Raw genomic sequence first — 69,893 nt, forward strand, 5'->3', positions numbered from 1 at the left:
TTAATATATTGCCTGTCACATATTAGTCATTTAATGCATGGAAATTATTATTATTATATTATTAGGGAGACAAGATTAATACAAGGGAAACAAATGAGAGACCAACTTAGCACAGGATATAATTAAGGATATTTTTAGGTGGTCTAGCCCAGACCAGCCTTCAGGCTCCGAAGTGGGGCTGAGTGCCTTCATCATTCCAGCAGTAGTGACTGTCTTAGGGACCCACTCTGGATCCTTCCTCCTCATAGCACTACCGCTATCGTGATATACTTAGATTTATGTATGTGTTTATTTTATGTTTTCCCAGCTCTACTGAGGTATGACTGACAAATAAAACTGGTATGTGTTTACGTTGTACAACGTGAATTTTTTTAAGTTGTTTGTTTTCCGTGCCTCCACTGGACTGAGCCCCCCAGGGGGCAGGCCCCACGTCTGTCTTGCTCACAGCCGTGTCCTCGGAGCCCAGCATGATGCCAGCCACAGGGTCGGTGCTCGGAGAACATTTGTCGGACAGACGCCAGGCCTGTGTGGGGGCTGGGGTGTGCTGTGAGCCCTCATGGAGCTTCTAGTCTCAAGGGGAAGCCAGGGTAATTTGAATAATTCGTCTGAGGGCAGTTTCCCGATCTCTGTGAGAGCAGAAGGTATCAGGCAAGGGGGCTGAGGTGACAGGGACAGGGCGGTGGAGGAAGACGACAGGGCTGGCACGGGAGTCCTGACAGGAAGATGGGTGTAGGGGTTGGGGGGAAGCAAGAGAAAGGGCCCAAGGCCGGGCTTGAAGCGGGAGCCGGGCCAGGTGGCGGGGTGAAGCGCAGAGAGGGTGGCTGCCACGTGGGCAGCTTCGGGCTCCGAGCCACCGCCACCGCCAGCTCTGGGTCCCGCGACTGGCCCGCGGCCCCGCAGGGCCTGACGGGGAGCAGGGCGCGGGAGCCAGCGGCCGCACCACTCAGACCCACAGCGCGGCGGCGCCGCAGTTTCGTGCCCTCGCGAGAGGAGAGGCGGCAGAGGCGGGCGGAGCGCGGACGGAGAGTCACGTGAGCGGCGGGAGGGCGAGACGCAGCAGAAGGGGGAGGCGGGGGTGGGGGGAGGGAGGGAAAGCGTCTCCTGTCTACAAGAAGCCGAGTGACAGCCGCGGGGACCAAATCATCCAGATCTCCCCGCCCTCGCCTCAGCGGGAGGGCTCGGCACACACGGGGCTCCGGAGGTAGCCCCTCTGCCCACTCCTCCCCAGACTTCCTCATCCCCATCTTTCTTCCTCCCTGCAGAGCAAACAGGAGGAGGGTGGCTGCCTGCCCAGAGAGCTGCTGCGTTCAGAAGGAAGGCAGATGCGTAATGCTTATGGTGTCACAGCGCTAATGACAACACGCTACTTACCCAGCACCTGTCTCCAACGAGCCCAAGCTCTCTGCAAACCCAAATTCCACTTAAGGTGGGAGGGGGCTTCTCTGTCCCCAGTAAGGATCGGAATATAAGAAAGGAGCTCGAATTCCAGCATGAGAGAGGCAAGGTGGATGGAAGGAAGAACTTCCCGACAAGGTCATTTCAGCCTGAAGTGCTAGGCTAACAAAGATGAGCGGATGGTGGGGTGGTGAGTTCCTTTCTGGGGGTCTCTAGAGCCACCACTGTCCCGGGGTGCCTTCCCCCCACGCCCCACACCACTGTGCTAACTCCACAGCCTCTCATTGAGCCCTGGCCCATGGAGCAGACAGACAGGGCCGCCAGCCACCTTTCAAAACATGTTTTGCCTTTTTGCCTTCATTCTGTGGCTTGGCTCAGCTGGGCCTGAAAATTCGCCACACCTGGGGTGGGCCAAGATGGGCCGCTCTGTCGCTAGCATCACTGTTTCCATCCTGAAAGCCCTGCTCTGTCCTCAGAACAGCCTTACAGGGTGGGACAGCAGCCTGGAGGCCCTCAGGGTAGCAAGGGGCAGCTCCCAGGGCTGCGTGGCGGGAGGTCAGGTGGCGGTGGGGGAGCGGCTGGGGTCTTGCCACACAGCCCATAGGCCCACCCCCAGAGTGCCTCCCGACACAGGGCATCCAGGATGGTGATCAAGACCTGGCTGGGTGCCCACATTAGCTCACTGCAGAGAGGTGACTGGATCGAAGGGGCAACATTTGTGCCCAGGAAATTACTTCCCAGCTCGCAGCCGTCGGCCTGGAGCTCCTTTGGCCAAATCCTCTGCTGATGGATGCCAAGGCCAGCATAAACACTATGAAGGAAACACAGTGTCTCTGGGCGAGGACACTTCATAACACTGCTCGGGATCCTTCCACAATGCTGTTTCATGAGCCACAGCCATAAAAAGTATTTATCCTTTAATGTGTATCCTTGGGGTCAGACAGACAGTCGTTATGGGTCTTGGTGCCTGGATTGTCCTATGTGTATAGTGCCTGTTTTAGACTTGTGTTAGCTCTCAGAGTAGAAGACAAGTCCCTTTGCTTGTTCCATGGAGCACTTCAAATAGGCCCCTAGGCCCCCTGCACCCTCCCTGGACACTGACTGTGGAGGGAGAACTGGGAGGAAGCCAAGCACAGCCCACTTTCCCACACTATTGGCTGGGAGAGTCCCTTCTCACAGTGCTCTTGGGAAATGCCAGTCTGGTGGGGAGAGACAGCCTCTGTCTGGGGGAACATTCAACCTGGTAGGCTAAGGGCGGAGCCACGCCATATGAAGGGTGCATGTAGGAGACCCAAGAACAAGCCACAGGCAAGTCAATGTGAGCAGAAGGCAGGGGGAGTGTAGGAGCAGAGGGGCTGCAGTGATTGCTCAGGTGGGCAGCCTTCCCTGGAGGAGCAGTGCTTCGATGCAATTTCCAGGGCAGGATGGTGGCTCCCCTCTATGGAGAACCAAGCCTGGGCATGGGGTGGGCATGACAGTTACAAAAGGGTGTCTCTCTCTCCCTCTGCCTGATTCAGCCTACTGCCCTGTGTCACCAGCCCCAGGGGGCAACAGAAGCCCCAGGTGGTTAGTGGGAGTTCGTATGCGCATTGCTTATGACATCCCAGAGTAGCACCTCAGAATCCAGCAAGCTGAGACAGGAGAAAACTGGAGGCTAAGAACAATTCCTGAATTTAGCCTTTGCCTCTGGCTGTCCTTTGCCTTTGGTAGGCGGAGTCAGGAGGCTCACAGACTCAGAAGGGAGCAGGGGGTGGGCAGGCACATGGCTCGGCCCCTGAGAGGTGATCTGGCTCTGAATAAGGCCAGAGCTGTGCATGGGAGGTTAGAAGGAGGGGGCCCAGGAGGCAGAAAGGGAGATGGGGCACCACTCCCTGAGCTGCAGGCCAACCAAGTCATTTTTCTAGACTGGGCAAGCAGAGCAGAATAAAGAAGAAATTAAAAAAGGGGGCTAAGTCTTCTGAGGGTATGAGAGGAGTGGGCGAGCATCGGTGTCACATGCTGGAAAAGAGATGACAGCTCTGTCATTTCAGTAAAAGCCATAGACCAGGCCTCAGGAGACCAGGGTTCCAACCCAGCCTGACACCAGGAGTAGTGTGCACGGGAACCAAGTTATATCATGTTTTATTAACTCACACCCCGCCACACACACTCACTGTGGATCGCTGTTCACTCTGCAAGCATTATCAGTACAGTGTGGGCAGCATTGAGCTGGGACCATATCCTAGCCATGATACTAGTGACTGTACCATACTCTCTACAGTGGGGATGGTAATAACAGCACCTACTCCTGGGGTGTTAGGAGGATTCAATAAGCTAATGCAAAGTACACACATGGCACCTGTTGAGCTCTTGGTGTGTGTTAGCCATTCTGATCCTTATTACTTTTCTGCCAAGTCCTTTGCCAGGATCTGGGTTCTGCCTGGGAGACCCTCCATCACGCAGAGGAGGCAGCTGAGGAATGAGCAGTAGCAGAGCTGTGGTCTGGGGGGCAGAGGCCAGAGCAAGCTCACTCTGCCTGTGCAAATCAGGGTAACATTCAACTGGGGCCTTGCGGGGCGAATAGGTGTTCCCCAAGTGGAGACTAAGGGAGGAATGACATCTGAACCCGGATTGGGCAGAGGCCTAGAGACAGGAAAAGATGATCTCAGGGATCCGGTTCTCGGGTTCTGCAGGAACACGGAAGGAAGTGACAACGGCAGGAAAGTGGGTCAGGTGGCAGGGCCTCAAGTGTCCTGCTAAGGCATTTGAATTTTGTTCTGTAAAAAACTGAGACACATTGGAGAATTGTAAGTAAGGGAATTGGATGAGCAGGTTGGTCTTTTGGGAAATAATGCACTTGGTGGGTCATGGAAAATAGTTTAGAAAGCGAGAAGGCTGCAGAAACACACAGGAGGATTTTACAGTAACTCGGGCAAACACAAAAGAGGAGAAACTATTCTAGTGCTTCTGGGCTCGCAGTCAGAGTGCACAGGGGCCAGGGGCAGGAAGCTGAACACCCACTGGGTGTTGGAACTCTGCGGGGCCCCAGGGCTTCAGATGGGGATCAGCTTTGGCACAGGCCCCTGGGGAGCTGGTAGACCAGGCAGACAGGAGAACAGCAGAGGGCAGGGAAGTGGCTCAGGTCCTGGGTTGGACACACACTGGGGGATGGCTAGAGCACCTGGACAGAGTGGTCATTGCTACCGGGGTTGAAGAGGAAAGCACTGTCAGGGGAGCATCCTGGAGGACGTAACACCTGGGGGAGGAGGGCTTTCTAGAGAGAAGGAGCGGTGAGCAAAGACGTGGAGATGTGCAATAGCTTGGAGTATTCTGGTTGGGGTTTAGAGTTTGAGAAATGGTGCTGGAGAGGTAAACAGGGGTCAGAGCATGGAGCTTGGGCTACATTCTGCAGGTTTATCATTCTCAGGCGAAGGTGTGGATGCAAATCACTCATGGTGACAGCCTTAAGAATACAGCCTACTTGAATCGGCACCTCTAAGGGTAGGGTCTTGGGTGTTTTTTTTTTTTTTCGTGAGGAAGATCAGCCCTGAGCTAACATCCATGGCAATCCTCCTCTTTTTGCTGAGGAAGATTGGCTCTGAGCTAACATCTATTGCCAATCCTCCTCCTTTTTTTCCCCAAAGCCCCAGGAGATAGTTGTATGTTATAGTTGCACATCCTTCTAGTTGCCGTATGTGGGACGTGGCCTCAGCATGGCTGGAGAAGCGGTGCGTAGGTGCGTGCCGGGGATCCAAACCCAGGCCGCCAGTAGCAGAGAGCGTGCATTTAACCGCTAAGTCACAGGGCCGGCCCTCTCGGGCATTTTTAAGAGCTCTCAGGTGAATCTGACCTGCACTGTAGGCTAAGAACCATGGTCATGGGGACAGGGAGCCACTGAAAGGTGACCTGGTCAGATCCACGTCTTAGGAAGAGGCAGGTGGGGGGGGGGGTGGCCAAGGCAGTATGACCCATAAGGAAACTACAGTAGTGGTTCAGTACGTGGCAGGAAAGAGGGGGGAAGCCACAAAAGTCATTAAGGAAACAGAACTGACAGAACTTAGGGAGTCCACATGGGAGGTAAGAAAGAGAGGAGTTGAGAATAACTCTCTATTTTAGGAATGAGAAACTGAGGCCTAGGTCAGTGGTTCTCAACAGTTTCCTGTGTGAGGATTTCTTTTCAACATCAGAAAAAAAAAAAAGAGATTATAGTTAAATTTGCATGAATAGGAAGCACCTAATGACATCCAGCTATGTGGACTTAGAGAGGGTTTTAAAGAATTTGCATTTTACGATCTGTACACCGAAAACTATAAAACATTTCTGAAAGAAATTGAAGAAGACACAAAGAAATGGAAAGATATTCCGTGCTCTTGGATTGGAAGAATTAACATAGTTAAGATGTCCATACTTCCTAAAGCCATCTATAGATTCAATGCAATCCCTATCAAAGTTCCAACAACATTTTTCACAGAAATAGAACAAAGAATCCTAAAATTTATATGGAACAACAAAAGACCCCGAATAGCTAAAGGAATCCTGAGAAAAAAGAACAAAGCTGGAGGTATCACACTCCCTGATTTCAAAATATACTACAAAGCTATAGTAACCAAAACAGCATGGTACTGGCACAAAAACAGACACACAGATCAATGGAATAGAATCGAAAGCCCAGAAATAAACCCACACATCTATGGACAGCTAATCTTTGACAAAGGAGCCAAGAACATACAATGGGGAAAAGAAAGTCTCTTCAACAAATGGTGTTGGGAAAACTAGATAGCCATATGCAAAAAAATGAAAGTAGACTCTTACCTTACACCATACACAAAAATTAACTCCAAATGGATTAAAGACTTGAATGTAAGACCTGAAACTGTGAAAGTTCTAGAAGAAAACATAGGCAGTACGCTCTTCGACATCAGTCTTAGCAACATCTTTTCAAACACCACATCTGACCGGGCAAGAGAAACAATAGAAAAAATAAACAAATGGGACTCCATCAAACTAAAAAGCTTCTGCACAGCAAAGGAAACCATCAACAAAACGAAAAGACAACCTAACAATTGGGAGAAGATATTTGCAAACCATACATCTGATAAGGGCTTAATCTCCAAAATATATAAAGAACTCATGCATCTCAACAACAAAAACTACCAACCCAATTAAAAATGGGCAAAAGACCTGAACAGACATTTCTCCAAAGAAGATATACAGATGGCCAACAGACACATGAAAAGATGTTCAAAATCACTAACTATCAGGGAAATGCAAATCAAAACTACAATGAGATATCACCTCACGCCCGTCAGAATGGCTATAATTAACAAGACAGGAAACAACATGTGTTGGAGAGGTTGTGGAGAGAAGGGAACTCTCATACACTGCTGGTGGGAGTGCAAACTGGTGCAGCCACTATGGAAAACAGTATGGAGATTCCTCAAAAATCAACGATAGAACTACCATATGATCCAGCTATTCCACTGTTGGGTATTTATCCAAAGAACTTGAAAACACCAATTTGCAAAGGTACATGCACCCCTGTGTTCATTGCAGCCTTATTCACAATAGCCAAGACTTGGAAGCAACCTAAGTGCCCATCAAGGGACGAATGGATAAAAAAGCTGTGGTATATATACACAATGGAATACTACTCAGCCATAAGAAACGATGAAATCCAGCCATTTGTGACAACATGGATGGACATTGAGGGCATGATGCAAAGTGAAATAAGTCAGAGGGAGATGGTCAAATACCGTATGATTTCCTTCATTAAGTAGTAGATAATAACAACAATAAACAAACACATAGGGACAGAGATTGGATTGGTGGTTACCAGAGGGGAAGGGGGGAGGGAGGAGGGTGAAAGGGATAATTGGGTACATGTGTGTGGTGATGGGTTGTAATTAGTATTTTGGTGGTGAACATGATGTAATCTATGCAGAAATAGAAGTACAATGATGTACACCTGAAATTTTTACAATGTTATAAACCAATGTTACTGAAATAAACAAAAAATTTAAAAAAAATAAAAATAAAAAATAAATGACACACACACACACACAAAAAAAAAGAATTTGCATTTTATTCATCACAACAGCATAGACACAAACAAGAGCATTGCAGGCAGGACGACCTGGGTTCAGATCTTATCTCCACCATTACTAGATGTGTGGCCTTGGGCCTCAGTCTCTCACCTATAAAATGGGTATTATGGCAGGACCTACCACATGGAGTTGTGTGAGGACTAGAGTCATATGAGTAGAGAGCCTAGAAGAATGCTTAGCATATAGGAGCCTCAATAGCTTAGGCTGTTACTCCTACTGTTATTCAGTTTAAAGACCATGCTTGGTGCATTTGTGGGTGTGAGGACCCCCAAGGTCACGTGTGGTGGTCCCTGGCAGGGATGCCTTGCTCCTGCCCTCCCAGACCTTGCTGCTTGGGGCATAACTGACTACACATGTCCACATGTTGTCATCACATGGCTGCAGTGTGACTGTGCCTATGTGAGGCAGCGCTGTTACTCAATAATCTATTGCATGGAGCAGGGTGGCATCGGTGGCTCATTCAGAATTATACCCAGAACCTGGATATTAGATCCAGGTGCTGTGAGTTGCAAAAGGCTATTTTTACAACATAAAATTAAGTTAGACTGGAGTTCTAGGATGATGTGATTGGGGGGCCGAAGAGGCATCCCCGAACCTAGGAGGGCCTCATCTTGGAAGGCAGAATGCCATCGCCACTCCCCTGAGCCTGGGCTCTCCAGCACCTGAGGAACTCCAGAAGCAATGCTGATGGAGCAGACCCCAGACTAGTATGGTCTGGTCACACCAGCTGACGGTGTAGCAGGACTGCTCAGCTGGCCCACAAGTTGACAACCCTAGACAGGATCGTGGACAATGAGTGGAAAGGGACTTCGGGTCCTCCAGTTCCACTGTACTCATGGCGTGGCTGATAGACGTTCCATTTCTTCCTTCCCTGCCTTTGCCCCTCCCTTCCTCTGGCTGACAGGAGCAGACCAGTTCCATGCTTCCTGCCGCAGGGGAGGCAGGAAAATGGAAGCAGCCTACAAGTTCTTTGGCTTCATTTTCCACAAGCCTGAGTCCTTGGGGGTTTCTGGGCATAGATACCATGTCTTGGCCAGAAGTAAGAGGACAAGGAAGCTTCCTCTCCCAGAGAAGAGACGACCCCTAGCCAGGCCAGGCCAGGGGAGAATGTGGGGTTCTGTGGGGCCTGAGCTCCTGGCAGAGTGCCAGGCAGCCAGCATGTCTCCAGAGAGGACGTGACAACTCTGCAAACAGTTTCTGTCCCCTGCACACAGCCTGGAAAGTGTTAAACAGCTGCTTGGCCAGAGGGGCCTCACGGGGTGAAGGATGTGTCCGGAACAGCCCAGGGGGAATGTTAGCCCAGATGTGCATGCCTTCCCCGCAGACCTCCCCACACCGGGGCCCTGGCACCATGTAAACCACCTCAGCTGCTATACAACCCCGGGGGGAGCGACACCAAGAAGGACCAAGATGGAGTTTTCCACTGTCCCAGTGAAATGAGCGCTCAGATTTAGGAATTAAGTTAAATTACAGAAGATGGACTGAGTTGATGGACTGCAATTGACACCTGCCACAGACAAATAAGAAAACTGATGTTCAGAGGGGCAAATGAGCAGCGCAAGGCCACCTAGGTAGCATGGAGAGGAGGCAGAGCCAGCACTAGACCCAAGTCTGTGAGACTCCAAGCCCAGCACTGCCTTCCTGAAAAATGGTGTGGGGTGGAGGGCGAATGTCCATCAAGTAGGCCTGGTCAAAAAAAAGATGGGGCAGAGAGTGAGAGAGAGAGAGCCTCATGGACCAACATGGAGTGATCATCTGTATACACTACTGAGTAAATATAAAAGTGCATAGCTGCTGTACTGATTGCTGTATGTGCATTAAATAAATCTGCAGGACACAGGAAACTGGTATGCTGATTGTCTCCTGGAGGAAACTGGGTGATGGGGAGACGGGGGAAGAAGACTGTTCTCTGTGCAACCTTTTGTACCTTTTGGATTTTGAATCAAGGGAATGTATTACCTGTTCGTATTGAAAAAATAATAACTTTTTAAAAAGGAGAGTGACAGAGAATCTCCTTGTTCAACCCTCAAATGTGGTGAAACAGACTCCTACTGAGCACCCAGGGTGTGCCAAGCCCCTGGGGGTGCTGCAGGCTACACCATGATGGACAGGACACTGCCTCCACCAACCAGGAGCCCCTTCACCCCAGGCAACCCAGGACCGCCAGGCTGGGCAGTGGGATAAGCGACCACAGGACTCCCACAGCTCCTCCCAGCCACCCTGGGCTGTGAGCCGCAACTGGTGAGGGGTGAGGGTCTGTCCAGGGCCAGCCCCTGTGGGCCTGATGACCGCAGGGCAGCCTGGGCCAGAACCCCTCTGCTTCCCCACAGAAGCGAGTCTGCGAATCTGTGGACAGCGCGGGGGAGGTGGGGAGCCTGAGCCGCCTCCCTCCTGGATTTCTATGGAAAGGATCCTATACAATCGTGCGCTTTCTTCTCTTGCTTTAAGCACTCACTGCTTGTAACCAGGCAGCAGTTACCGTGCAGGCCAAATAAGCAGGGAGCCCCTAAGACGGAATTTCCACCTGGGTGGGAAGCGTGAGCAGGTACAGACTCTCTGGAAGTATAGCTGCGGTCCACCCCACTGGAGAGCCGCCTCCCTCCCCCGTACACCCTCCCTGCAGCCTTCTGCCCCACACTCTGCCCCCTGACCACACTGCTCTAGCCCCATCCTCGGAGTAGGCAACAGCAGCAGCAACCTGGACATCGGGACTTGCCACCCCTGTCCCCAGCACTCACTTGTGTTGTCCTTGACCCTATGAGTGTCCTCTGGACACACCAAGAAATGAAAAATACTTCCCCTTGGGGTGAAGCTACACCCATTGGTGTCCCTGAGACTCTCAGAGGGGCAGCTCTTCCCGGAGGAGTCCAGGGTCTGGCTGTATGAAGCCAGTGAATCACAGAACGCTCTCCCAGCCAGTGCTTCTGCTGCTGCTGTCATCCCAGGTGTACCCTGGGCAGAAGAAGGGGCAGAGCTGTTACTGTCCAAGGACAGATGAGGAAACCAAGACACAGGATTGTTGGAGATCTGCTCACCAGGTGGCTGGGGGCAACAGAGCTGAAATTTTAACCCAGGTGTCCTGACTCCAAATTCAGGTTCTCTTCACACTCTTGCTGGAAGAGAGCTCAGAGGTCACTTAGTATTTGCATTTCCAAATGATGAACTGAGGCCAGAGAGGGAGAGGGCAATCTCCAAGGTCACACAGTGTGTAAGAGTCAAAGCCAGGTCCCAAGAACACAGCCCCTGTCTCCCACTCTCGCAGCCCTTGTGGCTTCTGTCACTTGGATAAGAAAGGCGAGCTGGCTGAGATGTCCTGACACCTTCTTCCTTATTAGCATCCCCGATTTGTCCCAACTCACTTCATTTCTCAGTTGCTGCCCCTAGACTGGTGTTGTGACTGAGGCAGGTAAGTGAGTGTGGTGGTCTAGGCCCTCGACTCTAGGACCAGATGCACAGAGGATGATGACCATGTTGAACTGGGAAGTGCTTTCTCTGCCTAAAGGCTTCAAATCCAATTTTTAAAAAAATGAATGCTTCAAAATATATCAGTAGAGTTTGTGGGAGTGGGGGACATGGAGGGAACAGGACTGGCCGTGAGCTGGTAATTGTTGAAGTTGGATGTTAGGTACATGGGTAATACTATTCTGAGTAAATGTGTATATGTTTTAAATTTTCCACAATAAAAAGTTTTTTTATTAATGTGCTATCAAAAAACATATTGGGGGGCCAGCCCAGTGTCACAGCAGTTAAGTGCACGCGCTCCGCTGCAGTGGCCCAGGGTTCGCAGGTTAGGATCCCAGGCGTGCAGCGATGCACCACTTGTCAAGCCATGCTGTGGTGGCGTCCCAAATAAAGTAGAGGAAGATGGGCACGGATGTTAGCTCAGGGCCGATCTTCCTCACAAGAAAAAAAAAACATATTGGGTCCTCAAGTCATATTAGATCCACAGGCCATCAAGTAGCAAACTCTACTCTAGACATTCCTGAATATCCCCCTGGCCCTCTCTTTCCTTCATTGCAATTCTCTCTGCATAGCCCAGGACGGGGGATGAGTGAGGAACAGAGACATGTCAGCTTGGGAAGGGCTTGGAGTTGGTCATCCTCAATGCCCAAGAGCGTAGACTCTGGGGATTTGGATGGGTCCTGTAAAAATGGATGCAAGTCACACCCCCGGCACCCTGTCCAACCCCTCCCATCCCCACCCCCTGCCCGTCCTCCCTGCACCTCATTGTACCCTGCTCACCTTTCTTGAACACTGCTTACCACCCACCACACCAAGGGAAACAAGCAAATCTAAGGTTTGATGTTCTCAGTCTGTAGAAGGGGACATATTCCATCTGGGCAAAAAACAAAATGCATGAGTGGCCTGGCACAGGCAGGGCTAATGTGAGTCTAGGGAGCAGCAGACTTCCAGCAAGACCTCACCAGCAGGTGAGCACGGCACAAGTTCTGGGTGGAAGGCGGTGGGGAAAGAAAGTGAGGGCTTTATTTTGCCTTCTGTCTTTCTTAAGCTGACTACCATTCACCATAATCCCTCTTCCACACCCAAACATCCTCCCAGTTTATAAAGTGACGTCGTGTAATCTTCCCAACCCTGTGAGGTAGGCAGTCTCCCCACTTTATAAATGAAGAAACTGAGGCTCCGCAGGCTCAAGTGACTTGCCCAAGATCACACAGCCTGTACATGGCAGAGGCCAGGGCTGCTGACCCTAATTGTAACGTTCTCTCCTCTCCTCCAGACTGGGGAGGGGTGGAGGGAGTTCCCTGTCACTGGGCTCTGCAGCTCTCCATGGACATGATGATAGAAAAAGTAAATGTCATGGAGTTTTCCAAATAGTCAGCTGGGGTGGCAGGAAGTTTCGATGGGCTGCTACTTAACTGCAAGTGTGATGCAGTTTTGTAATGGGGGAGAATTGTTAGAGGTGATGGTCTTCCTTGAATGGGTCTTCTGGGATGACATGGATGGGGGACATTTGGATTTCCTCATGTACTCTGTATGATAACCCCCAAATCTCTCCTGAGTGTGCTATATACGGAGAAGCCAAAAGAAGACACTGACATTGTCCACATGAACTGGGACAGTGACTTCAGGTCTTACACCAAATCTGAATTCTGCCTTCCCTTTGCTGTGTGACCCCAGGCCAGACTTTTCCCTCTCTGGTCCTCAGAACATCTGTCCAGCAGCCAAACCAAGTCTATCTCCCGTGCCAACTCACTGCCCAGTGAGACTCCACTCCCTCCGTAGCCTCCTAGAGAAGGAGACTTAGGGAAGGATTGTCACTACTCAGAAGAAACATCCCATACCCTCCCAGGTTTGGGAATCTGGCACCCAGTGGGTGACAGGCAGCAGAAGAAAGATAATCATTAAGGGGAAGAATGAAACGGCCATCCAGCTCTGGCCTGCACAGAGGTTGCTATTCATGCTTTCTTCCTCTGTTAATTTGGCTTGTTTTTCAAACACGGGTCTCCCTTCAGAAGCAGCAGCAGCAGCAGAAGGCAATGTTATTAAAAACAAGTCCGTTAGTGGGCATGGCGTGTGGACGCAGTCTAGAGAGTTTTGGCTGCCAAATAAAGACTTTATTGTTGTCATGCCTCCTTTCCCAAGCTCCCCCCCTCCTCCCCTCGCTCCCTCCTCTCCTCCCTCCCTACAATCTGCCCGTCCCTCCCCCTAACCTAACCTCCCCACCCCAGTAGGATCTGGTGGAAGAAAAGTCAGGCAAACACAAGCACGGAGGCACCACTGGGAGCTCAGAACTTCTAGCAGGCTCTCTGCTGCCACAGCTCCACGGAGGTGGGGGAGGAAGAGGAGGGAGCCTTGCCACTCTAAATCCAGAGCTGAGAGGAGGGCAGGTGTGTGCAGGTAAGCACAGTCGGGAGATGGGCAGGAAGACTCCCTCCTCCAGCAACTTTCCTCTTGATCTGTCCAACCTAGGTTACTGATCTCGTCTCGGTCTTCTCCTTCTTTCCTTCCTTCCTTCCACCTTGTTCTGCTTCCCAATGAGCTCAAACCAGCCTTCCTCTCTCCATCTGCACCCTCTCCCTTTCCTTCTCTTCGTCATCCTACACCCGTGAGTCTGCTTGCTGCGGAGGTTATACTTCCTTGGTCCAGATGTCTGTGGTAGCACAGAGATGATGCTGCCACAGTGTTTCTACACGTGTTTCCATAGAAACCACTCTAGAACCCATTTCTCTGCACCTTTCACATACTGTCACAGGCGCGCACACACACATCAAACAGAGGCTGCACTTTCACTACACACACACACACACACACAAATACACAATATGAAGGCATCTGGTCCATTCACCTCCACTCTCTGACTGCATCTGACATGCAGAGCTATACCACACAGTGCCTAGATACCAGCAGACACACACACACACACACACACACACACACACACACACACATTGCGTCTTGTCTCTCACCCTCTGATACACCTCCCCAGCTGTAAGAGCAAAGAGAAAGTACGTCTTCCCACTGAGATGGCAGAGCCAAAAGAAAATCATGTGTCTTGAGTCTAGGCCGAGCAGGGAGGAGATGAACAAGAGCAGGAACCGGAAGGATTTCTTAGTTCTTGAGAACTTAATTGGGTAGGAGGGAGAAAAAATTGGCTTTCCAACCTGCACAGTATCTTCCCAGTAGCTTGAATTTCTCCATCTCATTGGTCCAAAACACTTGGCTTTTGGAAAGAAAGAGAAGAAAGCAACCCAGCTTCCAAGCCTTAGAGGTCCTAATTCCAAGCTATGAAGGCAGTTCATTTATTTTCTCTGCAGGCAGCCAGAAAATATTTCTCTCTAAAGCCATTTCGAAATTATCCTCCTTGGCGAGGTTGGCGAGGCATCCTTGTGGCAGAGGAAAAAAGACAGTAGCTCCTTAATCAGCTAGGGAAGGGAAAACTCAGGTGGGTCACTGAATGGAGCTTGTTTCCTAATAGGGTAGACCCTTTCCCAACCACAGAGAGTGCTGTTCCAAGGCAGGCAGGGTGTGGGCTAGAGCAGGGTCCCCAAATATGGTTCATCTTCAAAATCACCAGGGGTATGGGAGGGGGTATGGAGGGCTTACTAAGAATACAGGTGTCTGGACCCCTCACTCCAGACCTCCTGGATGGAGACCCAGTGCTTGAGAACCTGAGTTGGGGCCTGAGGGAGACCCACGCTGGGATAGAAGAGCCCAGGACCCCTGGTGCTGGTAGCAGGGCAGAGAGCTGAGTGGTCTCCTGGACAAGGACAGTCGGATGGAGGGGCTCCAGAGTGTCCCAAGTGGGCCACCCTCTTTTGGGGAGTGGGAACAAGCACCAAGGGAACAGGAAAGACCTCCTTTGTGCTCTCCGCCTCCTTCCTCCTTGCAAGCACCACAGCCACATCACGGAGAAGCGTCCCAGGAAGTCCCTCACGACAGCTCCACAGAGCTTAGGTTTCTTCCCGCCTGCTGATCTGCCTGCCCTGGGCCTCCAGGGGTACGGCGCATCTACACCCTTCCCTGTCCCTTCTACACCCCTCTCCTCCTGCTGGCCAACTGTCTGTTCCGATGGGCTCACCCTTTGCACCTCCTCTCCCTGGTGGGCGGCCCCATTTATCCAGCATGAGGGGTAAGTGTTTCAAGGCTGGAAAGGGCAAAAAGTCCAGATGCAAAAGGCTGGGAAGGGAAGTCATAAGTCACAGTGAGCTCCACAGCCAGCTGAGGAGGGGAGATTGCAGCTTCCCCAGCCAGCGCCCTCCCCTGCTGCAGAAAGGCCTGGGGGATAGTGGATTGGAGGGACAGAGGGGGCATTCCCTGGGTGGCTGGGGCTTCTATGGTCTCTCCAGTTAGTTGGTTCTGAGACCCACGTGTGGTCTCGCAGCCCCCAAAGGGAAGGAAGTTACTTTGTGTGGAAGAGCTGGGGGAAATCCAGGCACCAGGACCCGGTGCGAGGCCCCTGCCTTCAGGTGGAGGGCAGGGCTGCTCTCTGGCCAAGCTGAAGGGAAAGATACCCCATTGCTTTGAAATAATGTCAACAATAGCTGAACATTCACTGAGCACTCACTTTATATACACATTTACTCATTTAATCCTCAAAACAATCTGATAAGAAGATGTTAGTATGCTCATTTCACAGATGAGGAAACTGAAGCTCAGTGGAGCTAAGAGATTTTCCCAAGAGCACCCAGCTAAGTAGCTGAGCAGCTGCAGGTTGGGACCCAGGTCTATAAGCACCTAAGGCATCAGACAGACTCTTGTAGGCTTCCTTCAGGGGGTGGAGACGCTAGGGGAGGAGGCAGAAAGGCTGTCAGAGGGGCAGAGCCATCTCACCCTTGTTTCTTCCCCAGTCCCTCGGAATGGAAAACTTCTCTTCTGGACTAGTGGCCTGAGGCCAAAAAACTTTATTCTGTTTACACTTTGCTTTGTGGTAGACGCTGGGGAGACAGATGGCCACTCCATGACAGTGTTATATTTATTTTTAGCACTCTTTGATCTGCAGTGCAGTTTAAAGTCGCTTATCACACTTGCTTCTGACAACCACTGAGGAGGAATATAGGGATAGGGAAGCTTTTGTTATCCCCATTTTACAGAAAAGGAAACTGAAGCAAAAACAGGGTCATGTCACTAGGTAGTGGTGGCTGGGCTCAGAACTCTCGCCCCCTGTCAGGTAGGCACCATGGTGCTCTCGCCCCACTGCCCCAGCCAGGCTCACCTTTACACTGCCTTGACCCCCAGGAAAGGGGCAGATGCACCAGTGGGGTGCTGAATGCATCACACCCCCGCATCAGCCCTCTCATTGCCTCAGGACCACACAAGCCCTACTTGGAGGCTTTGAAAGGGTCTCAGGCAGCCTGGGTGGGCCTGCCTCACTCCTCTGCTAACAAATGAGTGGAGACCACCTGATTCTCCTGGTTTCCAACTCCCTCTGGGCTTCAGGAGCAGATAAAGGGAGCAGGATGGCTTTCAGAAGTCTGAGTTTAGAACAGAAAGAAGGGAACAAAGTAAGACGGTCATCGCAACGTCCAGGGGATGGCTCTGGGCGGAGGCAGCCCCAGTCTCCACGGCGGGGTCGCAGGCTGGGTTACGCCCTGAAGGCTTAGAGGTGACAACTAGACAGGAAATCTGACAAGAAAGAAGAATGTTGGGCCAGCATATACATTCAGGGGCTATGGAGGGGTAGCATCCGCTAGAGAATGTTAAGGGGACACGGGCGGTGAGTCAGCCCTGTGGGGCCCAGGCTCCACGTGGAGGCATGCCACGTGGAGGGGCATGGGGCGGGGAGCTTTGTGTGTGGGGGGCAGTCCGTACAGGGAATAAATTACTGCAAGAAAAGGGGTAATATTTAGCACTTGTCCTGCATTAGAGCACAGTTGAAAGGGTGAAGCCGGGGCCAGCCCTGTGGCTTAGCAGTTAAGTGCGCACGCTTCGCTACTGGCAGCCCGGGTTTGGATCCCAGGCGCGCACCGATGCACCACTTGTCGGGCCATGCTGAGGCCGCATCCCATATACAGCAACTAGAAGGATGTGCAACTGTGACATACAACTATCTACTGGGGCTTTGGGGACAAAAAACAAGGAGGAGGATTGGCAATAGATGTTAGCTCAGGCCGGTCTTCCTCAGCAAAAAGAGGAGGATTAGCATGGATGTTAGCTCAGGGCTGATCTTCCTCACAAAAAAAAAAAAAAAAAGAAGAATGCCAGTAAGTAGTGTGGAGAAATCCTTCAATTCGGGAGACATACCCAACCTCACTCCCAGCCCAACCCCAATCCCAGACTCTCCATGCAAAGCCAGTTACCCTTAAACTTGCTCCTAATGACTTGACAAACCCATGTGGACCTCAACCCAGCCCTGCCCCAAGCCTAACTAATGCATCAGTCCTGGGCATTCAAATCTTCAATAAATGAATCCACGAGCTAGACAGGCACAAGAGCTGTCTCACTTTAACAAGCAGAGGCTGTCTAGAGAGTCTGCTCCTTTATAAACATGTAAATGAAATAACGAAACCCTGCCATTTGTCGACACTTTATCCTCTAACATGCCTTCATGTGTGTGATCTCATTTGATCCTCACACAGATGAGGAGCCTGGGGCCTGGAGAGGAGGGTCAGAGCCAGGATTCAAGCCTAGATCTTCAAATACTTGGAACTGAAATTTGAATTTAAAACTCTCTTAGGAAATGTTCTTAAAAGGAGATGGTGAATTTTGGGTTGGGCAAAGCAATTGCTTTTTCCTCCATGAAGCAGCAGCTTTTCGAAAGCCAATGCTGGCGAGCAGGGCTGCATAAGGGTGGTGGTTGTAGATGGTCATTGACTGAGCAGTGAGCACAGCCCAGCACAGTTGGGAGTTGGGGAGGTGCTTGCAAAAGCATAACAAATTTAAAAATCGCACACACTTACGATCTACCCTAAGGGAGCTTATGACTGGATAAAAGGTTCTGGAAGGTAGGAGCATAAGAAAAATGTGACTTTGGTCTTTGACGGGGGGACTATGACTCCCTTGGAGTCCAGGACCTCCAATCTGTCACATGGATTCTGGTTTTGGAGACTCAGCACATCACGGCGCATTGCCAGAGCAATGGCCGCACCATCAGGACTGCCCTCCACACAGTCAAGCTCCAGCAGGAAGGGGCGTTGCCCGATGAGAAAAGCCTTGGAAATGAAGGCTATTCCCTCAAGAAAGAAGCATGGGCACATGCAAGCGCACGCACACACAGAACGGTTCAGCTGCGGGGCTAAGAGAAGGGGCGTTGAACAGATCCAGTTTCTCCATGGAACAGGCCCAGGAAGCTTTTCCCCGGGAACCTCCTATTGGCTCTGAGAGGAGCTTGGCCAGGCCCCAGAGGTGTGGAATGTGCAAGGGTCAGAAGCACTGGTGGGGACATGAGAACTTCCCGAAGGATCTGGCACAGAAGATGGGGAGGAGGAAGGCCCGTGTTCACTGGGGATGGAAGGAGTGGGAGGCTGGCCTGCCGGGTGGAGCTGTGACTGACCTGTGATTCTGTCACTCCTGACCATGGGGACCAGGGCTGCCCATGCCTGGAGCCACCGAGAAACGCCCTCGAGCAAGGGCCAGCTGCCTGAGTCACTGTGCCTCACGGAGCAGGCTTTTGCTGGAAGCTCTGGACGAGCTTTACTTGCTTAACCCGGGGCCCAGTACCTGGAAGGTGCGTTTGGTGACAAAGGCAATGAAGGGAAATAGGGAAGCCCCAGCCAGTGCTGGGGCGCCTCCCTGGGGCAGGGCTTCTCACAGCACGAGACATTTCTTGCTGATTTTCAGGCTTACGGGTGATCAGAAAATAAAGAAATGCCAAAACAAAAAAAATTCAGGGTCACAAAAATTGGGGCTTCTAAAAATGTTTGTTTTTAGCATACTAATGCTTTAACCGCCCCCTTACAATGTATATGCAATATGACTGTGCTCTTTTCAAGAATATTACAGGACTTACTTACATTAATTCATAGTTCACCAATTACAAGTGGTATGGGGTCCGCAACAAGCCTCAAGTTTAGTCTTATGATGAACGTCTTCTCTGTTCAGTCTTCTCATTGTATCCCCAAGACTATTACATCCTCACCCCAAGATAAAGCCAAGAATCTAACTGCAAGGTCCTTTGTGACAGGAGGTCCAGGGAAATGGTCCTCCTGGACCCCTGGAGAGGCCTGCCTGGAAGAGACCACCTAAGAGGGAGGTGGAGAACAACAGTGGCTGCAGGACAGTCTCCTCCCCGTCCCTCCTCATCCGCATTCCCTCCTCCCCTCCCTCCCTCACTCCCTCAGTGTCCTAAACAGGGGCTCACACATGCACACGTGTGGACATGAGTTTGCTTATGTGCACGGTACCGGGAGAGGAGCGTGGGTGTGTGTGCCTGAGTGTGCAGGCTGGGTGTCGAGGGTGTGCGTGAAAGGTGCAGGGAGACGCCCTCTGCCTCTCTGGGATTCAGCTCTGCCCTCTATCCTGTCCCTTGTCACACTTAGCTCCTCCTGACCATCTGGCCCAAGACTAAGCAGCTGGTGAGGGGCTTCTATCATCTTCCTTTGATCAAAGTCAGCAAGAAGTCAGCACTGAGTCACGCAAGGGAGGGTCTAAGCCGAAGCCGGCTCAAAGGGAGGAGAGCAAGAGACCCAGCACAGGGGTGCTGATCACAGGGTCCAGATGCAGCTGGGGACACACTCCAGCCCGCTCTCTCTCAGAGAACCCCAGGAAACCTGCATCCCCAACGTGTCCCAGAGCCCAGGAGGGGGAGGGGTGGACCACATAATTGGGAAGCAACAGCAAGGAGGGCCAGTGGGAGCAATGTGGGAACGGGGATGCTGGCAGGAGACCCAAGAGGGTGTGATAGGGATGCAGGACCTGGGGAGGGGAAGGTACAGGAAACTCTTCCCTGGCCAGGAGAGGAAGCCTGTGGGAGCTGCCACTTTCTGTCTACAGCCGTGGGTCTATTGTCTTTTCCCCAACTTAATTCAACCCAAACCACATGGCGCTATCAAGGGGTCATCAGGGCCAATGGGAAGGGGAATCCCAAAACATCCTTCAGCAACCTATTCCACTATGTCACCAAGGCCAGCAGGAAGTTCTTCTTGATATCCCACCTCAACACCTCATCACCAGTGGATATGGGGAGCACAATACTAGGTCAGAAGCATGTGTGGTTTCCCCACAGCTTTCCATCTCTTCCCTGTTTATTTTTCTAGGAGCCTCCACATCTGGGGAGAAATTCTTGATGTGTCTCCTGCTGACAAAGACCAGCATTCTCTGAGCTGAGCACAAGGGCAGGGGGCGAGCAGGGCGGGCACAGGGGTCTGCAGCACTCTCCTTCCTTCCCAGGGTCTCCACAAGCTCTACTCCGGAAGGCAGGAGACCTGCGTGTTTGTCTGCGTCTGCTGCTAAATAGCTTCCTGGCCTTGGCAAGCCACTTCTTCCCTCCAGTACTCAATTTTTATAAACAGTAGAGTCTGGACTTGATTGGTGAATTTCAATCCATTTTTAGCAATGCCACTTTTTTTTCAAATGAATGCTTTGGCTAAACCTCAATATGTATAACAGATTAACAAACACAGAGCTGCTCAGGTTGGCACAGGAGTGGGTTGGGGGTGCCCCAGGGTCATCCCCTCGGTCTCCCTCCACCAAGGGGGCTCCACAGAAGTGGGGGCACAGTTTGAAACCATTGGGTTATGGGATCTCTAAGGACCCTTCCACATGTAACCCCCAGGACTCTGTGGTTCATATGTCCTGACATCTCTCTTACAAGGACTGGGATGATTTTCTCATGCTGCAAATGGGGAGACTGGGGGCCAGGGAGGTGAAGGGTCTTCTCCAGCAAGCCCCAGGACTCCTGATCCACAGCCCAACATGCTTTCTGCCAGGATGGCTCACCCTCTCCTGAGCAGGCTCCACACACTGAGGGCTAGGCCTCTGGGCAGGGGATCCAGACCCACAAGCCCTTGTTCCTTTTTTACCTGCTGGATGCAGACAAACAAGGAGATGCTTCCGCAGGCCCCCCATACCTCCGCCAGAGCCTATCCTGACCTATTCCAGCTGCAAAGACAAGGCCCAGCAGGCTGACCACCTCCTGTTGTCTCCTCCCTGCAGGTGCATCACCTGGATCATGAGGTCATCCCTCTGCTGGCTCCTCCCACTTCTCCTCATCCTGGCCTCAGTGGCCCAAGGCCAGCCAACAAGACGACCAAGGCCCAGGCCCAGGCCCAGGCCCAGGCCCAGACTCCAGCCCACACCCAGCTTTCCTCAGCCCCATGAGCCCTCGGAACCTACAGACCTGCCTCCTCCCCTCCCACCAGGCCCTCCATCAGTCTTTCCCGACTGTCCCCGGGAATGCTACTGCCCCCCTGACTTCCCGTCTGCTCTCTACTGTGATAGCCGCAACCTTCGAAAAGTCCCTGTCATCCCATCTCGAATCCATTATCTCTATCTCCAGAACAACTTTATAACTGAGCTCCCAGTGGAGGCCTTCAAGAATGCCTCGGGCCTCAGGTGGGTCAACCTGGATAACAACCGAATTCGCAAGGTAGACCAGAAGGTGCTGGAGAAACTACCCAGCCTGGTGTTCCTCTACATGGAGAAGAACCAGCTCGAAGAAGTACCCTCGGCCCTGCCCCGGAACCTAGAGCAGCTGAGGCTGAGCCAGAACAGGATCTCCAGAATCCCACCCGGCGTCTTCAGCAAGCTGGAGAACCTGCTGCTCTTGGATCTCCAACACAACAAGCTGAGTGACGGTGTCTTCAAGCCTGACACCTTCCAGGGCCTCAAGAACCTCATGCAGCTCAACCTGGCCCACAACATCCTGAGAAAGATGCCACCCAAGGTCCCCACGGCAATTCACCAGCTCTACCTGGACAGCAACAACATTGAGACCATCCCCAACGGCTACTTCAACGGCTTCCCCAACCTTGCCTTCATTCGCCTTAACTACAACAAGCTGTCAGACAAGGGACTCCCCAAGAACTCCTTTAATATCTCCAACCTGCTGGTGCTCCACCTGTCCCACAACAGGATCAGCAACGTGCCTGCCATCAGCAGCAGGCTGGAGCACCTGTACCTCAACAACAACAGCATTGAGAGTGAGTGTGGGCGGGGTGGGCCGGGGCCCCAGGGTGGGAGGCTGGAGACTCTGACCAAGCCTCAACCCTTTCTCAGGGGCCTCAGGGTGGGGTGGTGCAAAAAGCACCCAATTTGGCACTGGACTTCAAATCTTGGCCTTCCGCTTACTATCTGTGTGATCTTGAACAGATATTTCACCTCTCTGGGAAGTTTCCTCATCTGTAAAATGAGAATGGTAATAATACCTTCTGTCACAAAGTTGATTTAATTGTCTAATACGGATAAAGTGCCTAGAATCCCATGCTTGGAGGGTAATAGGTTTTCTTCCTCCATCCCTTCTCATCAGCCCCAACTTCTTTGCCCTCCAGATCTACAAGGAGGATAGACATGGGATAGAGTCCCAGACGTTCCCCTAAAAACAGAACAGTGACATGTAAATGCCACTCCAAGATGTCCTGGGCCTGCCACTGCAGCAGCTGGCAGCTGTGACAGGAAGCTTCTTCCCAAGTCTGAGTGTAGGTTTTGAAGTGTCTGTAAAACGTATCCACAGAAAGTCAGCAATATACTCAGGGCAAGCAACTGGTAAAAATGTGGCAGCCAGAAAAACATGTCTGCATGCAGGTGCTTTCTGAATCTATCTGGAAGGCTGGAATATTTAACCATATAAGACAGTATATTTAAGGCAGAATTTGCCTAAGCTACGTTTACAGGGGCCTAGGTTTGGGGTATAAATTGCCATCCAGAAGAAGAAGCTGGAAGTTGCAGTTTTGCTTCAATCAAAAATGTTGGGTCTGAGCAGAGCCCCAGCAGAAAGTTTTAAAAACAAGAGAGAATATTACCTGGTCCTTGAACAAAATCAACTACATCCTGACACACAATGAATGCAGCAACGTAGGATGAAGGGGACCAAGGGGGAAGAGAAGCACTCCTAAAATAACATTAGGAATCCTTAGTTTCCAAGCCAAAGGATGAGGGAGACTGTTGAATGTCTACAATCTTGAAACAAGTGGATGGGAGAAGAGGCTTCTTCACTCATCTGGGATACTTACACAAAGTGGGGGAAGCCTTTTTAAATCTTACAAGAAACAGATTCAGGAAAAAGGAAAACTGTCTAATTTTACCCTACAGATAGTAAACTGATGAAGAACATTACCCCCAGGAAGCTGGATAGGCCGAAAATATAGACAGAAATGGTACCTTTAGTAATAAATGGCTGACAGGTCTCTCCCGGATTGTGGAAGAACCAGCTGTTGGATATCCAGCCTTCCGAGGTTGAAGACAAAAAAATCACACCCTGTCCACACAGGCCCCCCCCCCCGCCGCCAACCAGCCCTCCCATGCCCCTGACAGACAACAGGGCCAAGTGGGATCTCAGTTAGTGTGATGATGCTGTTCTTAGGGACAATCATAATGCTGCCACCTACACTGTCCTTATGTTTGCAAAATGCCTTCACCAATATTCTCTCATCTGATGTAAAGGGCAAGTGCCCTTTACATGCTCACCATTTCACAGATTTAGGAACTGAGCATCAGGGTGGTAAGGTGACAGTCCAAAGTCACAAAGGCCATAAGAAGAAAATCCACCTATGGCAGGTTCTTTCTGCTACGCCAATGATAAAGAGAGAAGAAGGAGAAGACGAAGAAGAATAACAACAACAACTGCAACGCCAACCCCACCGACAGTCAAAGAGGCAGGGCTCAGGGACAATAAAAAATTCATTTAGAAGATGACATACCTTATGTCATCTAACAAGAGGTGAGGGAGAAAATGGAATCTCATTTTCCATTTGAACCTACCACAATTTGGCCACGACTGACCTTTCCAGTTTACTCTCCCTAGAATCAGTAATCATTTTCAGCATCGATAGGATTATCAGGCCCCTAGACCCCTGTACCCCCCAGGCCCCCTTTCTCCTTCGTGTCATCCCTATTTCAGCTCACGTAACTACCTTCTGTCCATCTTTCTGTCTCACATCCAGTTCACAGGAAAACCTCCAGAGTAATTCTCACATCCACCTGCTGGCTTCACCCCATTGTTTCTCCACACTGTAGCTAGATTCATCTTTCTACAGCACAAACCTGATCACAAGACCCTTCCAGATTTAACACCCCAGGACGTTATGGTTCATATATCCTACCATCTATCTCATAACGCAGTCCTGCTCAATGCCATTCCTCAGAATGGAGATCAAAGCCTTAGTGAAATATTTGAAAGCCTACCATAATTTTTGGCTATAACTTACCTTTCCAGCTTATGCTCCCTAGCACATCACAGTCGACTATTTACTACTCCCAGATTCTGTCATGAGCTTTACGGCCTCCACAACTTCATTCAAATAAGTCCCTCTATCAGAACACCAGCCCCCAAGTCTCCACCTGTTGTAATCCTACCCATCTTTGAAGGTCTAACTCAAAGTTTACTTTCTCCATGACTCTTCAGAGTGAATTTCCAATAACAATTGTTGATCAACTTAATTAGTTTTACAAACAAGTAAAGCAAACCTGGAGGTTAGGGTCGACTCATCCATGGCCACGCATTCCCAAAGCCAGCCAGTTCCAGAGAGTCCTGACTTTCAGTCTTCCACCCCTTCTCCTTCCTGTCTTTGCCTCCAGCCCCGTCTGTCCTGACTCCCCCGCACCCCCTCACCTCTCCTGCTGACTTCTCCCCTTCTTTCTCCATAGAAATCAATGGGACCCAGATCTGCCCCAACAACCTAGTCGCCTTCCATGACTTCTCCTCGGATCTGGAGAACGTGCCACACCTCCGCTACCTGCGGCTGGATGGGAACTTCCTGAAGCCGCCCATCCCGCTGGACCTCATGATGTGCTTCCGCCTGCTGCAGTCTGTGGTCATCTAGGCCTCACTCTGCCCCTGGATCTCCTCTGACTGGACTTGAATGCTGGTGGCCCAGGCACCTATGCCCACCATTCATTTTCTCTTTCCCGTTCTTGCTCCTAGCTTTGTCTTTCTTATCCCAGCTTCCTGAGGCAGGTACAGGCCACATATCCTGCAGCACCTGAGGCTTCTAGATCCAGACTTCCAAGGTCTTGACTTGGTCCACCCAGCTTAAAGACACCCACTGCACACCCAAACTTCTGGCCCCCAAAGCACAGATGTGTGTCTAAAGACGTCATATTCCCTTCTCGCTCCTCCTTCCCCCATCACTCCTGGGTAAGTCTGGGCCATGGACTGACATCTGGATCTTGGTCCTGGCTGAAGCAAACAGAAGATGGTCAGGGGCAGCCAGAGGTGATGTTCGGAAAGGCTTGCTGGAGATTTCTCCATTGTGAGCAGCTCTGGCCCCAAAAGGCCAAGAAACCCAGGTCCCCTTGGCCAAGGATCCTGTCTTCCAAAACTGCCGCTCCACGGCCTGTTCACCGGCATCAGACATCAGGGTGGCTCTCTTCTCCAGAGAGGAAGTGCAAGGGAATGGCCGAGGGAGTGTTGGAGGGTCAGGGTTCCCGTGAGGGCCTGCATTTGGCTGTGTCTTCACCGGATGAGCTAGGGCCCTCCTTCTCTGGGGTGAACACAGCACACATCCTCCTGGCTGGGTCTCTCTATCCCAAGAGCAAGAGCAGGGAAGGACAGTCAAGGAGAAGGCTCAAAGAAGCAGGAATCAAGCCGTGGGAGAAGAACGGGAGTCAGAGCCTCTGGATGGGCCCGTGTGGGTCCACTTGGGTCCTGCAGCCCGCACGGTCACTCAGGACAAGAGGCCTGCTGCCCTGGGGAACACAGTGTCCACACTGGAGGGTACAGAGCCACCAGCCCCGCGCCACCATCTGTTCTCTATCAGTGTGGATGGCCCAGTCCTTTCCACCCTCCAGGAGCGGTTCCTGAGAACCCCTAGAGAAGGGGCAGAGCACCTGGAAATCTCCCAGAAGCCTCTTCCAAGTGTCTAAATTGGCCTCCTCTCTAAGACAGACGCATCAGCGACACCTGGTGGCTGGTGCAGGTCACAGCTGGCTCCCATCTTCCTCACCTCTCTCTGATGTGGCCTGGGCTCCAACGTGAAGAGCCATGGGCGATGTGCATGGTCTCTCTCTCCTCTGGGGTCTAAAGGGCACAAAGTACAGAGGCCCTGAGGTGGGGGCTGACTCCCATCCTGAGCGAGCACCAGTGGGAACCTTGGGGAACTCAGGTAGGGTGCAGTTTGTTCCCATTTGCTGTGACCTTGCCAGTCCCTTCTGCTCTCAGCTCCCATATCTGTGAACCGAGGGGAGATAAGATGCCCCTCCGAGGTCCCTCTAGCGCTCATGTTCCAGTGTAAGGCTCCACCCTTTATAATCTATATATATATATATTTTTTTTTTTTTTTGAGGAAGATCAGCCCTGAGCTAACATCCATGCTAATCCTCCTCTTTTTTTGCTGAGGAAGACCGGCCCTGAACTAACATCTATTGCCAATCCTCCTCCTTTTGTTTTTTCCCTTTTTCTCCCCAAAGCCCCAGTAGATAGTTGTATGTCATAGTTGCACATCCTTCTAGTTGCTGTATGTGGGACGCGGCCTCAGTGTGGCCGGACAAGTGGTGCATCGGTGCGCGCCCGGGATCCGAACCCCGGCCGCCAGTAGCGAAGGGTGCGCACTTAACCGCTAAGCCACAGGGCTGGCCCTGGCTCCACCCTTTAAACTATGCTCTAATGCAGGACAAGTGCTAAATTTTACCCCTTTTCTTGCAGTAATTTATTCCCTGTACGGACTGCCCCCCACACACAAAGCTCCCCGCCCCATGCCCCTCCACGTGGCAGGCCTCCACGTGGAGCCTGGGCCCCACAGGGCTGACTCACCGCCCCCATCCCCTTAACTTTCTCTAGGGGATGCCACCCCTCCATAGCCCCTGAATGTATATGTTGGTGAGGGTGGGAGGATGTTCTAGAAATGAGTAGGACACAGTGCCCACCCTCAAGTTAGGTTGAGAAAAGTTCTAGAGATTTTTAAGAAACTGGATTAAGCTATCCCTAAGTTCAAGAAATTCCCATTATACTCTTTCTCATCTTTCTCTTTTGCTAATTTACAGAAAACAGGGCCTGTTTCATCACAGCCTCCTTTGCCATGCTCCCATACAACTGCCTCATTCTTCCCAGCAGCAGCTGGTTTCCCCAAAGCTCCTGCTTCAAGTAGATGTATTATTGTACCTGTAAGCAACCCAGCGCTCTGGCCTGGATGAGCCCCCTTCTGCACCTTATTCACACTTTGCAACCTCAGCCCCCTGGTGAGGCCCTCAGGGGAGCATAGCTCCTGTGGTTTCCCAGGAGGGAGGGGTCAACCCCACTCCTGCAAACCTGAACTGTTCTGTTTCAGCAGCAACACAATCACCATCATCCCACTGCCTGTCTAGAATACGTCTGCTCCCTCCATTGCTCCCTGCGGCTATAAGCTAGAGAGGATTCAAGTTCAGTTGGCTTTACAGAAACATCCCCCACGATGTGCTGATTTCCCCCGGGTTTATGGAAGCCCCCCTCCATACACGAGTTCACTCTCTCAGTGCCGTTGTGTGTACACAGGTGTTTATGTGTACTCTGTACCTATATCTGTTCTTTCTTGAAGACCATGTTAACTTTGTGAAACAACTTTCACATTCCAACATGCTTCACAGCAGAGGAAATAAAGTAATATGTAAAATATCCTGCTTGAACTTGACATTGTGAACAGGTCAAGAATAATACCTTAAAGTCATCTTGCCACTCCTGTTTTGTTTTTTGTTTTTGGTGAGGAAGAGTGGCCCTGAGCTAACATCTGTGCCCATTTTCTTCTACTTTGTATGTAGGACACCACCACAGCATGGCTTGATGAGCAGTGTGTAGGTCTGCACCCAGGACCCGAACCCATGAACACCAGGCCACTGAAGCAGAACATGCAAATTAACCACTATGCCACCGGGCCGGCCGCAAAAGGATCCTATTCTTAAGAAACTCTAAGAAAACGATTCCAAAGCCTTTTCTCAATGAATTTCCCCAAAATTCACAACCCTCATGAAAAATTATTCCTAGAGTCAGAGCAGAAATCTGACAGCTACATTTCACGCCCAAAGCCTTGGGTTCTTTAAACCCAGATACCAAATTGTTGAGGGTCACCCAAATGCTCAGTACTGAGCCAGACATGGAAAGACACAAAACAGTCACCAACCCTGACGCAGCAAAGCTTGCAGACTAGTGGAGGAGATGCTTATCACGCAGATGTTCCCAGGAGGGTGAGAACGGGGTGCCCGGAACCACTCTTCAGCTTCCAGAGTGAGCTGTGATCCTTCTGGCCACACCATCTGCTTTAGGATGAAAAGCTCCCAGGCTGCACACACTCCTCCCCCCTGCCTCCTAAACACCTGTTTCAGTTCAATTCAGCAAGTTTTCAGCGGCCATCAACTGGGTGCAAGGTTGCCAGCTAAGAATTCAGGGATAGGTAATATATACCCCATGCCCTTGAGGAATTCATAGCTTGGTAAAGGGGAAAATCCATGAATTAGTATTTGCATGTCTGAAGTGTCTATAATAATGCTGTGTAAAAGAGCATGGTGGAGAGGGCCTTTACTGCTGCCTGGTAGAAACCAGCAAGGTTCCTATCATTTGAGCCGGATCTTAAGGGATGAAACAGATTTTGCCAGGTAGGAGAACATAACCTGGAGGGGAAACAGCATGATCCCAAAGGTAGGAAGGCATGGAGTATGCCCTGTGGGGTGTGTGTGTCTGAGAAGGGGAGAGGGCCGGGTTCCTCACAGAGTTATGTGGCTACAAGCCCTTGGCAGGGAATATATCCCTGTTGTCCAAAAAGCAGGAGGGATCCTGAAATTTCCACCCCTGCCTCTCTCCCTGCCCATGAAAGGGGCAGCCACAGGGTCAGCAGGCCAGACTTCTGTCCCCACCACCTGCCACCTCCCTTCCATCAGCATGCCTTGTGCTTCTCCTAATGAGAGGTTTGGATGAGAAGGGCGCCCGCACTCCCGCCTGCTGTTCCAGGATTTCCGGGAGCTGGGCCGCCTGAACAACAGCAGGATGCCTGGGCGGTTCCCACACAGGCACAAGCACACGGTCCCCTGGGCCCTCCCTGACATCCACGGGAACCGGAGCGTCTGCGGACGAGCTCGTGCAGCGGGGGTCGGAGCTAGGAGAGGGTCGCAGGTGGGAGAGGGTCGCAGCTGGGAGTGGTTCGCAACTGGGAGAGGGTCGCAACTGGGAGAAGGTTGAGGACGTGACGCCCGCCCGGGTCAGAAGCGGCTGGGGGAGGGGAGAGGGGGATGCGCGTGCGCTGCAGGGCGCTGACAGCGCGTGGCTGCAGAGCTGGAAGAGCTGGGGGGGGCACCCAATTGCAGGGCAAGGGGCGCGGTGGCAGAGCTGGGAGAGCGAGAGTGCTGGGGCGAGTGTCACCGAGTAAGCGGGGAGGGAGTGGGGCAGGCGACAGGGGAAGGAATGAATAGTCGCGTCTTCGTCCTCGCAGGGAATGAATGGGGTAGGGTGGAGTGGGAGGGAGTGACGCGGCTGACTGCGGGGACGGAGGGCCTCTGGCTGTGGAGCCCAAGCTATAGAGAGAATGAGGGAGGACAGCCGCCAAATGTGCCATCTGCTTCCTGGGCACCCTCAGCTCGGGCTCTCTCTCCCTCCACCCAGCAGAGCCCTGTGGTGTCTCTCCCAAGATGGGGGCTGCCCGGGCGCAGGAACATGCGTTGCTGTGACCAGGTTCTTGGGCTGGGGGAAGCCCCCTTCACACCAGCTGGTGCCCAAAACGCTGCAGGCCAAGCATTGCCCCTTGGGCCAGGCTATTAGATCTGCCCTGGCACCTGGTGAGCTGGGCAGAGATGAGTTCTGCCGAGGCCATCTGTTTCTGAGGGCAAAACACGGGGCGGGGGGGGGGGGGGGGGGGGGGATGAAGAATGAACAAAGGAGGGCTCTCTGGCCTGAGAACTGAGAGTCAGGAAATCCAGGACCTGGCTCTGTGTGACCTTGGGCAAGTCACCTCACCTCACTGGGTCCCTGTGTCCCCATGTGTACAATGAGGGTTTTGGACTAGATGATCTTTAGGGAGCTTGCAGCTGAGATTCCGTATCTGGCCAGTGGGAGGGAGTAGGGGAAGGAACACCGTTGAAGAGCCTGGGCACATGTGCAGGCTGGCAGCATCTCGGGGGAGATATCTTAGCCCACTCCCTGCCTTCAGCAAGGACTTGACCTGTAGCAGCCGGGTGCACCAAGGAGAGGAGAGTCTCTCTCGATGTGTACATTTTCGGTGGGAGGAGGGGGACCGAGAGGATTCTTCTCTGCGGCTTGAGGACCCCACACAGTGCCTTCTGGTGTCTGTGATCAGGACCTCCTTTCTAGGGCCCAACCTAGCAGATTTAGAGAATTTCCTGTATCCGCCTCGAGGTCATCATGGGAGAACTTGAAGTTGGCTTTCAAATGCTACCCCACCCCCCATTCACCTTCTCTTTGAGTCGCCCTCCCTCTGGTGGTTGCTGTTCAGTTATGGGCCCATGTTGGGGCTCTGGGTGCTGAAGCTGGTTGGTGTACCCCAGTTCAGCCTCTTTTAATCTTTGGACTCCATACAAAGCATCATCACTCTCTAGCTGGAGGAAGGCAAGCCCCATCTCTCTACATACCCCACTGCTGCCTTCTCTGAGAGTACAGAATCTGAGGGGTGGGGCCCCCAGAGGGGATAGAACTGCCTGCCCCCTCAAAGAGGTGGCCAGAAAGAGAGAGAGGTAGCAGACAGAGAGAGAGAGGGAGAGATGAGGGTGGGAGGTGGGGAGGGGGATGTATAGGGAGGTGGGAGTGGAGCGGGTGGAGGGAGAGAGAAAGAATTCCCTCCCATCAAGCAAAGGAACTGAACCTTGGGGCACCTGCTGAGGAAAGAGGAGGGGAAACAGCTGGACATCAGGAAGAAGTTGGATTGGCCGCCTGCCTGCCTTGGCCAGCTCTGGCCCTCGCCAGGCACTGTCTACCCAGCCCCACTGCACACACTCTTTCCATCAGAGTCCCCACCTCTCTGGAAGCTGTGAGGCTCCGTTTGGAACCCAAAGAGTATACAGGGTAAGGTTCAAGGGTTGCGGCATTAGGCCCAATGGGTGGGCAGGTGAGGGGAAAGAGTATGGGCTGGGTGTGGATCGGGTAGAAGAGAGACTTCAGCCCTCTGGGCCAGAGAAGTTGCGGGGAGGCTTGGATGGGGGAGCATGGAGGCGAGGTAGTAAACTCTGTCTTAAGCCTTTTCTTTAAGGTTTTTTTAAGATTATATGATTTGGTTTGGAGTGAGGAATAGGAAGATGGAGGTAAGATGAAGAGATACCTCTTGCTACTGCTGGGAGCTTATTACCTCTTGCCCAGCTACAATTAAGAAAGGGGGAGAATCTACTAGAAACTTGTGCACCTGGCTTTGGGGAGGGCTGCATCATCAAAAATGCACTGGGTACCTGACACCACACAGCACACATTGCTTGACCTGTCTGTGCATATGTAGACGAACTCACTCCTGTGCACATCACATAGGTACACAATCTCCTCTGCACACACACAGGTGTCTATAGATATCTGAGGAGCCTTCCGGATGTGTGCACACTGCCACAACCACACACAAAGAGCTGTTTTGTTTCTACAAAGCTGCATTTATAAGTATATTTTATAAACTAACATTCTTTTTTTACAGCATATGTCAATTTTTAAGCCCATGTCTCCTAAATGGATGAGGCATTGCTGGACCTAGGCGTGCCTTATTCGTTTCTGTACCCTTAGAGACAAGTCCAGTGCCTGGAGCTTAATAGACACCCCATAAATGTTTGTTGAGCAAATGCGTGAATGAATGAAGAATCTTTTGAAAAAGCATAAGACTCCTTGATGTTGAAGTTTCTCTAAATCCAGGGTAGTGACTAATGATTGTAGTCTGAATATGTGGTTGTATAAGAGAGAACACCTGTATAAATGCACGAGTGTGTGCCTAGTTAGTAGGGAGGTGTGTAGACAAGGGGCCGTGCATGAGTGTGCCTGTGCTGAGATGAGTCGAGAGTCTGTGCTGGCTGTCTGCACGTGCCTGTGGCAGTGGATATCAGAGCGTGGGGAGCATGTAAAGAGACTCGAGTGGCGGTGAGAGGCCGCCTAGACACAGCCCAGCCTTTAGAGAGCTTGCACGTGTAATGAAGGCACTGAGTGTGTGAGGAATAGCGTAAGAGTCTGCAAGTGTGGGATGGGAAGTGGGGCATGTTTGTGAGCCGCTTGCACAAAGCTCGAGAGACCCCTGCCCCTCACATGGCTGCCCTTCCTCCTGCCCACTCCCCAGGACTGGATGCCCAGGTGACTCAGCCCCATTCTCATCCCAACCCCCACCCCCCAGGACCCCCATGAAGCTCTCAGCTTTCCTGAGCCTGCTGGCCCTGGTGCTGCAGGAAGCAGGGACAGCTTCTCTCCCAAAGAAGGAGAGGAGGAGGAGAGAGGACCAGACGCACGGGGATGGCAGTTCCAACAGAGCTCTGCACCTGGAGAACTATGTCCTGAGCCTGGACAACTACGATGAGGTCATTGATCTGAGCAACTATGAGGAGCCCGCAGACTACGGGGACCAGCTCCCCGAGGTGAGGGGCACATAGCAGAGCAGCTGCATTCCCTGCAAGAAACTGGGAGCCAGAGGCCTGGTCTCTCTCCACCTGCTCTGTAATGCAGGTGTCTCAAGCCTCCATCTCTTTCTCTAGGAGATGGAAATTCTTCTCCCTCCACAGGAACTTGTCACTTAGGTGATAGTAGGAAAGAGAACAATGAAATGTCAATTTCTTTATCCATTTGGAGAAAACTTGGTGGGACTTCCCTTGGAAATCATACATCACCCCCCTCCCCCTGCCTTCAAGTAAGACCGTAAGCCACATCTCTCTGGGACATCAGCAGTGTCTTCATATTCTCCCTAGAAAAAGAAATGCCACCACCCCCTCTCTTTTCTTAGACTGTCTTCAGTCTGAAGTCCCTTCTCAGCCCTTCCCGGCCTTTGCAGGGGCTAATCTGAAGCCTGACGCGTCTGCTGTGTGAGCTTGGTCAGTGAGGGGCAAGGGCAAAAGCACCAGCCCAGGAAATCTGGGGATGCGGGTCTAGCTCTGCCGCAGCTTGGCCACCAGCTGGCTCCTTGATTCCAGTCCCTCCACTCTCTGGGCCTCAGTTTCCTCACCCACGGAATGAAGATGTCAGACCAGATGCTCTCTAAGAAGGTGCCCTCCTTGATCACTCCTTCTGTTGTCCCTCCCTCCTTCTCCACAGTGACTCTTGGCAAGTGTGAAATTTGTCACTAGGGTTCCCAGAACCCAAAGTTAAGTCTCTCCCAGGCAACAGCTGGCTTACTGTGTGCTATGTGCTATGTCCCCAGGTTAAAGGGACCAGCCTGGCTCCTTCAACCAGGATCAGTTCCACTGAGAGCCTTTTGGGTCCAAGGACACCCTCTTTAAACCGCACAATGACCAGGCCTACTACACTGGGCCTGCTGGGTTCCCCAACAAGCCACGGTAAGTTTATTGTCACAAGTCTCAACATCCATAGGTCATAGCCTATGCAGACATGACCCGGCACCATAGGTACCAAAGCGGAGGATCAGGGTTGAGGGCGGAAGGTCAGGGCTGGCTCTTACCAGCAGGTAGAGAAGAGGAAACAGCCACAGTAAAAACAGAAAAAAAAAAATCAAAAGGAGAGGCTTGCTGTCCCCAGTGCTTTTGCCTGAACGCACACACTGAATAGAAGGCAAAGAAATGCAGGAATTCCGCTCTGCCTAGCAAAGCCACCCTACCTTATTTAATAGCATCACTGGGGGAGCAGGTTGACGCTAATTTGATTAGAGACAATTAAAAGGCTGTGGAGAAGAGTAAATATCTTTGTGGCTGTGACTTGGCACGGGGGCAAATGAAGCAGTCATACTGCTTTTCAGCTTTAAATTCCCTCCGTAGCAGCTCTTTTCCCCTCCAGGAGACCAGGATGCCATCCTATCTGGCAGTGAGGGGTTGGCCCTCTGCTGAGGGGATCAGACCTGAGGCAGAGGAGGGATGCAGTTAATTCCAGACTGGCTTGCCCTCAGTTCCTGTTCTCCTCTTGACATGTTTGCCGTGGGTGCCTCTAGGGTGTTGGGGCATCAGGAGGGAAAACACTTCAGTCCAGAATCCACAACCTCTCAGAGCTACAGAATCCCAGACTTAGGGAGACCATAAAGGGCCTCCACTTGACCTACCATTCAAGGCCTTGGGATGAGAAGGGCGCTGGGGCCCTCTCTGCTCCATCTACACTGTCTGGTCGCTGCTGGCGAGGAAGAGCTGCCTCTTAGTCTTGGGGCAGTGTCACTGCCTAACAGAGTTCCCCCTTGAGTTGGACTAGCAATCATCTCCCGTAGTCTCTGGCCCTTGAAATGGCAAATAATGGAAACCTCCTGCACTATTCAGTTGTCTGAGTCAGTAAAGTCTTCCCAACTTTTTAAAGCCAGTCTGAGTTCGATGGCCTGGCTTAAGTCTCACGACCACTAGTCGTGGACTGAGAACAGAGGAGGGCTGTTTCCCAATGTAAAACTGGGATGCTGACACCATAAGAAGGGGAAATGAATCCTGGGCAGGCACTGGCCACTCCACTTTGGCTCCGTTGTGTTTCTTGGAGCCACGTGGAATGTGTCTAACTCCTCATGCACAAGGCAGCTGGCAGTGCCATTGGCCATTCCAGCTTAATTCTATTTATTTCATCTTCACTGTATCTTTTGGGACCAGAGAGGAGCCCTGTGGGAAAAAAACCAATGGATGTTCTAGAAACACCCACATAGGCCCAGGAAAACGTACACAGGACAGGGTCTGATGAAAGCACTCATGGGCTTAGACTGAGTAATAGCCGAGGTGGATCTGCTTCTCTTAGGTCGAGGGCTGAGTTCCAGGCTGGGAGCTGCCACCAGCAATCCCTGGGTGCATTGTGACGGTGAGTTCTGGGCAGCAACCCAAGAGGACAAAGATGGCCATGGCTCAGATGCTCCTGGGGTGAGGGCCAGTGGTCCCAGAGGCTGAAAGGAGTCTTGACCTACGGGGTCTCCGTTTGTTCTCTCTTCCACCTGGACCAGGTCTACCTACCTGTCTGGTCTGTGTGTGCCTTGGTTCTTCTGTGTACTGTGATGATGCTGACCTACAGAACATCCCTCCTCTTCCCAAGACAACCGCCTACCTGTACGCCCGCTTCAACCGCATCAGCCATATCCGGGCTGGAGACTTCAAAGGGCTGAGTATGTAATGCCCTGGCAAAAGAGGAGGCAGGTCCGGCAAAGGGAACCCCCAGGGTCCTCTCCTTCGTCACTCAGCCACATGAACAGTCACCAGAGACAGGGTCCCACCTGTGTTAGCCTTTCCCCATTAGCTTTCAGTCTTTCCAGCCATCAGATGGAAACAGCCCCAAGACTCTCTAATACCTTCCCTTGAAGATTTCAGATGGCAGAAGTGCCCTGTTCTCATTTGTCCTCCCAAAAGCTCTGGGAAGGGAAAGATATGATCAAGCCTCTGTTTTCAGTATGTCCCAGCACCTGTAGCTCTGTGCCTGCCTGGCCTCTGGACAAGGCCATGCTAACCCAACCCTCCATGGCACTGATGCTGTTGACATGGCTTTTGTTTTCTGGTTTGCTTTGCTTCTTTATGGCTTATACCCTGCCTGCAATAGGAGACCTAGGCTCTAATCCAGGTTCTACCACCAATAACCACAGCCTTCTGGGCCTCAGTGTCCTTTTGTGAAGATTAATGGTGGAGGGTAGAGTGGGGATGGGCCGGGGATTCCTGGGCCACTTGGTCTTGCCCTCAAAAGGTTTCTTCCAGACGGATCCAAGGTGGGCAGCCACCATGCAGGACAGAACTCCAGGGAAAAGTATTGCAGAATCCAAGGGCTTTCTCAGAGAGTCCTGGTTTATAGTGTTCTCTCTTGTGATTTGGACCTGGTGCAGGTGGAGAACTGGCTAGCATTCCCTACCCTGAGAGGGACGGAGCAGGGTACCAGCAGCTCCCCGAGGGGCAAGGGAAGATGGCCATGTCTGTGTTCTCTATCCTGTGTTCCTTAGCAAAACTGAAAAGGATTGACCTCTCTAGCAATTTCATCTCCTCCATCGATGACGAGGCCCTCCGCCTGCTGCCTGATCTGAAGGATCTGATCCTCCCAGAGAACCAGCTGGCAGCTCTGCCTGTGCTGCCTACTGGCATCGAGGTCCTGGACGTCCGCCTGAATCAGCTCCGGAGCTCAGGGATACAGCCTGAAGCCTTCAGGGTGAGCCAGGGCCTTCGGTCCACCATCTACCACCTGCCACCCATGCCCAGAACCTCACACACATGCCTTGCCTTCACAGGGTGACCCTGCTCCAACCCTAGTCTGGAGTCTGAAAATCAAACCCTGTTCTTTTCATCACTTTATTAAAGGTTCTTTTTGTTGCAAGCAACTGATTCTGACTGAAGAAGAGGGTATTTTACCACCTGCCATCCCAGGAACCTCTGTGAAAAGAAACTTGGGCTTCATAGGCCTGTTCCTGGGAGTAGGGGTGGGGGTGTCAGAAACCAAGGTCGATAACTCTTCCTCTCCCTCTGGGGCACGTGGTCTCTTGGCTTCTTTCTGTGCATCTGCTCCATTCACCTCTGCACACCAGTGGCCTCTGCACACTCAGTGTCTGCTCCCTTACAACTCGGGCTTACATGTGACTTTGACTTGCAGTAGTGCTGGCTCCAGCCCTAACTCTACCTATCCTTTTATTTCTTTTTTTTTTGTGTGTGTGTGTGTGTGTGTGTGTGTGTGTGTGTGTGAGGAAGATCAGCCCTGAGCTAACATCCATGCTAATCCTCCTCTTTTTGCTGAGGAAGAGTGGCTCTGAGTTAACATCTATTGCCAATCCTCCTCCTTTTTTTTCCCCCAAAGCCCCAGTAGATAGTTGTATGTCACAGTTGCACATCCTTCTAGTTGCTGTATGTGGGACGCGGCCTCAGCATGGCCGGAGAAGCGGTGCGTTGGTGCGTGCCCGGGATCTGAACCCGGGCCGCCAGTAGCGGAGCGCATGCACTTAACCGCTAAGCCACGGGGCCGGCCCTATCCTTTTATTTCTAAAACCCCCACTAACTGACTAATCATTGTCTTTCTATGATGAAATTCTCAAGAGAGACAATCTGACTGGTTACTGGCTGGCAGTTTTCATGGGAAGGGCTAACATGTAGCCAAAATATGCCCCTTGTGGCTGCCCAATCAACAGGGCCAAGAGGAGCCCCAGGCAATTGCAGTGATGAAGAGGAGCATGGACAAGATTGACACTCACAGGTTCAGTCGGCCTCAGGTGTGCCTGTGGCTCTCATTCTGCTGGTCTGGATGCTTCCAGAACATGCTCTCCACAGCTGCTCCAGGTTTAGCATCTGGAGGCTTTTCATTTGGGAAAATCTCTTCTGATAGCAGAGAAGTTGCAGCTGGGCTGAAATGTCCCCTTGTCCTGCCTCCCAGCCCGGCCTGCCCTTGCCCACTCCTTGCCCCCTCCTCATCAACTGCTGACCGGCTCCTTCACACTCCCCCAGCTGTGGCACCTCAATAGCTGCAGCTTCCCTTCTGCATCCAGTGGGAGTTAGCACCTGTGAGCTCCTGGGTATCGCCCACAGCACCCAGCACGGGGCCTGGCACATGGCTGAGGTTCAGGAGACCCTGAGTGAACGAATGGGGTCACATCAGGCATCCCTCACTGTTAGGGCCAGCCTCCCCCGCCCTTTGCCTCCTCCCCAGGCGCTGGAGAAGCTGCAGTTCCTCTACCTGGCTGACAACCTGCTAGAGTCCATCCCCGGGCCCCTGCCCCTGAGCCTGCGCGCGCTACACCTGCAGGTGAGCAGCCTTCCCAAGAACAAGGGGGTCCAACAGAGCACAGAAGGTGGAGGTCAGACAGCAGGAGCATCTTCGGCAGCGGTGGGGTCTCCTCACTGAGAGCTGATGGCAGACGTGGGTCAACAGGTCACATCACAGTCATTGTCCACAGACTCAGTGTGACTTCCTCCCTTTCCTTCTCTTTGAAACACCTCACCTCCCTCCACGTCCTTACCCCAACTCACCCAACTGTTTGTCCCTTCTCTCCTTCCCCTCTGTCTCTCCTCTTCCCTTCAGCCCTCTTCATCTCTCCTCTCTCCATCCACCCTCCATGGCCTCCTCTCCTCACCCTTGTTGTGTGACCTTGGCCTCATGTGCCTCGAGTTCTCCGGCTGCGAAAGGAGAGCAGAGCTGGTGGGTGTAGCTGATTGAGCCTGACTCTCCAGTGGAGGCTCAGTAGCTGTCGGTGTGTTCTTTCCAGAATAACAAGATAGAGACCATGCAAAGAGACGCCTTCTGCGACACTGAGAAGCATAAACACACGCGGCGGCAGCTGGAAGACATCCGCCTGGATGGCAATCCCATCAACCTGGGCCTCTTCCCCAGCGCCTACTTCTGCCTGCCACGGCTCCCCACAGGCCGCTTTGCCTAGCTCACCCTCCCTTTCCTCCCAGGTGAGAGCCCTCAGGGACCACCAAGGGCACAGGCACCCAGGCCCTATTTAGGGCCCAGTCCCCTGTCTCTAAACAGTGGTCTTTCATCCAGGCATTAATCAGCCTCATGATCTGGTTGCAAAAATCAACCCACCCCCCACCCCGCCCCAGCCACACACACACACACTGAAATGTTCTTCGGTAGCCAAATGTGCATTTTTCATCCTCTTCCCATCCCTGTCCCCTTCCACCTTATGGCTCCTGGCTCAGAGAATAGGGTTGTCAGCAGCAAAGCTCTTTCCCATATTCCCCATCCCTCCTACCCACACAGAATGCCAGGGAAGTCACGGAAGAGGAAGACGAGGAGAGAAAGAGGAGGAAAGGGGAGAATCAGTGGTGTGCTGGAACCAGCTCTTACTAGTAGGCTTGCAAGAACCGATTATTAAATTTTCCAGAATTTTGCAAGCCAGTTGTTAAACACAGCTTTTATTAAAAATTAAATTATATAAACTCCCAATTAAATATATTATGTTGAAAACAAAACAACAAAATAAATACTCAAACTCATCACTTCCCAACCATTTTACTATTAACCATGTTCTAGAACTTATTTTACGTCTGTGGGATCTGTGTGGTGGAAACACACTGACGTGCTCGTCTCTCCCTAGCTCTTTTCTCAGTGACGTCACATCGGTTATCTGAAATCAGCCGTGGTGGGAGTAGTTATACCATGGAAATCGGAACATGCTACACGTTGGGGTCTTGTCTTTTCTTTTTTTTTTTTTGAAAGCTGGTTGTTAAGCATTTGCCAGCACTGCTGAAGAGAAAGGAGAACTATTTAACTGGCCCTTTCCCTGCCCCAGGCCACCCCACTGGGGTAGGGTGGGGTTTCTATGGGGCTTTCTGTAATTTCCTGCTCTTCCTAGGCCAGGGCTGCTTGTTAGATTTGGAAGGAGCCATTTGTAAGGATGGAGAACTGAACTGAATCTTCGCCTGGATGCCCTCCTGTAGTGCTTACCTATCCTGGTTCTCTGGCCAGTCTCTGAGCATGGCCCGGCAACGGGTTCCTGGCCATGGGGGTTTCCACCCTCCAATGCTCCCTCCCATGTTTAACCACCAGAGGGCAGCCTTGTGCAAAGATAAATAAAGAAATAGAGCAATTCCTCGCCTGCAACCTTCTTGGATCTTGGGCGGGGCCTGCTGTGTTGGGAGGAGGGGAAGAAGGGCAACTGTGGTCCAGCCCACTTGCTGCTTGAATTACAAAGGGAGGGGAGCCGGCGCCCTTCTCCTCTTCTAAGGAGATGTTGGGCAGGGGGAGGTAATAGGGGGGTGCTTGGCACCAGATGTTGACTGAAGCATAAAGAAGGGGGGAGGCAGCAGTTCATTTCCTCACTCAGCAAGGAGTTCAGTGAGCACCTGCCTGCTGGGGCAGTGATAAGATGGTGTGCCACAGACATACTCCTTTTCCTCAGAGCTTAGAGGCCGGTGCAAAAGACACATGTTATAAAACATCACACAAATGACCACACTGTTCAGCTCATGATAAATGCTATAAAAGGATACACACAACACTGTGACAGCTTACAGGAGGGGCCAGTCTAAGGGTCCAGGAGACCTTGAAGAATCGAAGTCTGCGCTGAAACCTGAAGGAGGAGGGGTTAGCCAGGTGCTCTGTTGCCAAGGCAACCACTCCAGGTTTCAGGTGTGTCCTGTGGCCACGTGGAAACCCATTCCCCTGCCTCCCCTGCCTGTCTAGCACCTCTCCACGCGCTGCAGAGCCTCAGGACAGTCCTGCGGGCAGACCGTCAGCGATGAGTCACGTTCTTCAGATGAAGAAATGGAGAACTAGAGAAAAGAAAGCACTTACGCCAGCTCACAAGGCTGGCTGAGGCTTGGACCAAGACTCGACAGAACGACAGAACGGATGGGAGTCTTGGAGGTGGTGAGGGCGGTGCCCCCTCTCTCCTGGAGAGCCAAGGATCCTGGCACACCTGCCCAGGGGAGGGCTGGGAAGGCTGTGAGCAAATCGCTCCTTGCCTCTCAGAACAGTAGAATCTCAGAACAGGGGCGTCCTGGCCCTTCCCTCTCTTTTCTCCCCCAGGCTGTCACAGCAGGAGTGCTCTCTGTCCCTCATCCACCATCCCCTCCTCTCCCACACTGCCCGCTTCCACACCCTGCTTCGCTGGATGACCACAAGGCCTGGGCACACAACTCCTGAACGCCTCAAGACTCCCAACTGAAGAGACCCTGGCTTGAAATAATCCAATGAAAAAAACAGAAGGGTAGGGCCGGCCCCGTGGCTTAGCGGTGGCTTAGTGTGCGCGCTCCGCTGCTGGCGGCCCAGGTTCGGATCCTGGGTGCGCACCGATGCACCGCTTCTCCGGCCATGCTGAGGCCGCGTCCCACATACAGCAACAAGAAGGATGTGCAACTATGACACACAACTATCTACTGGGGCTTTGGGGGGAAAAAATAAATAAATAAATAAATAAATTTTAAAAAAAGAAAAAAAAAAACAGAAGGGGAATTTTCCAGAACTGGAGCTCCTGAGTGCTAGAAGCCACACCACACCCACATGCCCCAAGGTTAACGTGCTGAGTACAGAAAGCCATTGGTCCCCTTGCTCTGTTGGGGGAGAAGGGGACAAGTCCTGGAATTTCCAGACACTGTAACGGAAGCTTTTACGCACATCAGCTCATTTAATCCCAGCCACAGCCTTGGATGGCAGGGATGTTTATCTCCGTACTGCAGGGGGAACACAGGCTTCTGAAGGGAAGTGGCCCAGAGTCACACAGCTAGTAAGTGGCAGAGCCAGGATTCAAACCCAGGGCCTTTGAGCATAGGGCCCGAAGTTCTGCTCCTACACCAGCTTCAACATAGGCACTGCATTGAGCCCAGTCAGAGGTGGCAGGCTTCTGATGGGCTTTCCCTGAGGCCACTGCTGCTCCACGGGGTAAGATTCCGCCGGGGCCTGCCGCCTCTGCAGCTGTCTCCTAACTAATTGCCCCTTTTTGGCTAGGGAAGCCTGACGAATAGAAAGAATGCCCTGTTGGCCGTCTCCCTGAAGAAATTCTAAACAGTGCATCGTCCCTTGGCCCCTCCCGTGATCCAGGAGGGGGCAGGGAGAGAAATTACATCTTGATGCGGAGGAGCAGGGCTCCCACTTCCCAGGAACCTGAAGGAGTAAGGGTGGGCAGCTGGCCAGCGAAACAGAGAGCAGCTCTTTTTCCAGACTGAGGTCCTCCTGTCCTGTGGAATGGTAAAGATGTGACTCAGCCCTGAGAAGGAAAAACAGGGAATGGAGAGCAAAGAGGAGGGGGCCGTGGGGGTCACTGCTGACGCCAGCCAGCAGTCCTAGGGTGGCTTAAAATCCACTCTGTCAAGAGCCCGACTTTTCAAGCCTCAGTTCTCCAGGTCCTTAGTGGCCATCAACACCTGTACTCCACCTTGGCGACCTTGGCGAGTGCCCTTGCTCTTGGGCAGCTCTCTCCTTGCAGATCTGCGGGCCCTGTAGGAAGGAGCACCTCCCTGCCCTGCAGCTCTGTAGCACCCCGTGGCCTTCTGGATGGTTCTAGCTCCAGGCAGGCTGCCCCACCCTGTTCTGTGAGTGTCCTAAGAGGAGGTGGGGGAGAGGCCAGAGGGAGTTGGCAGTGACTGCCCCTCCACCGCCCACCCTCAACCACACAGCTCGGCCCAGGGCGGAGAAGGTGGGTGGATGGAGGGTGGGAGGGCCAGGGAGTGTTTCCTCGCCCTGACCTGGCCTGGGCTTCCTTCCTGCTTCCTTTTCCTTTTAGTCTCCTCGCTGAATAATAATCTCTGATGCTTATGCTGTAAATTTGCACTTTACAAGCTCTTTTACGTATAGGATCTAATTTATAGTCCCAATGACTACGTGAAAGAAGGTGTCATTAGCCCTACTTTTACAGACAGGAAATGGGAGGTTGAGTGATTCGTTCAAGAAAAAGATGACTTAGCAAATAGAAAAAGAAGATTGGGGGAAGGGATGGAAAGCCAACATTTCTTGGGAATTCCTGTAGGAGAAATGGGAAATCCCATTCCCAGCGGCTGGAGCAATGGATTAGTGTCCCTCCCTTCCCCACTCACCCCCACCCCCACCAGAGCTCTTTGAAAAGCAGGGAGTAGGGAGAGGTCTCCAGGCCAGAGACCTGGGTCAGGGCCTGCATCCTGGGAGAGCATGAGGTAATGAGGTGACCGTGGCTTCTGTGGATCTCAGCTCAGGAAAGCCCCAGGGCTCAAAGACACACTGTCTGCCAGCTCTGCCCCCACCCTGCAAGCACCCACGTGCCTGCCCATATCTGTGTCCTCCTTGCTTCCAGCCAGGAGGAGAGAGGCGGGCAGACAGGAGGTGGACACGCTCTGCCCCTCCCCCTCCACTGTCAGGATCTCTCTCAGCTTTCTCCTTCCTCCTTGCCTGCCCCTCCCTGCTCCCCCTCACGAGACACCAGCTCAATTTTGCCTTCCCTCTCTCTCAAGGTCACCTCTCAGGCTGGGCCAGCTTCACATTCCCTAGCAGCCACCACCTCACCATCTCACACACCTCCCTCCCCTGGTTGTCACCAGCTTCAACGAGGGTCTCCATGTGGGCTGCTGGCTTCTTTCTCCACCGCTCTCATGTCTCCCTTCCCCTCCAGGGGTGACAAAGCACCCAAGGGACCACCTCATTCCTGCCTCACTGCAATAAAATCCCCAAACCCGGGCCTCCTCCTTGTCTTCACATCAGCCTGTCCCTCCCTCCTAAGCGTGGCCAGCCCGTGGCTCTGAACACGCATGTGCACACCCCTTGAACGTGCACACAGAACACACTACACCTGCTCCCCCCTTTTCTCTCCTCTGCCTTCCCTCTGTCTCCCTTCCTGTGTCCCCTTCTGTGCTCCAGGCAGCAGAGCAAACAGCTTTTAGCCTTCTCCTAGCACCACCGGTCCAGCCCCGTTTTCTGGAATCCTTGTGTCTGGTGTGTGTCTAACACATTGTTCCTACACAAGAGGAAGTGCAAGGGTTTCATGCTGTGACCACCTGCAAAGGAACCTCGGTGCAAGGGAGCGAGTACTGGAATAAGAGTCCAGAGCCCCAGACCTGACCTGCTTGTGACACATGCCAGCACCTCATTCTGTCGACCCTCCCCTTGAAGCTCCCTCAGCCCAATTCTCTTGCTCGAAGCATGCCCAAGAGGCGTGGTTTCTGTCCCCATCTGCAACCCATTTCTAGTCTGAGAACAAAGACCAGATCCTCCCCAACTGTTCCCTGTGGCACAGACCCACATGGAGAAAGAGATTCCTAGTGGTGAAGGACACAAAGCGAGGCAAGGACTGAGCGTGCAGACGCACAGAACCATTGAGTCTCCCAAGTCAAGGTTTCTGATCTCAAATCGCCCTGACCCTGAAGCTGCCTTAGCTACAGGCCTTCCTGGGCCCCTCTGTGGTCCCTGCAGAAGCAGGACAATCCAAACTCTCCTCCCACCTGGGCCCAGGAACCTGTGACAGGGACACCTATCCTGACATCTTGACACAAGACGCAACAACTCTTGAACCACATGTTGCCCGTAATCAATGTCCCCCCCTCAAAGGATTAGCAACATGCAGTCTCAGGAGAGGCTACCCTGCAGAGGGGCCCCGCATCCCAGGACAGGCTCCCAGAGCCCAGTGCCTGCAAGAGGAGAAGTGCCTTCCTTGGGGATCTAAGAAATCCACTAGGAGCCATGTCCTGGGAAACAGGAAGGATGGCAGGTTTGAACCTTGGGGACAAGTGATGGCAGGTGAACCTCTCTGGGAGAGGGAGTTCTGGGGGGAGGGGGACAGTGGGGACTGGGGTGGGCGGAGGAGAGGCGGGACCATTGGCAGTGCACAAGGTCCTTGGCTCTGGGTAACCCTGAAAACTGACAGCCAGAAAGACGCAAACAGCCCCCACACTAGGAATGTTCTACAAAGTAGGAAGTGTTGAGCAGTTACACAGATGTTTCAAGCTAAAGCTCCCTGCAGAGGAAGGAAAAAAAATATCGTCTTCAGGGATCCAAGTCTTCCATATTGTCTGTATACTTGGGTTAAAATTATCTTGCCAGTGTAGATGCTACCCCCTTGACAAGTCTGACTGAAAATAAGGTCCTTCTTGAAGTCAGCAGATCAGGACATCATCCCTGCACAGATTATGGGAGGTAGAGGAGGATGGGAAGCTGGCAGAAATTCAGTATTCCAAAGACCCTGAGATTCCTCAGAGTCCTCCAGTCCAAGTCCCTGTGCCCAGGCAGGCCAGTGCCTAGTGTAGACTGTGGTCTGCCCTGGTTTTAAGTAAGAGCCTGAGGTCCAGGCTGCAGAGAGCTACCTGGCCATCATTGCAGGACACTGTGCCGGACCTTGGGCTGGCCCTCTGCACAGTATGCGTTATCACATTTAATCCCCACAGTAGCTCAATGAGCTGGGCACTGCCCCAATTGTAAAGAAGAACTCAGAGACATTAAGTTCTTTGTCCAAGGTCACGCAGCAAGTAAGAGGCAGAATGGAAATTCAAACTTGGCCTGACTGCAAAGCCCCCGCCCTCTGGGACTGGGGCTAGGTGTCTGACACACTTGCTCAATCACCTCACACTTCCTACAGGAGCTTGCACAAAGAATACACTCAATAGGGCCCGCCCCGTGGCTTAGCAGTTAAGTGCGTGCGCTGCGCTGCTGGCGGCCTGGGTTCGGATCCGGGCGCGCACCAACGCACTGTTTCTCCAGCCATGCTGAGGTCGGGTCCCACATACAGCAACTAGAAGGGTGTACAGCTATGACATACAACTATCTACTGGGGCTTTGGGGGGAAAATAAATAAATAAATTAAAATAAAATAAAATAAACCACAATTAAAAAAAAAAAAAAGAAGAATACACTCAATAAACACCGGGCCTGGCCAGCTCCATGGCATGGGGGAGGGGGCAGACATGCTCCAGAAATCAGACTATAAATGGCCCCTTTTCTGCGCCCCCCCCCCAACGTCCCCAAACAGTGGCTCAGGCATACCTGATTTTCTCCTCAGCCTTTCCAGTCTAGATCTCCCTTCCCACACCCCTTCCCTTCCTCTCTGTCATCTCTGAGCCCAAATTCTTGGCTCCCAAGCTCTTATTCACCGATTTCTTTCTGCTTTTTCATCCTGAGTACAATAGGCTCCTTCCTGCTTGTTGGTAAACAGAATCACAAGCCTGAGGTGGGTGTTCCAGGCCAGGTTAGAGCTCCCCACGAGCCTCTCTCCTAGTACAGTCTCTCCCTAGTGGCACAGGAACTCCTGGAAAGGTGGCCTGGCCTGTCCCCTGCCTTCTTGTCACCCCCATTCTTGCACACTGCCGCTTGGGGGCCCAGAGGGCACGGCACCAAATGCACTGTCTCTCTCCATCCTCAGAGCCCTGGAACTGCTCCCTCCCCTCCCACCTGGACCCCCCTCCCGCCTGGACCCTAGGCAGAGGAATGGAAAGGGCAAGTGTTGTTTGTTTGTTGCCATCACCAAGCGAGTTCCTGCCACCCCACTCCCAGAGTGAGGTCTGGGGGGTGGGGGCTGGTGCTTTCCCAGTGACCTCTGGGACAGCCTGCGAAGATGGGGTAACAAACAAGGCAGAGACGCCAACAGGTCAACCCCAAGAAGGAAGAGGACACACCGACCTGAAAGAGCAGCAGCCACAGCTCCTCCACCACGGAGGCTGACGGGATCCCCTCGTTCTTGGCCGGGAGATCCCTAGTCTTGCATGGGTCCTGAGCCTCAGTGTTCTGAGCAGGGCCCAGAGATTCACAGAGATGCATCCTTACCCATCTCCTGTGTCCGCTGCACCACTGCACAGGCTGCTCTGCTCCCCCTATTGCCAAGGGAGGCCAGTTATAGGGGCATCCCACTCACTCCCCGATGTTCACACACTGCTCTGGCCCAGCCACCTCCAAGGAACTGCCCCTCCCTCAGGGGCGGGGACTCCCAGAAGTTTCTAGAAGCTGCCATCTTTCGATGCCAAGACTGGGCTGGGTGCAGCCCCAGCAAGGTAGAAAAAGTAAACCCTTCTCAAGGAAGGTGTCTGTGACCTCAGTGGGTGAAATATCCCCCTGGAGAGCGGAGGAGCCCTCTCCCCTTGTGAGAGGACCTAGGCAGAGCCAAGATCTCGGTCCCTCTCTCCTTCTCACCCACCGCTTCAGAGCCCGCAGTCTCTGAGCCCTGGCCAGCCCTCTCCTCCCTCTCCTTCCCTCTAGCTTGGCCACGGGAGATGGCGGATGGCTTCTTTGACAGACTGCCTGCTTTCTCATGCGCAATAAATGCTTCCCACAGAACCTGCTGCGCTTTCCACCACGTTAGTAATCAGCACGCATACAAGAGCTTTCTCTTCCTCTCCTCCCCCACCTTCTATCTCTTTCCTACCTCTCTCTCTCTCCCCCTCCTCAACCCCCCGTTGCCTTCTTCTCCTGCCTCCTCCTCACCCATCAGAGCCACTGCCACCTCCTGGGAAGCTGAGAGGGTTTATCATCAAATCAGGCTTTGTCACAAGGAAAACAGGTTTCTTCTTCTCACGTTGAGGAGGTGCTGACAGGAGCAGCCAGAGAAAGGGTGTTCTGTATATTCAAAGTGTCCTGGCCCCCCAGCTGAATCTGGCACTCTTTTCTCATTTTCCTCCAGCACTGCTCCTCTGACCTGCCTCTCAGGTCCCCCATCCTCCTAACCCTCACCTGTGAGCCTTTGCCCACCACACCCATCCACTCCTAACCATCCCTTCTTTCGGTTCATTTCACTCATTAGTAATTTAGAGTCATTGCTTTTATGTGCCAGGGACTCCAGGTGCTGGAGATACGAGACACCCGGGTGTGTAGCGGTGCACGGATACATGAATAAACCATTACAATGCAGATAGGTAACCGCGGTGACAGAGGGACCACACAGCACCAAGGTGGGGTGGCCATCATGGCGTGGGCAGAGATCAAGGCAGGCCTGCTGGAGGCAGAGACAGAGGTGGTCATGCTGGGGCCGGTGACCAGAGGCCGAGTGGGAGTTCCTGGGATGGAGGGCGGCTGCGTGGGAGAAAGGCGCTCCAGGCCCAGGCCCAGGCCCAGGGCTCGGCATCACCACGTGACCTGCGCACGAAGGAGTGCAAGTGCAGGGCGAGGCTGGAGCAGGGGCTGCGAGCAGAGCCAGCAGGGGCAGAAGGGGCTGAGAGAGGCCCGGCTGGGTTTCCCATGGGGATCAGAGGCTCGGATTGGTCTTTTGGAAGTTCTGTGAAAGGCAGTTTTGAAAGGGACAAGCCTGGAGTCTGGGGTAGGGAGACCAGGTAGGAGTCTGATGCCGTGTGAATTAGAAGAAAGATGCGAGTTCTGAGTGAGAATGGTGGTGGATGGGGAAGTGGGAGGAGGCGTCCAAGGAACTGCTAAAGGTAAGAGGCTGCAATAGTTTCCTAGTGTGGGACTCTCCAGCAGAGGGGACAGCTGATTCCAGGTGGGCGTGAGATGGACTGCTGTGCACGCCTGCAGCTGCATGTGTGCAGTGAGGGGGGCAGAAAGGGCACTGCTTGGGAAGAGCCCTCCCAGGACAGGCTGGGGAATGCCCCGTGAGCGTGCAAGCAGAAGAGAAACCAGAGGGGCCAGAGCAGCGGGAGAGACTCGCGACCTGGGAGGGAAGGAGGGAGGAGAGAGCAAAGCAGGAAGGAGCTGGGTCTGGCCTCACTGGGAGCAAAGGGTTGCTAACAGACATTCAGTGTGCACGTGACCGCCTTGTGAGCAGTCTGGGCTCGCTGCTGCCTCTCCCTCATCTCAGGGGTCTTCCGGGAGACAAACAGCTCTTCATTCTGCCATCCCATCATCAGCCATGTTGACCACTTGATTTTGAGCACCAGTTGGCAGTCCGGCCTCTAGCCAGGCTCCAGTGGATGGAGGAGGCACAGCCTTCCTGCTCAGAGAGCTCCAATCTAATGGTGGAGAGTGTGCACAAAATCCCCATTCATTAAAAAGCAACCAACAAGTAATATCAATAAGGAATGCACCTGATGTGCTATAAATGCACACTAAAAGGGTGCCAACGAGGAGGCAGACTTGTGGCAGGAAGGCCAGGACACCCTCTCTGGCTCTGGAGCACCAAGACTGACTGGGATGCGACGTCCATCATGCATAGCCGATCAAACCTGGAGGACCTAGTGCTCTGACCCCTTTGGAAACTGCTCTCCTCTCTGACAGCTGAGCCCTTCTCCATGGAAGCCCAGGGCAGGGAGGTTTCTCTGCGAGGTGGCCTCTGGTGCCCTGCAGCCGGGATGATGGATGAGGAGGCAGGAGCTGCTCAGGACAGCTGAGGCGCATGGGGCTGAGCAGAGAGAAATATGGCAGCAAAGCAACTCAGAAACATGAGCGTTGCTCAGGGCCTGGATGGGGGCAGCGGGGAGCTGAGTCCCTCTCTCATTCGTCTCCATTCGCCGATCTGCCTCTCCAACCAGGTCCTAAATTCTGTGACACATGACACAGAGAGGTTGGGGCAGCTGAGAGGGGAAGGGGAAAGATCAAGGGTCCAGAGGATCATCTCTGCTCTCTTCAGGGCCATGGATTTGGAGAGCTCTTGGGGTGCACTGAGGAGTGGCTCACCCGGCAGCCGAGTCCTGTGCCCCAGTGTCCCAGAAACGGGTCCAGCCCTGGGCTCTCCTGGCAGAGATTCAGGCTCCCATTCAACCTCCACTCCTTCAGGCATAGGAAACGCTGAGGCCAGCAGCTAGCAGAGGGAAAGACACATCTCCTGGGATTCAGCCCAATCAGGACTCCATCCCAGGGATCAAGGTAGACTAGAACTGCAGCCGATCTCCCCAGGAGCTGAACCTGCCATTTGAGCTGCCTGGCAGGGGGAACAGTCCATAGGTGTGATGGGTGGGGCCTCAGCCTACTCTTCCCCAGTCTTTGCCTTCTCTTTGTCCAGGGCTCCTGGCTACACCACATCCCTTCCATGTACACACAGGAAACAGGTATGCTGGCAGGTTACCACTATCCTCCCACTCCCCATCAGCTGCTGGGTGAGAGAGGAACAAAGAAACAGAAAGTCAAGGGAGCCACCTTTGCAAGCAGCTAATGTGATAAGACCCTGGGCACCGGGAGAGGGGTGCTGGGGTGGGGGCAGCCAGCACAATTGGTCTCACTGCCCAGCAGACAGACAAGGACTGCGTGACTGGTTGGGTAATTGAACGGTCTCTCTTCTGGAGGTGAGCATGGAGCAGCAGGGGTTACAGAGCATCTCAGAGCTGAGCGTTCCATGCCTGAGGGCCCCTCACTCCTAAGTATGGGGATTATATGGATGAATCAAACAGGTAGCCTGTCCTGGGGAGTTCCCTCTGGAGGCCATGGCTCCAGGCAGCAATACTAACAATGTGAAACCCAGAAGCTCAGGACAGGAGAGTGCCTTAGGCGGAGGTTGGCGGCCGAAGACTCCGTGGAGGAGGCGGCACGTGAACCAGCATTGCCCCCGCCTCACTGACTCAGAGAACAGCTCATGGAGGGCAGCACCACACAGACAGCTGATTAGGACAAGCTCCCGCCTGGCAGGGACAGCCTTGCACACAGTCAGCACGCATCCACGTGTGTAGAAAGAACAACAGGCTTGGACAGTGAGTGTGTGCTGAAGGGCAGAGCATGAAGGCGCTCCTTCTGGTGGGCTTGCCCTCGCTGCTCCCTCTCTTCTACTCCTCTTCCTTCAGGGGTGCCTCTTCTCCCTGGCACCTCCTCATCTCCACCTGGCACCCCACCCAATCTCCAGGTAGGCCCCTGTTCAAGTCCGGGGCACCCCTGGGTCCCTTGGGGAAGGAGCAGGGACCTTCCCTGGGCCTCTTGCACCCAGGACGTGAGGGGGAAGCTGCTGCCCTGGACACAGGCAAATAGCACCATCTGCTTCCCCCACCCACCCCCTTCTCGGGGTCCTGGAGCCTCAAGGCAGAGGCGCCCTGTACTGAATAGTCCTGCTTGCCCTCCCCCACTGCCCACTGTCCCCTGCTCCACCCTGCTCTGTGCCCTGTACCTGGAAGACTGGTTTCTGAGGCTGCACCAGCCAGGCTCCCTGGGCCTCCCGCCTCCTGCAGGGTCAGCTGATGGGGACCAGACGTGGAGCAGAAAGACTGTGCAGTCCCCATTTGTTCCCACTTCCCGCGGGCCTGTGGTTTAGTGGCACTCCTCTAGGAAGGCAGAGCCCTCATCAGGTGGCCCCCCACAGCTACAGCCTCTCCAGGTGCAGGGCCGGCTCTCCTCCGCAGCCGTGCAGGGCGTTTTGCTCTCTCTTGCTGGTATCCCTTAACGCTGCCTGGGTGTGTAGCTGTCTCTCTCCTGCCAGACCCCAACTCATGACTCGTGCACACTTCACCCCTCCTCTCCTCGCCAGCAGGAGAAGGCAGGAAGGAAAGATCCCTCAGATTGTAGGCCCAGAACAAGGCCCCGATTGGGTAACACACAGAGGTGAACCTGGGTTTGAATCTTAGTTCTGCCATGAGGTAAGTTATTTTTCTTGTGCTTTACTTTTTTCATCTGTAAAATGGGGATACTACTCCCTCCTGGGGTTGTTATGAGGATTAAATTAAATAACATATGCATACACAGTGCTTACCATTATTTGGCCCATAGAGCTTGACAACAGAATGATTGTTATTGTGCTAGAAGAGAAGTGTGGGAGATCAAAATTGGCCACTCTGAAATATATCTCTTTACCTGGATTATTTTCTCTGACGGACATATGACCTCCCCCAAACTGCCTAAAGGAATTTAACTCTGGGTGTAGACGGACTGGCAGCGTCCTTGCTAAGCCCATTCTTAACAAAGTTCTGTTTACCAAATATTTACATTTGTAAATGTATCTCCCTCTGTGTAGTGGGAAGAGGAGGGGGATGACTTTATCTGTGAAAACTCTTATCAGTACGGAAGAAGACTTAAATCTACATACTCTTGATTACTGTAATTCCTGTCTCTCCAGCCACATTCTCTATAGGTGGCCCTGCAAAGCATTGTCTGACAAACATTTACATTTCCCTCTCCATGTCAATTGCCTTCTTCCCCTCTGAAATCCCAAAACACCACCCACCCCCAACATCCTCCTTTGTCTTTAGCTGAAGATAGTATTTAAGATGAGAATCTCTGCTATTGTGTTGAGAAACTCAGTTTCCGTGGTTTCTCCCGTGTATACATGCTATTAAACTTGGTATTATCTTCTCCTGCTAACCTGTCTTGTTAATTATTTGGCCAGCCAGAAGAACCTTGAGGGAAAGGGCAGAGGGAGATTCTCCCTCTTCCCTGACAGAAGCGTGCTGTGCCCTGAACTCTCCCTCTTTGACCCCTTTGGGGCCCAGCTAGCAGTCTGATGACCAAGATGTGGGGCTGCTCTGGGGCCTCTGAGAGCCTGCAGCACAGTTCCTAGAGCATAAGTCCCAGACCCTCCTCCCCTGAAAGGTGACCTTCCCAAGAGACCTCCACCCTCCCTCTAGTGCCACAAGAACAGCCAGGAGCAACAGGTGGCGGGGGGCAATTAACAAAGACTCTTTGTATTGGAATCCAAGTTGGCAAGGGCAGGGACCCAGAGCAGCCTGCCCCTGGTGCATTTCTGGGTTTCTGGAAGAAGCTCATAATGCTTACTATCATACAAGATCACAGTGCTGCTCCTTTCATTTCTATGGTTCCAGCCTGCTGTGACTCATTCACCAAGTCTCAGGGCACATTAGGAGCCACTGAGCCCATGTGGATCCAGATACATCACTTCTGGGGAGTGGGAAGTGGGAACTGAGGCCTGAGGCCTCACATGACACAGATGAGGCCAAGGTGACAGCAGCCCCGGCCGCCATGGGACCTCCCAGGTGCTGACTGACTCCCAGACCTATCACATCCCTGCTGCAGCCAGATGCTCAAGGGACACAGATTAGCCAGAAAGAGGAAAGGGAAATGGGGAACCAGGACCGATGTATGCCCACTGTGCACCAGAGGCCAGGTTAACAGAGTACACTCACTTTCTCATTTGATCCACACCTTCAACCAGAACTCTCTCCATTTCACAGATAAGAAAAAACTAAGGCTCAGAAGGGTGATGTGCTTTGCTGCAGGACACACAGCTAGTCAGCGGGATCACAGCCCTACCCCCCACTCGCCAGGCTGCATCCTCACCAGGAGCACGGTGGGTAGTTAGGTGGCTGCATCTGGAGATTCAGGCTGGGGAGTGAGGAGGTCAGTGAGCAAGAGCAGAGGGAAGCTTGGTGGGCTCGGCAGGCTGCTGGTGTTGGGGCCTGAGCAGCAGGGGCCATGAGCAGCACCATGGTGGGGCTGGAAACTAGGGGCGATCAGCACCAGAGGCCCCTTGGCTGGAGATGGGCCCAGGGTGCCTGTGCAGTTCTCAGAAGGATGCGGGGGGTGGGAGAGAGTGGCAGAGAAAGAGGCACAAACCAATGAAAAAAAAAAAATAGGATTAACTCCAATGCCAAAAGACACTGGGCCTTGGGATCTGGGGCTGGGAAGGCTGGCCTGCCACTGGAACAGGGGCACCAGACATGGGTGATCCTGTCCAAAGTGGGGGAGCTGCGCCTGCAGGTCTCCCACTTGAGCTCAGAGATGACAGCATCGCCTGCCACTCCACCAGGTCCTGATGTTGCCATCCAACGTGGGGCCTTCTGCTCACTGCAAGACATGCCAATAGTCAAGAGGCAAGGTGGTAGGAAAGAAAGGATTTTTTATTACAGCTTGCTAGCAATGGGAAGATGGCCGACTCATGTCTGAAAGAACCATCTTAAAAGGGCACAAAATCTTACAACAGTTATATGGGCCAGTGCATTATAGGGGAGAGGGTTAGGAATGTTGACATTCTAGTGTTACAGACTGAAAGTCACCACCCCAGATCTTTTGGGTTTCATTGATGATGGCTATTAGCATAGATTCTCTGTTGGGGGTCATCACACTCCTAAGGAACTCAAAAGAACAAAGTTATCATCTTATCACAGCTGGAAGGTATATGCGTAGGCAGGGGTTGTAAAATCAACATAGTAGTTAGATTTCCTGGAGGGGGCATATCCAGCTTGGTTAATTTGTCAGAGGTCATTCAAAGTTACAATAGGGTTTCTTTTCTACAACATGGCTTCCCTTATGTCAACCTTGTCTTGAGCCAGTATCACTGAGGCAACTTAGAGGAGACAGGGACAGGAAGGAGAGCCAGGGAGCTCTCTGTGCACCATGAGGAGGGAAGGGGGGGATGGGGCACGTCCCAGAGGCACTTATGTCTGCCTCCTGCCTCCTGTCTTCTTGGAAAGTAGAGGGGCCCAGGTGTCAAAAGAACACCAGAGCACAGACCTGTGCTGGGAACAAAGCCCTACCACAGGATCTCTAGGACATTTCCAGCACATTCAGCAACAGTGTGCCTGGGACATTCATTGCCTGTCCTCGCCTCTGGGGTACAAGCAGGCTATTGTCCCATCCGCAGAAGGATCCAGAACTCACCAGTGTCAACCACAAAACCTGCAATCATTTTTAACCGTTAACACCTGATCCACTTAATGTTTTTCAGTAGAAAAGAAAAATGTTCACATTACACATCCATTTGTTTGTGAGTGTATGAAATCTGTTTTCATAATGTTTAATATTTTTGATTTATTGAATTTTCACTTGACTTTTATTGGCCACTCCCCTCCTCTGCACTTGCTGCAAGAGCTGCACGTGGCTGTGATTTGCACAAATTCAGCCAGGAGACACGATAGCATCCTACGTGGTGGGAGAGTGCCAGGCGCCAGCCAGCAGCAGGACCCCAGGACAAAAAGAGCCCCCCAGGCGGTAATGGACAAGGGCTTCAGTCAACAAGGGTGGCCTTACCCTCAGCACACCAGTGGAGGAGGGGACCTGGAGGGCACACCAGGAGCCAGAGCTGAAACCCAGGGCATGGCCCACAGCCCAGGGGCATCATCCAAGCCCAGGGCTCAGGCAGGTGGCTCTCACATCAGACAGGTTTCGTTCTCCTGGGCTCAAGTGTGTGATGAGCCTAGAGCTCACCAAGGATCCTCAGTGTCTGCACCAGAACAGGATAGAGCCATTCAGGACAGACATCCAGAAAGGTCTGGATGTTCTGCCACTGTTACCAAACCAGGTCCATTTTGCCTGCCGCAGGATTATGCCAATCACCGAGATGATGAGTTTGCAGCAGAGAAAGGGTTTAATTCACAAGGCAGCCAATTGAGGAGACCAAGTTCAAGTCTGTCTCCCTGAAAAATGGGGATTAGGGCTATTTATGGACTAAAGGGAGAAGGTGGTCTGAAGTGTGGGGATAGGTGATTGATTGGAGGTGACAAGAAGTGAGGTAATTGAGGATCTGCACAAGCGTAATCAAGCTTCATGCCTCTTCATAGGATGCATGTTCACAAAATGGCAGCATTACCATGATCTGAGGGTGGAGTTTTTGGCTCCTTGATGTCAAAGGGTCACCTATTGGTCATGGCAGGCCCAGTTGATGAGTTGATTATCTTAACCGGCCTGAACTGGACAAGGAGTCAACTCTCAGATCCTGAAAAACTTAAGCTCCTGTTACCATGGTGACCCAAGCATCAAAGATGTTATCTGTAGGGTGGGTTTTAGTAATCTGACTACTTTTGCAGACAACTGAGTATAGTGAAGGCAGGTTGTCCCGGGTCTTACCACCACCGATCTGTGAAATGGAGTTTTCTCATCTACAAAGTACAAGACTTGAGTCCAATCCCAGTTCTGCCCTTTCCTAGCTGAGTGTCCTTGGACAAGTCACTTTGATTCTCTGAGCTTTGGCTGCCTCTGTAAATAGGTTAATAAGGTGCCTGGAAAGGTTGACATACAGATTAAAGCAAACCACCTGGGTAAAGCTCCTAAGACCATGCCTGACACACAGTAGGGGTTCACGAATGCTTACTCCCCCTCGCCCTCACCCCGACCCCAGAAGTGTCAGGGTGTTGCGGGGGAAGAGGGAGAATCTCCCTCTGTCCTTTCCCTTAAGGTTCTTATGGCTGGCCAAATAATTAACAAGACAGGTTAGCAGGAGAAAATAATACCAAGTTTAATAGCATGTATACATAGCAGAAATTCTCATCTTAAATACCACGTTCAGCCAATGACAAAGGAGGATTTTGGGGGTGGGGGGAGTCAGTTACAGGAGATTACCACTAAAGCACAGTAAACAAGAGTAAGGTTATTATGCAGATTTAAGGCCTCACCTTCCACATTGATAAGCCTCTAGAAATGAGGCCATCCCCCACTCTTCCCAAAACAGAGAGGGAGATACCTTTACAAATGGAGATTTCCCTTATAAATGTAAATGATTGTCTGGCAACTCCTGGCAGGGCCATCCAGAGAATGTGACCAGAGAGACAGAACTTCCGATAAGATGGGCTTGTTGGTGCCTTTCCTATTGTAACATTTATCCTACATTATCTTTACAGCCATCATGATAGATCTGTTCCAGGAAGGAGTTACTATGTCAAATTCTTTAGGCAGTTAGTGGGGGAGGTCAAATGTCCCTAGAGAAAAGAACCAAGGTAAAGAGATAGATTTCAGGGTGGCCAAATCTTGATCTCCCACAGTGTCACGGCCACACCCAGCTGGGCTCCTCCCACCACATCCCCATCACGCTCCTCTCTGGCCCTGCTGACACCCAGCACTTTCAGTTCACCCTCCGCACCATCTGGGGGGGTGAGGAAGCTGGGTGGCCCAGAGGGAGGCACTTTGGTTAGGGGAGGGGGTGGCAGTGTAATGAGCAGAGCCAGTCCCAGCTGTACCCCAGCTGGAAAACACTATCGTCAGCTTCTGTGGAGGGAAGCCCAGAGGGGCGCCACTTCCCTTCTTTCCCCCACTTCCCAGCCACCAGACTGAGGCAGGATGCTTCTGGGTTAAGTGCTCTGTATGACTCTGGAACCCTGGGGACCCCACCCACCTGGCTGAAAAGATCCCAGTGCTCAACTCTGCATCTGTCCTGGGGTCCTGGGAGGCTTGTGTCACCAACAATAGCTGCAAATCCCTGATGAAAATGCTGCGGCAGGGAGAATCAATAACCATTGGCAGCTGAGTCTCTAATAAGCATAATAATCACCATTAGGGGAAAGAGTGGGGCATGAGTGGTAATACATTGATTACAATAATCTGCCTGCACCCAGATCTGCATCCGCCTGCTCTTTGGCACGCCCTTGCCTGGAGACGCCAGGAGGGGAAGGGGCTCCAGCCGAAGCAGCAGGCAGCTTGGCCTCACCCTGCCCCAGCCTCCGTGGGCTCTGCAGGCCCCATACCCACTTATTTCACTGGACTCATAAAAGTTCCCTGCCTGGATGGAAGGAGTGAAGGGAATCGCAGGGGGAGGCGGAGGGAGAGAGAGAGCATGTGGAGCTCTCCACGCGTAAAGAGAAGGGTGGGAGCATGGACAGGCCTGAGTCTGGGGTTTGGTGTTTGGCCTTCAAGAATTTCTTGCTCCATGAGCTCCATGGAGCTAATAATTTATTGGACCTCATTTAATAGAAACTTGCATGGTGCTTACCATGTGCCAAGCATTACTTTAAGCATTTTGCAAATGTAAACTCATTTAATCCTCATAAGCACCCACAAGGTAGATGTTATTATCCTCACTTTGCAGATGAGGAAACTGTCGGGGGAAGAGGGAGAATCTCCCTCCGCCCTTTCCCTTAAGGTTCTTATGACTGGCCAAATAATTAACAAGACAGGTTAGCAGGAGAAAATAATACCAAGTTTAATAACATGTATACATGGGAGAAACTCAGAAATGAGCAACTCGTCCCTCTGTCTAAGCTGCTTGCTTAAGTATTGCAGCTAAAGGCGAGGAGCGTGTTGGGGGTGGGTAGTGGCCTGGGACTTCAGAGGGCAGGAAGACAATTCTTTTCGGGGTCATCTATAGATAATGTGGTCAGGGAGAGACAGAGTTTTTGATAAAAGAGGCTTGGTGCCTTTCCTATTATAACCTCTATCCTACATTATCTTTACAGCCATCATGATAGAAGATCTGTTCCAGGAAGGAGCCACCATGTCAAATTCTTTAGGCAGTTAGTGGGGGAGGTCAAATGTCCTTCAGAGAAAACAATCAAGGTAAAGAGATATATTTCAGGGTGGCCAAATCTTGATCTCCCACAAAACTGAGGCACAGAGCTGGTTAAATAATTTGCCCAAAGTGACTAAACCTTACATGGCAGATCCAGGACTTGAACTTAGGTGGCCCAACTTCAGTGTCTGTGCCTTTGACCCCTTCTCTGTGCAGCTTTGCAGCCCCTGTGCCTGGCTGGAGAACACCGAGCGACTGGCTGCCTGGAGCACTGAACTGCCTGAGGTCCTGTCTCTTCCCGCTCTCCCTCCCAGCACCTCCCAATTATGACATTTAGCACTACTCCCCACCCCTCCCCCACCCCCATCCCCACCGCATCCCAGAGTCTGGGATGTTCTGAAATGTTTCTCCAGCAAGCACTGGCATGTGCACAACTCCCTGGCCTGCGGGAGAGCACTCCCTCATCCCTTCCCCCACTCTGGCTGGGTCATGAGCACTGCCTAGGCCCCTCAGGGATGTGGGGCCATGACACCAACCCAGAAGCCCCCCTGAGTCTTTCTTTGGTGACTTACATACCCGGCCATTCCATGTGTCTCACCTGCTCTCAAAAGCCTAAAGCTAAGTGAGCTGGCAGTCGCCATCTTCCAGAGGAGTTTTCTGGGGATGAGACCATACAGAGGGGGCTCATTGGAAACAGCCATGCCCGCCTCATCCACCTGGGACCCAGCCACTTCTCCAGCAGAGAAACCCAGCTCCAACCTGCAGAATCAGGGCACATGAGACATTCCAGTTTTATGGTCTCAGACAGTTTACCTGGGTCCCCCGGAACTGCAACTCCCCCAGCTCAGTTCAGTGTCGGGAGAAAACGGGTCAGGGTCCAGATCTGCCGTGCCTGTCTCACTGTGTCCTGTACCTGGCACAGAGCTGCCACATATATATTTGTTTCATGATACGAGTGAACAAATGAAGGAATGAATGTTCTCCTTTGTCTCATTCACTATCTCATATTCCAGACTCCAGATAAGTTCTATCTGGGTTTTAGAAAATAGAATTTTTTAACATCTTTTTAGTTCTTCTTCAATGTATATTTTTTTTATTGTGAAAAATATGCACAACATAAAATTTACCATTTTAACCATTTTTAAGTGTACAGTTCAGTGGCATTAAGTACATTCACACTGTTGTGCAACCATCACCACCATCCATCTCCAGAATGTTTTTCATCTTCCCAAACTAGAACTCCATATCCCTTAAGCAATAACTCCCCATCCCTGCTTCCCCCAGCCCCTGGCACCCACCATTCTACTGTCTGTCTCTACGAGTTTGACTGCTCTAGAATCCTCATAACTGCATAAATTTGGATAGATGGATCTATCGTAATTTAGTTAACTATTCTTTTAAGGATTGATCATACAGATGGTTTTCCATCTTTCCTTAGTATCAGTAATGCAGCAACAAATATGTTTGTGCAACAAGTTTTTTGTGTGTGTATTTAGGATTATTACCTTGGTTTTGATTGTTAGAATCATGAATTACTTGGAAAAAAATAACTTAGACATTTTTAGGTTTTTGATCCATATTTGAGTTAGCTATCCAATGTTAAATGTGCCCATTTCTCTGAATGCCTACCACAGTTGGGTTTTTTTAACGTATTGCTGATTTGTTAGGCAAAAGTCTATCCATCATTGTTAGACTAAAGATACTCCCGTGTGGCAATGGGAACTCAGTGGGAGAGGCTGAACTTAGTGGGAGAGGGTCAGGTCTATTTTTGGAGGGTGAGTGTAGAGCAAACTGTACCCCGAACTGAAAGGAAACAGCATCCAGCAGGTGCAAGTATCTGGCCCCAGGGGGCTGGAAGAGGGAAAAGAAGGGAAGGAAGGAGAACAGCCTTTGTGTCCTGGATGCCCTGAGGGGCTGGGGACTCAAGGGCAGTGAGACGGTCCTTTGATCTGCTCTTAACTGAATTTTTTAAAATTCCATTTTACAGGTGAGAAAACTGAGGATGAGAGCCAACTACTAAATAACTTTTGCAAGGTCATACAATTCATCAGTGACCACATCATCTGAAAGGTAAACGGTGTGAGCACATCGGTTAGGTCCCCTCACGCGTTCATTACCTCCCAGGTCCCCGTGAGGTTGCTGCCATGGTCCCAAGGCAGGAGAGCCTCGGTGCACACTCGGGCAGCCTGCTTTCGAGGTCTGACCCCCAGGCCCACCTGCGTGTCCCTATCACCTCTCACAGCACCAGGCACCCCCTTCCAGACAATACATAGCTCCCTGAAAGTCTCCCCTCCTTCCCTCCATGCTGTTTCCTCCTCTTGGAACACCCTTCCACATCCCCCAACTTTTTTTGGTTTGTCTAACCCACTCGTAAGGATCAGCTCGGATCAGTCCTGACTCCCAGCAGCCCCACGCTCCCACCAGGTTTAGGTGTCCCTCTCTGTGCTTCAGTGGGTACACCTCACCATCACGACTCTTGCCGCACTCTATTGTAATCGCTAGTGTGTCTGAGGGGAAGACAGGTGGCTTTAAGATCACAGGCTGTGTTTTTCAAGTCTCCATGTTCCTTTCCCTTAGTTAGCATGCCTGGCACACAGTAGGTCTCAGTAAGTGTTTGGTTAATGAATGCATTCTCCGCCATTCACACCCGGATTGGCCCATTTCTGAGGCTGAGGGATTTCCAGCAAAGGTGAATGAAGCGGGGAGAGAGGAGGCACACAGGACTGGGTTCTCCTCCTGGGATGACTCTGAAATCTTCAGGGCCAGCCACGATTTTTCCATTCTCCACCCCTTCACCTTGAGCTCACGGACCTCCGCATAAGGAACTTTGGGGTGCTCTGGAGGGAGGCACTATGAAAACACAGAACTTTCAGCCTGGTGGGAGGGCAGTAATTCAATTTCTCTGCTAACAAGCTCATCCCAGAACAGCCTCCCCTCCAGACTGGTCCTCTGGGAACAGAGACCTGGCTGTTTTCTTTTCTGCAGCCAGAACCAGTGGCTGACTGGAAGTGCTGGAGGCCCGGGAAGCTGCTGGCACACGGAGCGGGGGAGGCAGGGATCGTGGTCTGGATGGGGGCAGCTCTCCATGTTCCCTAGAGCCTGGGCCTGACACGTTCTCCAGGGAGGCCGGGGAATCCCCCAGGACCGCAGGCCGCCAGCAAAGGGTGCGAGGATTCCAGCCTCCTCTCAGAAATGGGCCTGCCCTCCTGCCACACCCAGTGCTCCACACTTACAGGGCCCCGGCAGAGCAAGCATGCCAAAAACTGTTCAAGGGACTTCCTGCGTGGTATTCTAGTCATCGTTATGGGAAATCAGAACCCTTTTGGAGTTCCTTACTCATCACTTGTCTTGTGTTTCATTTTCTGTTACGTGGGGATGCGGGGGCCGTTGAGAAAGCACCATCATCTTTTCGGGGCTCAGAACCTCCTAAATCTCTTCACCAGCCCTGGCAGTCCCACCCCTGAGGATGGGAGCCGTCACTTGTAGGACGGGCAAATCAAGGAAGACTTCCTGAAGGAGGCTGTCAAGAGAGTAGTCAAGGTGGGTCTCAGTGAGGTCCAGCCCCTGCATCTCTTATTTGGCCTGGGATGGCGTCTCGTCCTTCCTTCTGGGATAGACATCCATGCCAGGGGGCCCTGGGGGCCGGGCAGCTGCCCTCTGCCCAGCTACAGCCTTGTGGGCTGTGGGCACACAGTCGTCCTTGAGAAGCCACGTCTCCCATCTCCCGTCTCCCACTTCCCAACATCCCGTCTTTGGAGAGGACGTTACCAGAGGGGCAGGGAGGAGGGTGGGATGGAAGTGGCGAGGAGTCGGGTCTGCCTTGAAGGATTATTAGTCTTTCAGCACTAGAGTGTTTAAAGACCAGGATGAAAAATAAAAAAGTGAAAAACAAAACCAGCAAGCCGATTACCCTAAAGAAGCTTCCCTGAAAGAAAAGGGGGAAAATCAATATTTAATTCAGACTTCATTGATTTGCAATTTGGATACCACACTCAGCACTCAATTTTGTTCAGGTTTCTCCGTGAGAGATTGTTACGGAGTTTCTGGCAGTGGATGCTAAGTGCCTCGGGGAGAGGCTGTGATAGAGGACAGACGGACAGGGGACTTCCCCTTCAGTCAGCTTTCCCCTCTCTCCCCCTCCAGCTCCAGGGCCTCCCCTCCCCCGAGAGCATGGCAGGCAATGGCGGCCTCCGAAAGCCAGGAGGGAGGTGAGGAGAACACATATGGTCTGTTCTCCAGCCTCTGAACAGAGCGATATCCAAGCCCTCCCCAGAAGAGCCGCCTGCACTCATACACACACAGACAGGCACACACACCCCATCATCATCAAAAATGCCCTCATTTTTTAGCGATGCAAACTGAAGCATCTAGGGATGAAAGATCATCATATCTGTAATGACAAGAGATTTTCACATATTGAGGTATATGGGGTAACGACTCGGGTTCAATACTGATTTGGCTTGAACTAAAAAGCCTGATTTATGGCCTATCAAACATACATTGTACATCTGTTTAACCATTAAGGTAAAGAATGCACTCTCTTAAGATAAGAATGCATACTTCCCCTCCTCCAGCCTATTGGTAACACCCAGCCCGGATTAGTCCCTTTCCTGATGGTCACCTTGACCTGCTAATTTGCAACTAAATACCTCTTTGAAATTTTGGTGAAAATGTATCCTGGGCGTGTTTAATGTGTGTTCTTTGTTCTAAAAAGATATAAGACTGTACTGAAAACCATGCTTCACTGGAACACTTTCTAAGGCCTTCCTGGGTTATGATCCTCACTCTGGCTCAAGTAAACTCACCTTATTTCTCTTATCTATAGAATGGTTATTGGTTATTTTGCATTGACAGTAACCTACTCTAAAATACCTCAGAAAAAAAAAGACCAAAAAATCTTAGAAGAGAATCCTCAAAACTACACACAGTCTCCCCTTTTCCTTCCTCAGGCATTCTCTCTGAAGTCTAGCCTAAACCCATGTGCGTGCAAAGGAAGCAGGTCCCCTCTGTCCTAACATTGGCTGGCAGGGAGACTGGCTGCTCACTGGCCCCCCCTCCCCACCTCAGGCACCCAGCAGACATGGAGGCAGCCACCATGCGCTCAAAGAAAAAGTGGATGTCTCCTGCACATGCTGCCAGGCTCTCAGTCAGCCAGCCCCTCAGCAGACGCGGTGGTACATCCACTTTGCTGAGCTGCTGGGGGATGGGGCATGTGTGGTGGGACAGGAGTGTGAGAAAAATGGAGAAGTATGATTTTCCGTCTTCTCCGCCAGCATACAGTCTAGATGGGGACACACATACACCTGGGGCACCAGAATCAGAGAGCCCCGAGTAACAGTAAATGGCCTGTGCTGCACTAGTGGGTTAGACAGTGATAAAATCAATTCATTCATTGAAATCAACAATACACAACATTCTTTCCCAGCCCTCCAGAACTTGTTACAATTTTCAGTGCTTTATATCCATTACCTCAGTTGGTTCTTGTTCAGAATACTAAGAAATGGTTAGGGCTGGAATCACTTGTCCCCATTTTTCCGATGAAGACACAGAGGCCTGGGAAGTTGTGTAAATGAGCAGCATAGATTAGTTAGTGGCAGTGCTGGACCAGAACCCAAGTCACTCCCCACACCACTGCTCTTTCCACAGTCTTGCTGCCTGCGAGGGCTTCTGCACATGCCACAGAACAGCCAGGTCTTTGATCTGGACAACCTCTTGGCCATCTTCTCCAGCTCTCCTCCTCTCTCAGCCCAGCAGCAGATCCAGCCAATGTCCAGCTATTCCACCCTTCTCAGAACTTCTCTGAAAGTTCCAGAGGGATTGTGGAGGTGCAGCATTTGTGTAGGAGTATATGGTGTGGTGACAGAGTCTGGATTCTAAACACCTAGCTTCTCAGTCTGGCTGCGGATGGGGATGTCCAGGCGGCTGTTCCCCTGTGAAGCCTCAGGACTCCTTTTGGCCCCACTGGTTCCTATCATCTTCTCACCTCTCCTTCCCAGCCTCTGGAATGTGCCGGAGACTCGGTCTGCCTCCTTTTCCCCTGAAAAGCTGCCACCGCCACACCTCCCTAGGGGTTTTCCTTTTTCTTTGCAGTAGGATGCTGTCTCCCCAGTTCCTGTTTCCTTGGTACCCGCCAAATATGCAGATAAGTGATTTTCCTCTTTAGGATTTTAGGGCTCATTGCTCAGGGGAATGGATGGGAGATAAAATTATCAAGCAAGGGGAAGTGACAAAGTTTCCACAGTCTGTGGGCATTTACATAGTCTTGGCCGGTCCTGTATAAAGCTCTCTTCAGAGATATTAAGAAAAGATAGGGCCCCCGCTTGCTTCCATCCTCTGATTGTATTACCCCAAGTGGCTATGTGATTTCCACCACCTTCGGACCATCCGTATGTTAGCAGAGGCCGCGCCAATTCCTTCCCCTTCTGGTGGTCCCTCTCCTCAGCAGGTGGGCCTGAAAAGGCAGCTATGGAAGAACAGTTCCTGCCCCTCTGGTGACACCCAGTTCATTATCTCTCTGCCCTAACTGAAGTGCTTCTCTCTCAACACTGTCACACTAGCTATGCAGCCTGGATCAAGGCACCAAAAATTTTTAAGCCACAGGTTTCTCATCGGTGAAATGGGGCCAAAAATACCTCCTTCCCAGTGTTGAGATAATGGATTTGAAAATGCCTTATACATTACAAAGGGCAGTTCCGCTGTGAGCTATTTATTGTAACTAAGTAAAAAACAAAGATCAATGCCTCTCATTAATAGCTGTGATTTATTGAGTGCCAATGAGGTGCTGCTTACTGTATTTAGTGTTGTAAATACAGGATTTCCAATACTCACAAAAACAGTAAGGGAGGCACTGACCCCACTTTATAAATAAGTTGTCCAAAACATTCAACTAAGTGATGGGGCTGAAATTTGAACCTAAGTGTGTCTGCTTGTACAGTCTATGTTTTTTCTCTACCTCAAGCTGCCTTATAAACAAACCCCTAAACCACACTTCTGTTACTGTGTTTATCACATCTGTGATGTGCTCGTCTATAGGTCTCTCTCCTAGGAGACATGAACTTGTGAAGGACCGAGACTCTATGTCTTGGTCCTATCTCTGTGATTGTCAAATAGTAGGCGCTCACTGAGTGTTTATTGATTGACTGTGTAATATGGCTATTCACCTAGTTTCCTTTCCTCCTCAACGTCTTCAGAGGCCCAGTGTGGGGGTGGAAGGGTGGGGATTGAAGAACAGGGCCCTCTGCCATTCTCTGCTGAGGGCACTCTAAATCCGGGGCAGCAGGGGGAGGGAGCCTGCCTCCTCCCAAAGTTCTAAGAGCTCATACATATTCATAGTGGGAGAAAACGATGAAAAGAGATATTTATTTTGTTTATTAAACTGGCGTTTCGGCAGATTTATAGCAGAAAATGAATAAATCTGTTTCCTCCTGTGTTTTCGTAGTCTGAGAGTTGAATTGATGGTGGCTTCTCGCCTGGCAGGGGCAGGGAGCATGGAGATCTGGGCCATCACCTGACCAGAGTTAGCCTGGAGCAGCTCGCAGGGCAGACAGGCTCCACCAGAGGGGGAGGAGGCCCACTGGGTCGGAGGCTCAAGAAATAACACCTCCCTTTTCTCCACCGAAGTGAAAAAAACACAAACAAACATAGGAGAGAGAGACCCAGCAATTGCAAAGACGAAGATAACAAAAAGACTATTTTAACAAAATATTCAAATGTCCTTGCTAATGTCCCCCCCTCAAGCACTGAATTCATCACTTGTTAAGAATTACCCAGAATTATCAAAAACTTGGAAATAATGCAAAAAGATGATTGCTTGTTCTCTCTGTGTTATGCTGGATGGTTGTCTAACAGCCTCACCAAGATTTGTTTAATTCTCCAGGAGAAATGTGTTTTGCTTGACTTCTCTTGACTAGGTATTAGGGTCCAGATTCATTAACATTCATTAACATTCCATGTTAATTTGCAGATTTTTGTCTGATAGAGGTGCAAATAATTTCTGTTTGATAAAAAGATAACTGCAAAGGCTGCCGTTTTATTGCATTGTAAGATATTAGCTAGTTTTGTATCTAATTTAATAAGCTTATTTCAGCATTCCTTTCCTGGCTAACTATATAAATCTCTTCATCAAATGCTCTGAAGAACCAGCTTTAACATTTCCTCATTAATGAATTAAACAGATCTTTGACACATATTCATTCCATATTTGTATGGAAGTAACATTTTTAACTTTTTTGAAAATTACACTTTTTGGTGTTTTTGGTGAGGAAGATTGGCCCTGAGCTAATATCTGTGCCAATCTTCCTCTTTTTGCTTGGGGAGGATTCCTCCGAACTAACATCTGTGCCCATCTTCCTCTATTTTATATGTGGGACACCACCACAGCATCGCCACTGACGAGTAGTGTAGGTCTGCACCTGGGATCTGAACCTGGGCCACTGGAGTGCACCAAACTTAACCACTAGGCCACGAGGCCGGCCCATGAAAATTACACTCTGACCCACTTCCACCCCCAAGCAGCAAGGCTGTTCTGAAGAGCCAGAACATGCTCTGCTACGCCCCCACAGAGTAGACAGAGCAGTTCAGAGTGCAGATAGGAAGAGAGAATCCAGAAGGGGCTCACCACTTATACTCAGCTCCTTCTACAAAATCACTAATGGGTTAAGTCACTGCCTTGTTCCTCAGGTGGACTGAGAGAGGGCTGGGGCAAGAAAGCAGAAGTGTTACCCCTAGAGCAGTCCTTTCTCATGGAAACAGGAAGAGTGGAGAATGTGTCCTTACCTAACTGGGCCCACATGAGGAACAGCCACAATCCCAAAGGGAAACCAGCCACTTGACTGGTGGCCAAAGGAGGAAGACAGGCAATGGACCTTTCCTGGTGAGGTCATTAGGACCACAAATCCAAGGTCATGGCCAACGGCTACTGGGACTCCATTTGCCTAGAGGGTGAGCCTTCTGTGACCCAGGGCTGTGTGGGGCCCAGGGCACCAGGAGTAGCTGGAGGTTCTGGAAGTAAACAGATTCTCTGGGCCCCCTAACTTTGTGTTACGTGCATTACACTCAGGTCCTGGAAGCTCTCAACGTGATCCAACATCCTGGAGAATCAGCCCAGCCACATCTCAGATCATTGTGGTCTTGCATTCAGACCCAGAAGAAGGCTGCATTTCAGCATTAATCAGGGAAGAGGAAGAAAATAACATTAATTTAGAAGCCTTCATGTACCAGGTACTGGGTAGATACTTTTGTATATTTTATATGTTGTAATCTTCATGACAGCTCTGTGAGTGAGAATTGTTATCTGCTAGGTAAAATAAAACTCAGAGGCTAAGTGACTTGTTCAAGGCTGCAGAGCTAATTAACATAGAGATGGGATCAGAATTTAGGTGTGTAGCCCCAAAGCCTACATTCTTTTTTTTTTTTTTTTGTGAGGAAGATCAGCCCTGAGCTAACATCCAATGCCAATCCTCCTCTTTTTTTGCTGAGGAAGACTGGCCCTGGGCTAACATCTGTGCCCATCTTCCTCCACTTTATATGGGATGCCACCACAGCATAAGCCTACATTCTTAACATCATGCTGCCTCATTTGAGCAAGTAATGCAACATCTCTGGGGTCAGGGCTGCAGACGCAGGACTCAGCGCCTAGCTGCTGGGAGACCTCAGACAAAGCCGGACGTTATTTCTCTTCATGAGGGTCACCACCTCTGACCTCTCCTACCACCTCCACAGAGAATATAAAGGTCTCAGAAGTTCCCTCAATTTCCATTGCAGTTTCTGTTTGAGTTGACTTTGCTTCTTGCCCTGAGAGTTCTCATAAGAGCTAGCAGCAGTCACAAGATAATTAATGGTTGGAGCAGATTGAAGTTAAGATGGTTATTTAAGAAACCATGGTCCAGGCTGTGTCACTTCTTTTGGAAACAGGAGGTCTTGGGTGATGACTCTCCCTGCTCTTGGCTGACCACACCTAGCAAAAAACCCTCTTGTAGGTGGCTGGGAAGAGGAAGAATCCCCTTCCACCCTTTCCCTTAAGGTTCTTATGTCTGGCCAAATAATTAAAAGACAGGTTAGCAGGAGAAAATAATACCAAGTTTAATAACATGTATACATGGGAGAAACCAGGGAAACTGAGTTTCTCAACACAATGGTGGCAATTCTCATCTTAAATACCATCTTCAGCTAAAGACAAAGGAGGATGTTGGGGGTGGGGAGGGAGACAGAAATTACTGTAATCAAGGATATGGAGATTTAAGTCCTCTCCTTCCATACTGAAAAGAGTTTCTAGAGATAAGGCCATCCCCCCCTCTTCCTAATACAGAGAGGGAGATACCTTTACAAGTGGCGATTTCCCTTATAAATGTAAATGTTTGTCTGACAACTCTTTGCAGGGCCACCTAGAGAATGTGGCCTGGGAGGGACACAATTTTTGATAAGATGGGCTTATGGTGCCTTTCTTATTGTAACATCTATTTTGCATTTTATTACAGCCATCATATGATAGTGGGTCCTTCCTGAAACAGGTCTTCTATGTTAAATTCTTTAGGCAGTTTGGGGGAGGTCAAATGTCTATCAGAGAAAATAATCAAGATAAAGAGATATATTTCAGGGTGGCCAATTTTGATCTCCCACATAGGCCATTCTACCCTCCACAGCCATGTACATGTTGCCACCCCTCCGCCAAGAGCCTGGGCATCCTGCTCTGGCCGTGGAGATGATGTGTGCACAGGAACAGTCTATCTTTTTTCTCTCTCCCTCAACCTCAATCCAGAAGGGGCCAGAAACAGAGGCAGAGAGAGGGAGGACGAGTAGAGAGAAAAGGTAAACATCACCCAGGCCCCTGCCCCATATAGCCCACCTGTAGCAGGCCCGGCCAGACACGGGGCTGTAACTTAAGTTGGAAGCTTTGATTATTATATTAATTTCTAAATTCAGACAGAGTTTGACAATTTAACATGACCCAAAAGACTTATTGTCTGAGAGTGATCAGAAAGTCCTGAGGGGCCAGCCCAGTGGCGCAAGCGGTTAAGTGCATGTGCTCCGCTGCTGGGGGCCCGGGTTCGGATCCCGGGTGCGCACTGATGCACCGCTTGGAAAGCCATCCTGTGGCAGCATCCCATATAAAGTGGAGGAAGATGGGCACGGATGTTAGCCCAGAGCCAGTCTTCCTCAGCAAACAGAGGAGGATTGGCAGATGTTAGCACAGGGCTGATCTCCTCAAAAAAAAAAAAAGTCCTGAGACCGTGTGATTTTTTGTGCAGAAGCAAAGGAGGAAATTTCCCAGCTGAATACATTTTAAAGGGAAGTGGGAGACAAAATCAAATCCCTTTGTGATTATAGCCCTGGAGTCCTGTGTGTACAATGCCCAAGTCCCACCTCACAGAGGCAAATGTGTTCTGTGCTCTGCTTCTGAGTCTCTGCCCTAACTGTGCCCTGCAAAGACTGCCCGCCCACCCCTGGCCCTGTCAGGGCTCCATCCTTCCCTCAAAGCCAGCCTGTTCCTTGTCCAGAAATGTTTGCCAAGCAGTGGCTGGGACTTTTTCATATCAGTCCCTCAAACCGACAGCACAGTCCCAGACACCAAATAAGCCTGTCATGGGCTGAATCATGTCCCCCCAAAATTCGTATGTTGAAGTCCCAACCCACCATACCTCAGAATGTGACTGTAGTTGGAGATAGGATCTTTAAAGAGGTAATTAAGGTAAAATGAATTCATTAGATGGGCCCTAATCCCAATGACTTGTGTCCTTATAAGAAGAGGAAATTAGGACACAGACACACAGAGGAAAGACCATGTGAGGACACAGGGAGAAGACAGCCATCTACAAGCCAAGGAGAGAGTTCTCAGAAGAAACCAACCCTGCTGGCACCTTGCTCTCAAACTTCCAGCCTCCAGAACCATGGAAAAATAAATGTCTGTTGTTTAGGCCACCCAGTCTGTGGTACTTTGTTATGGCAGCCGTAGCAAACTAATACAGCACGCATCATCAATATTTGCTGAATTGTTTTTGAATAATACACATTTTAAGTATCATTTTAAATGTCTTTCTAACACTTCATTATATGGACGTTTCATATTTTATTTATCCAGCTCCTATTGTAGAACTTTTGATTGCTTCCAAATGCTCTCAACTATAAAGAATGCCTCTATGAACATTATTGTTCAAAGAGCTTTTGGTGTTCTGTGGAATTATTTCCTTAATCATAAATTTTCATGAGCAGGATTACTTGTCACAGACATGAACATATTTATGGCTCTCAAGGACTGTACCAATTTGGAACAACATCAGCATTGAATGAGTGCACCCATTTCCTGAAAGCCTTACCAGACTAGAATTTATCAACTTGAAGTCACTGCATTCTGAGCCAGGGATGCTGCTTTTTTTTACCTCTTAGCTATTGCTCTTGTCCTTCAGGAGTCCTTCCACTCCTACTGCCAACACGATTTACCTGCCCACGTTCTCAGATCGTACTAAATCCTGATGAGAATTCTCTTTCTCCA

General features: G+C 51.5%; 2 protein-coding genes and 1 long non-coding RNA gene across 9 annotated transcripts; all 3 read left to right on the plus strand.

Moving 5' to 3' along the window:
- The first annotated feature begins 13,275 nt into the window (after positions 1-13,275).
- On the plus strand, positions 13,276-27,542 carry PRELP (proline and arginine rich end leucine rich repeat protein). The gene is made up of 3 exons (XM_004425153.3): positions 13,276-13,337; positions 21,030-22,015; positions 24,678-27,542. The coding sequence occupies exons 2-3, from the start codon at positions 21,046-21,048 to the stop codon at positions 24,851-24,853; spliced, it is 1,146 nt and encodes a 381-aa protein (XP_004425210.1). The 5' UTR covers positions 13,276-13,337; positions 21,030-21,045; the 3' UTR covers positions 24,854-27,542.
- Positions 27,543-29,020: 1,478 nt separating this feature from the next.
- OPTC (opticin) lies at positions 29,021-39,569 on the plus strand. Of its 7 annotated transcripts, XM_087436669.1 has the most exons (11): positions 29,021-29,106; positions 30,949-31,005; positions 32,297-32,534; positions 33,311-33,446; positions 34,825-34,884; positions 35,024-35,182; positions 36,002-36,204; positions 37,172-37,252; positions 37,687-37,782; positions 38,243-38,435; positions 39,083-39,569. In XM_087436669.1, exons 3-10 carry the CDS (start codon positions 32,304-32,306, stop codon positions 38,411-38,413), a joined length of 1,137 nt encoding a protein of 378 aa, XP_087292795.1. In that variant the 5' UTR covers positions 29,021-29,106; positions 30,949-31,005; positions 32,297-32,303; the 3' UTR covers positions 38,414-38,435; positions 39,083-39,569. The 7 variants fall into 7 exon arrangements, with proteins under 7 accessions (XP_087292795.1, XP_087292816.1, XP_087292809.1 ...); XM_087436690.1 differs by lacking the exon at positions 37,172-37,252 and having other exon boundaries at positions 30,792-31,005; XM_087436683.1 differs by lacking the exon at positions 34,825-34,884 and having other exon boundaries at positions 30,792-31,005.
- A 17,812-nt stretch (positions 39,570-57,381) lies between these two features.
- LOC147917709 (uncharacterized) lies at positions 57,382-66,619 on the plus strand. The gene is made up of 3 exons (XR_015553645.1): positions 57,382-57,453; positions 59,394-59,476; positions 66,465-66,619. It is a non-coding gene; the product is annotated as an uncharacterized LOC147917709 (long non-coding RNA).
- The last annotated feature ends 3,274 nt before the right edge of the window (positions 66,620-69,893 follow it).

The sequence above is a fragment of the Ceratotherium simum genome, chromosome 2, assembly GCF_057802395.1.
Source record: "Ceratotherium simum simum isolate JZ-2026a chromosome 2, ASM5780239v1, whole genome shotgun sequence".
NCBI classification, from domain to species: Eukaryota; Metazoa; Chordata; class Mammalia; order Perissodactyla; family Rhinocerotidae; genus Ceratotherium; species Ceratotherium simum.

What these genes read in the sequence shown, in the direction of transcription:
- PRELP (XM_004425153.3), top strand. Translation starts at nt 21,046, where the DNA reads ATGAGGTCATCCCTCTGCTGGCTCCTCCCACTTCTCCTCATCCTGGCC. An exon ending in CAACAACAACAGCATTGAGA is followed by an intron (nt 22,016 to 24,677) that starts GTGAGTGTGGGC and finishes CTTTCTCCATAG; the next exon opens with AAATCAATGGGACCCAGATC.
- OPTC (XM_087436669.1), top strand. Translation starts at nt 32,304, where the DNA reads ATGAAGCTCTCAGCTTTCCTGAGCCTGCTGGCCCTGGTGCTGCAGGAA. An exon ending in ACGGGGACCAGCTCCCCGAG is followed by an intron (nt 32,535 to 33,310) that starts GTGAGGGGCACA and finishes CTATGTCCCCAG; the next exon opens with GTTAAAGGGACCAGCCTGGC. An exon ending in TGGAGACTTCAAAGGGCTGA is followed by an intron (nt 35,183 to 36,001) that starts GTATGTAATGCC and finishes TGTGTTCCTTAG; the next exon opens with CAAAACTGAAAAGGATTGAC.